Source organism: Miscanthus floridulus, chromosome 13, assembly GCF_019320115.1.
Source record: "Miscanthus floridulus cultivar M001 chromosome 13, ASM1932011v1, whole genome shotgun sequence".
Classification (NCBI taxonomy): domain Eukaryota; kingdom Viridiplantae; phylum Streptophyta; class Magnoliopsida; order Poales; family Poaceae; genus Miscanthus; species Miscanthus floridulus.
Genome location: NC_089592.1, coordinates 45715311 through 45787399, shown reverse-complemented (window position 1 = coordinate 45787399; position 72089 = coordinate 45715311). Strand labels below are relative to the sequence as shown.

The 72089-nt window shown below is 44.6% G+C and overlaps 1 protein-coding gene across 4 annotated transcripts; it reads left to right on the top strand.

The window, feature by feature from the left end:
- The first annotated feature begins 27108 nt into the window (after positions 1-27108).
- LOC136500508 (GBF-interacting protein 1-like) lies at positions 27109-48271 on the top strand. Of its 4 annotated transcripts, XM_066495874.1 has the most exons (12): positions 27112-27477; positions 29271-29314; positions 30232-30337; positions 30664-30790; positions 34603-34925; positions 35016-35111; positions 35681-36071; positions 37392-37498; positions 37547-37698; positions 39477-39635; positions 46003-46506; positions 47508-48271. In XM_066495874.1, exons 1-12 carry the CDS (start codon positions 27318-27320, stop codon positions 47790-47792), a joined length of 2454 nt encoding a protein of 817 aa, XP_066351971.1. In that variant the 5' UTR covers positions 27112-27317; the 3' UTR covers positions 47793-48271. The 4 variants fall into 4 exon arrangements, with proteins under 4 accessions (XP_066351973.1, XP_066351972.1, XP_066351971.1 ...); XM_066495876.1 differs by having other exon boundaries at positions 27109-27477; positions 37392-37698; positions 47565-48271; XM_066495875.1 differs by having other exon boundaries at positions 27111-27477; positions 35735-36071; positions 37392-37698.
- The last annotated feature ends 23818 nt before the right edge of the window (positions 48272-72089 follow it).

The window sequence follows — 72089 nt, the reverse complement described above, 5'->3', positions numbered from 1 at the left end:
AATAGTACCCAACCTCGATCACTACAAGTCGAAGACTTAGTACTAAGAAGGATACAGAAGACTGACGGACGACATAAGCTACTCAGTCCATGGGAAGGTCCCTTCATTGTCACAAAAGTCACCAGACCAGGTACATACAAGTTAACAACCGAAGATGGAAAAGAAGTCAGCAATACATGGCACATCAGCCAGCTAAGAAGATTCTACGCGTAGAAACAACTCAAGAAAAAACAGATATGCAAGCCACAAAGGACCAACGTTCACTAATCGACGAAAAGCAATACTCTTCAACAACATATGTAGTAGTTTATACTCATGATCAATAAAGATGGCATTCATCCACAGCATGTCTTGTCATGACCTTCAACGAGTTGTTTTCACAAAACAAAAAAGCAAAATGGCTGAAAACATGCCTGAGCATCCCGGCCGAGAGCAAAATAGCTGAAAAAAACGCTTGAGCCCGCCGATGAGGGTAGCTAAAAGCTAACACCCGAAACAAAAAAGCAAAATGGCTGAAAACATGCCTGAGCATCCCGGCCGAGAGCAAAATAGCTGAAAAAACTGCTTGAGCCCGCCGATGAGGGTAGCTAAAAGCTAACACCCGAAACAAAAAAGCAAAATGGCTGAAAACATGCCTGAGCATCCCGGCCGAGAGCAAAATAGCTGAAAAAACGCTTGAGCCCACCGATGAGGGTAGCTAAAAGCTAACACCCGAAACAAAAAAGCAAAATGGCTGAAAACATGCCTGAGCATCCCGGCCGAGAGCAAAATAGCTGAAAAAACGCTTGAGCCCGCCGATGAGGATAGCTAAAAGCTAACACCCGAAACAAAAAAGCAAAATGGCTGAAAACATGCCTAAGCATCCTGGCCGAGAGCAAAATAGCTGAAAAAACGCTTGAGCTCGCCGATGAGGGTAGCTAAAAGCTAACAAAAAGCAAAATGGCTGAGTCGACCGAAATTTATCTTCAAAAGACCCTCCAGCACTTCGTTCCGAAAAGCAAGAGGCTCGGGGGCTACATCCAGATAGGAATACTTTTTCCTCAGAAAAGCACAAGCGCCACTCAAGAAAGCACTCGGATGCCAAAGTTTGTTGAGGCAACATTCTATACCGAGTCATTTTACATAGCGCAGGCGAAAGGTTGTTAACGCAAAGATCTACATCTAACAAGTCATAGCACGGACAAAGCACTCGACGGATCACAAAGGAGGAAGAAAAGAAAAGTACTCGACAAATCGAGGGATCTCATCAGAATAACTGCACAGAGTTGTTTTGCGGAGCGGAGACGGGAACAGGACAAAGTACTCAGCAAGTCAAGTAACTTCAACCGCACCCAGGCAAAGAATACATCAACAAAAATAAAGAATCTTCATTTAAAAAGGAGTGTAATATTACAAGGGGATGCTCAATCGAGTCAGGCGTTGTCATCAGAAAGGGGAATGTCAATATTTAGACTGTCTACAACCCTACTGGCTAGACCTTCGACCTCAGACTCCATCCTCTCAACGGCGTCAAGATATTCTTGGCTTTCAGCTTCTTCTGCTATCTTGGAGAGGCGCCTCTGGAGCAAGGACCCGGACCTGGGCCTAGCACATTCTTGGTACATACTTGGGCACACCTCTTCGCGAACTCTTAGAAACGAGTCGGAATCCAGGGAATGAACTGCGCCCAAGATTGCTCGTCATCCGCTGAAGTCCGGAGGACATCGGCTACTGAACGAAAAGATTTCCACAAAACATTCCAATTCTCAGTAGCCGTCGCTAGCTTCCCGGACAAGCCTTCAATAGTTTTTTGGGCCTGCACAAGATCTCTGTCAGCTCCGCGCCTAATCAGCTTAGCAAGGGCGAGTTCTTCCTCAACATGAGTAATTACCTCCTCAGCTCTATTATGACTAGAACGGACAAGGGCCCTCATTTCATCAATACTCTCCGAGAGCTTCTGCTTCTCAACTCAGGAGAGCTAGACAGGACGCCCAAGAACAAGTCAGCGGAAAAAGAAGTCAAAATACAAGAAGAAACAGGCAGAACCCGCGGCACCTTTGCATTCATTCTTCGCAGACTCCACCGCAGCATCTCTCTGTTTCTCCGTCTCCACTACCCGGGCGTGAAGGGCTTTCTCCTCCTTTTGGTGCATTTGACGCTCCGTCTCCAACTCAGCCCGGAGGAGGTCAAGATCGGCTTTTAGAGCGTCCACCTCCGAAGACAACTTCCTCTCATTTTCAGATGAGAAAAAGAAGCTAGAATGATCACGAGAAAAAGACTGAGCAAAAAGAGGCAAAGAGAAACAAGGCGTAAGGATAGAAGAAAAACAAGCATGCAAAAGAGGAGTGGCAGTAAAACCTACCTGGAGCTTTTCACCAAAAGAAGTCGCGAGGGTCGACAAGCTCCCCCAGGCTGCGGTCAGCTCCGATAACCGATGAGTGGCATCGAACTATTGCACCACATCACCGGAAAAGGAAGGGCCGCCGGAGGCAAGAGAAGGGGAAGGAGAGGCCGGCTGGGGCGAAGAAGGAACGACCAAAGCAACCTCCAGGGAAGCCGGAGCCAAACCCTCAGAAGGACCCGGCGCGACAGCCACAGTTACCTCCGGAGCGACCAAGTCCGCGACTCCGCTAGGTAGCTCTAAAGCCCCCGCCGCGACTTCATCAACAGAATGTTGTGAGTCTCGAGGCTCGGAACTCGTTGGCACGGCGGGAGGCAGAGAAGAAGTCGATGAAGAAATTAGAGAAGACGAAACACTGAAAAGTGATAAAAGGAAGCACCAATAAGAACCAGAGGAAGGAAGATAAAAGCCAAAAAGATAAAGCTAGAATCTACTCACCCGACTACTTTTTTCTTCACGAAGCCAAGAGAAAGCCTTGCAGGGGGAACCACGACGGCGAAGACGTCCCCGCCACCCGGCGACGGGAGCGGGACAGCCGACAACGGAGCCACGGAAGAAGCTGGGGCTGGAGCCGTGGAAGAACTCTGCACCGGAGGAGCGGTACAGCTCGGGACAGAGGCAACCAAAGAACTCGACACCGGAGCTTCAGAAGAAGCCGGCGCGGGAGCCTCGGAAGAACTCACACCCGACCTCCGATTACTTCAAAAAGTTCAAGACTAAAATTCAAAACAAAGAGGAGAAATTCAATGCAATAAGAATATGAAAAACAACTCACCGCCGCATGATGAGGGGGACTTCATCATCCTCTTCTTCCTCAGCCAACGAAACTAGAGCACCTGCTGAAAAGGAGATGAAAAGTACTCAGGTTCAAGAGAGAAACATGAAAATAAAAGAACAAAGAGTATTAAATGTGCTCACCTAAGAGCATGCTAGTAACAACTGGAGTACCTGAGGGAGTACTTGGTTTGCAAGGCTTCTTGGAGACAGGCAAGCCAGATGAAGACCCGTCCATTCGCCCCCTCTTCGGGACACTGTGAGGACCGCGAGGGACTAGACGAGGAACATATTCTTCATATACATCAACAAATCTGAAAGAAACCCCAGGAAGGGCTGTAAAGGTTTGAGACTTACTAATTGCAGAAGTACCAGCTAGACAATCCCCAGTCTCCGCCATGGCAGGGAGAACATCAAGGGGGATCGGATCGACAAAGTTCCTGCCCAAGCTCCTACGAAAAAAGATAAAACACCGAGACAAGGAAAAGCTAAGCGAGAACGGATGCAGCAAGAGTACATAAAGAACTCAAACAAAAAAGATAGACAACTCACAACTGGGGGCGGGTTGATGGCCGAGAACTCAGAGACGGCAGGAGGAATGACACTCACTCCTTTCAGCATCTTCTGGAGGCGCTCGAGTACCTCCTCACCGATCAGCTCAAGAGCTGGGACCATGCGTGAAGGATCCTCGGCCCCAGAATACTCAAAGCCGAGATGTTCCCGCTCTTTCAAAGGCTAACCCGGTGACGAAGGAAGCTTGAAACAATACCAAAGCCGGTCAAACCCTACTGTTTCAGCATGCTAATCCTATCAAGGAGTGGCTGGATCGCTTGAATCTTAGCAGGTGACTCAAGCTTCTTGTCCCATCGGTCATTCACCACAGGACCAGATCCGGAGTGAACGACAAGAGAAGGGATCAAATTGGCAGCGTAGAACCACTCGGCACGCCAATCTTTGACAGAATCGACCAGGTCATAATCAAAAAACTTAATTTTGAGACCCTAGCGAAACTGAATCCCGCAACCGTCGAGGGCGCTGGTTTCTTCACGGCGGGGTTGAGGTTTTAGACGAAAGAAAAAGCGAAAAAGAGATAGAGAAGGAGGGATCCCAAGGAAGGCTTCACAAAGGTGAACAAAAACAGAAAGATGGAGAACGGCATTGGGGGTTAGATGGTTCAGACTAACCCCGAAATAACCAAGAAACTGATGAAGGAAGGCGGAAGCAGGAAGACAAAGTCCAGCGCGGACAAAGGAAACAAAAAGGACAATCTCACCAGGACCTGGAGCCAGAACCCGATGCTCGCCCAGAACTCTCCATTCAGCGATGACTTTGCTTTGGATCAAGCCGTCGCTAACGAGCTCGCGCAGCTGGTCTTCACTTGTTGTTGGAGCCGGCCAAACCTTCTGAGCTGCCCTCATGGCCACGAACTCCTGGTTTTCAATCAAAGACAGGGATGACTCCTCATCCACGAAGGTCAGCCTGAGACTTGCTTGCGGTTTTCTTCTTTCCCATGAACTGGCGGAAGCAAAAAAGGCACTAAGGAAGATGAAGCTAGAATGATGGTGCTCGGGTGATGGCGACAATGACGGTGGCGGATTTCTAAGAGCTAGGGTTTAAAGGCAAGACCTGGGCGACAAGGGAAAGGAAGATAAAAGGTCTTTCAATAGATTTTTCAGTAATACAAACGGCCCACAAGGCCCGTTAAAGCACAATGTGGGAACGCAACGGTCCATTTACCGATGCAGCTAAAACGACGGAGGGCACAAATCCTCACAACGGTACAAACCAACGGGCAGATTTCAGACTTATCCGTCCAACGCCATGGCAGGGTTATCAGATTGATACAAGAACAACCCGTCAAACCAAGAAGAAAGAAAGAAGAAAGAAAGGGCTACCTCACGAGGAACAAAAGAACCCGGTTATGTAAGAAAGAACTCGATAGTCTCATGAACGACAGGGATCACAACAGAAAAGTTAGAGACAACTCAGAAGACAAGATTTGTTACATTACAAGCGACTTCAAAAATAGAAGATTACAAATCTTACAAGACCCAACGAACTCGGCACCACGAAAAGAAGCCGACGTCAAGCAAATCGACTTAGGCACAGGCGATACCTCCAAGACAGCAACTATCAGTGCTCACCTCTCGGCAAAATAGGAACTCGCGCTCACCAACTTTCTTCGGGACAACAAAGATATCTTCGCTTGGAAGCCAGCCGACATGCCAACACGGACACGACTAGGCTTTGGAACGACTACGTGTCCCAAATTGCTACTCGGAAGGACAAACCGCCATCAGTTACACTGTTTTCTTCAAAGGACGGACGCAGTGCATCCAAGGCGGAAATCGACAGCACGGTAGGGCAACATGGAGCATAGAAGGCCGGCAGGCATCTGTCTACCCAAGACCGATGTGATGCTGGATATGGTGTTGATCTGCACCGGACGGTCTCAAGACAGGCGACGAGGATCAACCCAGAACTGTCGGATGAAGGAACGAAGCCCACATCATAAGACTTCCTCCAACTACCACCACGTACATCCTGGCACAATGCTATCGCGGGATTAGCCTACCTCTAATCCCTATCACAAGACTTCCTCCAGCTACGACAAGACACACAGGAACTACAAAACATGCCCGGGGGCTGCTCTACTTCACAAACTACCATGTTCATGACCACCAAGGTTTCAACAGAATATCCAATGAATGAAAACAAGCACTCTGGGACAGTATTTATAGACCAAAGGATCGGCGCACATGGACTAGGAGTACCAACGAAATAAGCCTAACAAAGGACACAGTGAAAAGACAGGACACAATAATGGATGACTCAGGCGAGAGGAAGCAGTACTCGAAGACGGGCATATTCGGAAGAATATACCAGCATAGTACAACCCGTGAACAAAAGGCATTTACACTCAACCACCACCATACAACTACATCTGACAACAGCAGACTATCAAAGAATACGCCAAAACCACGCATCCGAGTTCTTCCTGAACAAAACAACACGGATATACGCTCGGGGGCTCGGCCAGCATCATAGCTTAATCAACACTGAGCTAGGGAGCTCGGCCTTCATTTTCAACTACTCCCGGAGGCTCGGAACCAAAGACAAAGGACCAAGAATACAAGAAACTCAAGACTACAACGACGACACATCAAGACTCATCATCTGACTTCTTTTCTAAAGAGAAGAACTCGGAGAAAGCATGGGGCTACGGGATACATAGCCCCAGAATTTTTTGAAGATAAGAATCTGGACCCTCCAACTTTTGCAAGCAACCAAGAATTTTTTGAAGACAAGAATCTGGACCCTCCAACTTTTGCAAGCAACCAAGAATTTTTTGAAGACAAGAATCTGGACCCTCCAACTTTTGCAAGCAAAAGCAAGAGGCTCGAGGGCTACACTCAGTGAGTGTGATTTTTACGAAAAATAGCACCCACCCAAAAAGAACCCGGACATAAGCTCGGAGGCTGCTTGTCGCAAAACTACTCGGATGATGGTTTAATCCAAGACTAAAGGGCCGCTTCGGAAAGGTGCCGCAAAACTACTCGGATGATGGTTTAATCCAAGACTAAAGGGCCGCTTCGGAAAGGTGCCGCAAAACTACTCGGATGATGACATAATCCAAGTCTCGGGGACTACCTCAGAACACAAATTTTCAAACAACATAAAGGATCAAGACCCTCCAACTTTTTGTTCCAAATAGCAAGAGGCTCGGGGGCTACACTCAGTGAGTGCACTTTTTCTTCGAAAAAGCGCACGTCACCAAAAGACTTCCTCAACGTAGACCACTTCAAGACATTACGACAAAAAGAACCCGGAACAAGCCATGTTCGAGTTCTTTTTGATAAAATTTCAACGAACAATCAGAGCAACTTCAAGACAAGATCCTCCAGCTCCTTGTTCCAAATAGCAAGAGGCTCGGGGGCTACAACCAGATGGATGCACTTTTTCTTCAAAAAGCACTCACCACCCAAAGATCCCAAGAAGCGCTACAAGGTTTCACTCCAGAAAACACTCGGATGACATTTTGTTCCTACTCAATAAGACTTGAAGGAGCAAAGCGAGACTTTCAGAGCTCAACCATGAAGTGCTCGGGGGCTTGTCGATGCGGGACCCATAGGATACCCCGCAAGGGAGAGAGAAGATCTAGTCCAACTAGGATTCTTCCTATATAATCTTAGTAGTAGAACTATTAGGTAATCCTATTAGGAAATCTCATTGTAAACCGACTAGGACTCTGGCCTCCTGACTATATAAAGGAGGGCAGGGCTCCTAGGAGAACAGAACAGATCATAATCAATCCAACGCAAAGGCTAAGGCCGACTAGATGTAAGGTTATTACTCGATCTACGATCGAGGGCCTGAACTAGGATAAATCGGCTGTCTCTTGCGTAAACCATCGAGTTCGGCATACGCCGAAGCCCGAACATACTGCCCCGGGTACCCCCTGTGGCAGGCTATCGGTGGTAAAACATCGACACCTTGTTAAGATTATGCATGAGTAATGTTAAACATGCTTATTTCAGGTACATTACATCAACATGCATCCATAGTGAACTTTGGAAAAAGTTTCATGAAGTTTGGAATCAAGAAGTCATATGGAATGATGAATTATATCCTTGCTTGAATCGCTTTATTAAGTGAACGATAGCATATGATGTCAACCAAACCTTGCAACCTTGCTCAAACAACTCTCAATTAGTTCTAAAACTCTAATTTAGGGTTTATCATAATCCTGCTTTGACAAAGATGAAACTATAATTTAGGTACCAGATATGAAGTTTGACCTTTAACAGAAGTTGAAGTTTAAGTTATGCGTAGCAAACTTTGTTTTTGGACCCATCCCTAAATCAACCTAGAAGCAAGTCAAATAGAGGCCCAAAGTTTGAATCTGCTGCTGTTTTGTCAGGCCCAAAATATTTCTAAGTCCACAAGTGACAGCAGGATTGCGCCTAGTTTGTGACATTTTATCTTCCAAATTCATATGGCAGCTCAATTGGATTCCTTAATATGAGTTGAAGTACTATCTATGGAGATGACAACAAAATAAGTCTCATCACTTTTGGAGCACATTTGGATCACCAAATTTAATTCCCAAAACTGCTAGTTTCACTGAATTCGTGGACCTTGGATTGAATATCTGAATCTTGTTTTTTAGTTTCATGGACTCCTCTTTGGGAATTTATATCTTGCAAACCATTTTGATTTGGACCAAACTCCTCTAATCAAAGTTGTAGTACTCATGTAGCTCTACAACATGGTGCAATTGGTTGAACGAACCATCAATCATTCTAGGAGTTTTGTACGGGGAAAGTTTATGTTTCAGTCGTCATGGCGGTGACGATTCAGCCACCTGCAACCTAGTTGGACCAGGAGCGCGTGGACATGCCTGACCATGCATAGGCGTTGCAGGCTGCATGGTGCCCTCGCTCGCCCTCACTCGCCTACATGCGCTCCACCTCACCCCATGCTCGAGAAGAAAAGGAGACCCTGGCGCCCTCTGCTCTCACTCTCTTCCTCTTGGTCTCTTCTCTCTCGCTCATGTCGCCATCTCCTCCACTCGTCCTCCATAGAAGACCTAGCAGAGCCCCTCCTCCACCACCGGTCCTTCCTCCTCCCTCCTCCGATCGAGTTGGCTATCGCGCTGCACCTTCCCAGCCAACCTCACCGTCCCCAGCTGCCACCGCCACCGTTTTCTCTACCATCATCAGACCCGGTGGCTTGAAGCCGCTGTTGCTCGTGGCCGGGCCACCACAGGCCGGCCTGAGCCGAGCTGAAGCCCTGTGTAGGTGCGCGTATGCTAGGGCTTGCCGTGGCCCTATAGCTCGCTGCTAGCGCCGCCTGTGCTGGCCGAAATTGCCATTCCTTGCTCCGTTCATGCCGAGAGAAAGAAGAAGAAGGGTGAAAATAGAAATAGAAACTCTTTGCAGGGTTCCTGATGCAAGATTACCAAAGAGAAGGATTTTTTATATCTGGGCTTATCTGATTCCTAGAAAGTTCATGGTTCTAGATGGAAAAGTGTTTTTCCTTTTCTTTTTCTTATATGCATCTAAATCAGCTAAAACTTTGGAAATTGGTAGTAAATTGCAGAAAAATTGTAAAATAGCAAATGAACATGTTTTGGAATTCATGTGAGTAGATCTACGCAGTAGAGTCATAATATGATATGTGTTAGTAGAAAGTTTCTGTTGTTTTTATTTAATTATGTAATTTAGGGTTTTCTTGGAATAAATTCATATCTATAGTTGTGGTGCTCCAAATGAGGTGAAATTTTTATGGTAGACTACTAATGCATGTGTGTTGTGGTAAAAATTTCAGGTTTATTGGTGCATGTGTGACTGAGTTATTGATTTAACTTGCTTAATGCTTAATAAATGGTTTTAAATAAGTTATAATTTTCATGAAGGTGTAAAAATGGAAAATGTTGTTCCAATACCTTTGTATGATGTTGTTCTACCATAATAACATATAATGTGGCCATGTGTTTGTAGAAAATAGTGTGTTTTAGATTTATCTTGCTCACGCATGTTTTCTTGCAATAGCAATTTGTCTTTTTTGTAATAATTAATCTATAAAACCTGAGCATGTAATATTTCTACAGTAACCATGTTTTGATATCACCTATCACCTGTAAAAATTTTAGCTCCCAACTCTATGTTTAAAATATCACCTAAAAATAATATGTATAGGTTGCATTTTATAAATAGGAGAGTGAAAGTTGCTAGTAGATGCATATAGTTAAGTCATATGATGCTCCCTTGCTTACACTAAGTGGAATGTTGCTGAGCTATGATAAATAATGGTTTAAAGCTAGTTCAATGTTTTTATGTGCTTGCTCTCTTGTTAATATAATAACTAGTGAGTATGTTGCTTATGCATACTTTTAGTCCTTGCTTTAGCTATTGTGTGAATGTGTGCTATGTGTATGCTAGTACATGTGTTGGGTGTTGACGAGACTAGCTCCTAAATCATCTAGAGGGCAGGTTGCTCTTATTTACATGTTGCTCATGTTTATTACTTGGTAAACGAAGGTCCAGTGAATTGTTTGAAAGATGAACATTGCTTTGTGGCATCCATGTTAGAGAAGTGTTAATGTGTTTTTATGTGGCTATGACTAATGTTAGTTTTCTATGTTAATAATAGTTTATGATCCATGTAATTAGTCATACATGTATAATCTAGTTAGTAGAATCAAGTGATGAACCACTTTGCTTATGTGCTGAAAATGGCTGCTAGAACAGTCTCTGTTGTGGTGACAATTTTGTGATGCAAGTGATGTTTTCTGTAAATGTGGTGAATACCAAAGTTGTAGATAATTTCATTATTTTGCTTGTCCTAAAATTTCATAATTTTAGGCCCGATGGTTTAGGAGTTATAGATTTTACAAGTTTACTGTCAGCTTTTGCATGTGCTCTGAACAAATCTGAATGATTGTATTGTTTGGCTTATTTAAACATGGAATCATGCATTGGTGATAATATAAGAGTTGTAGTGATTTTGATAAGATTTCCAAAATGTCTAAGAACACCCTTTTTTGTGGTCTAGAACTCAAGTTATAGCTGTTCAAAGTGGAATGGCAGGTTCTATCCAAATCTGGACAGAGATGTCTTCATTGGGTTGTTTAACCTTATTAGATGTAGAATCATCTTAAGATGATAATAATAAAGTTATATATAACTGAATAATCTTTCTATAAAGTTAAGAATCATGTTTGTTGGATGACTAGAACTCCAGTTGTGCATTTATGAAGTCCATGTCAGTTTTCTGTCCTAGTTTGTGCAGATCTTCTTGTTAGTGTTTTTCAACCTTGTTCACCTTTGAATCAGCTTTAGGTGTAAATAACAAAGTCGTAGACAATTTCCTAAGCTTTCCAGAAAGTCTAGGATCACCTTTGTTTGATGCTTATAACTCCAGTTATGGTTGAAATAAGATACGTCTGTGCTGCTGCCCAGATTCTGTGCATGTACTAAGTTGATTGCATTAGCTTGCTCTTGTTTTGGCTAAACATGTCAGTTAGTTCTTGATTGATAAATGCTTGATGTAACTGCACTTGAGTTGACTACCATGCCATGCTTGATGTGCTTGCTATCTCGATGTTAGACTTGATGTAAATAACTTGCTCTCTAAGTGCTTATGTCGTGTGGTGTAACCTTGTGCTTGTTTTAAATGTTGTTACATGATACATCTCATGTCACTATTCTTCGCATTTATGCACTTGCATCTTGCATCTCATTTAGGTACGCTAGATGTACCGCACGTGGACGTGAAGCACTGTATGTTGGAGTCAAACCAGAAGACGGTGTTGGTGGATAAGCCCCGAAGATCATGTGTTGGTGGACCTATCCCGAAGATGGAAGGACCCCTAGAGTGCATGCCTAGAGTGGAGATGTTCCCCAAGATGGTGCAAGATAATTGAACTGACTTTGTGTTGGATCCCAGGTAAGCCCCGGAGCATTCTAAGTCTCCTACCCCCTCTTCTTACAAATACACCTAAGTATAACTTTTGTATGCTGCATTAGGTGATAGGAGTTAAATGAAACTGTTGGTGCATAATTCCTACCTTGTCCACTATATATAAATACCTTGAACCCTATGTAGGTCTAGGATCGAATAAATGCTTAACAATGCTTAGTCGGTAGAAGTCGGGTGATTTCCTGTCACCTGCGAGATATAGGTGGATACCAAATCATGGTTGACTATATTTGCTATCGTGTAAAAGAACCATAGAATGATATAAATGGAGGCCGAACAGAGTCTATGTAGTAGGGTAAACTCATGTGATTTCGTCTGTGCCAATTAAGGACCGCATCGTTGTTGGTCCTCGGTCATTTTGAATGCATGCCTCTCACTTAGCTGGTCGAATAACTCGTTCTGACCATGAAGCCGAGTAGCACAACTCAGGCCAAGCCCCATTCTATAAAATTGCACACTCTGGATGGTAGTAAGGATGTGCGAGAGCCAGACGTGAGCCCAAGGGCAGGCTAGGCCTGACCGTCTTGGTAGTTGGTTGTCCCTGATTATGCGGCGCTAATCAAACCCACGACATGTGTACCTGAGTTATACCAAAGGTGACCTAAGACTACCTTGGAGTAGGTATGTCTGGGTTTGTGTTAGGAATACTGCCTAACTGGTTGCAATCGATTCGAATCACCGTCTCTCCCGGATAGTGAGAAACTTGACTGAGCTTCCTTCATTCGTAGTAACACTGGATGGAACAAGATGGTTATGATGATTATATGATAACCTAGATATGGTTACTAATGTTTGCTCTAGCTTAATCAAGTGATTGCTCTAGAATAGGTGCAAAGTTAGCCATAATAAGCTTCACTAAACTTGATGCTAAAATATTGACTAAAAGATTGAAAGTAAGGACTCATGATAGTAATGCTCTTTTTGGAAAGTTATGCTATCTAACCAGCTCCATGAAATAAGCCTTGCATATCCTTGAGAGTCTTTTGATTTCTCTCCTATCAGGTAAGTCTAGCTAAGTACATTCGAGTACTCAGGGTTTATCCCACCATGTTGTAGGTGAAGTTCTTGGCCTGCTGAAGATGGTGGCTAACCACCGGTGGGCTTAGCGACTCTTTATTTATTTCTCATCTATATGCTATTGTTGGAGGATGTTACTTATGCTAGCAGTATATTTGAAACTTATGTTATTGTAATCATTTTAAAGCTATGTTGTTTTAGCCATCGTATTTGTAAACTTGGCAACATATTATTATTTGTGAACTCAATTGTAATATTATTCCGCTGCAACTCCATGTATGTGATGTGTATTTGCTTAATCGTGTGATCTAGGTTGTGATGTTGATTTACTAAGGTCCTTCATGACACTCGATGGACTATCGGATTTATATAAGTGCAAGTGTGTGCGTGCCAACGTGTTAAGCGGGGGCAGCTGTACTTGAGCTTGTATAAATTGGGTGGTTCTGTCGCACAAATGATCTTCAAATGGCATGAAACTTCACAGGCGTGGCCCATACATCCCCAAAGGCCCACCTGGCAAAGGTGATAGCAAGACGGGCCACCTAGGGTGCGGCCGCACCCCCTTTGCGCCTCTCGCCTCCTCCTTCCACTTGGAGGCTCCACCAAGGCGGTAGCATGTGGGTTCCCTTCAAATATAGTCCCCACACCAACCTACTTGTGCTATGAAAGGAGGGGGGAGGCTCCCATTCTTAAGACAACACACAAGGATGAAGAGCAACAAGTCGGTATTGTCGATGTCTCCCCGATCTTGTACCTCGGCGAACACTTGTGCCTCAACTGAGCTTTCCGCCATGTGAGTGCTCCTATTTTCTATGGTAAAGTCTTTTGATTAGTTATGCTTTATTTATACTTGTTTGTGGGTTCGTTGTTCATCCTTGTGGGCCCTGATAAAGACGGATAACCCTGTGCAACGCTAGAGTAGTAGTCGATAGCATAGACGTGGTGTCTAGGCTAGAGGCTACCTTTATTTGCATCGTACTCCACGGTTGAGAGGTAGGTGGCAGGTGGCAACAGCCCTATCCGGTCCCTAATAACCCCCCACATCCAGGTACGATGTAGAGCTACAAGTCGGTAGCGCCTGGCAGACTAAGTGTGCTCCGGTGCCCGAAGTAAGCAAGTAAAGGTAGAGTTTACCTGTCCTTAGACTCAAAAGCCATAGGAATCCTTCTCTACCCTTTCTAATTTTACCCGTGTGTTGTCCTTGGACGAACTAGTTAGAAGAAGTACCTCTGTTCCCTATGAAAAATATGATATAATGAATACTTCCGGGTGAAAGCTACAACGGTAATTCCATGCGCTTACAGAATCTTTCTGTTCATGTTAAGAAATACCAACAACTTTCTGGCACCGTTGCTGGCGAACGGTTGCTATTTTGTTCAAACCTAGTTTGTCCTTGTATCTATATTTTTTTAAAAAAAATAGAAATATTTTCTTTTCTTTTCATCACCATGAAAATCACTCCTATCCAATGCTGGTCCGCTTCAAAGGGCGAGTTCTCTGAGCCACTACCAAAACCAAACCTTTCATTTGGCTGTGAACTCCATCCTGGCTTGATAGCCATGGTTCAGGCACAACCCTTCTTCGGGCTAGAAAATAAAAATCCTTGCAATCACTTGCTAGAGTTCGAGGAGATGTGTGTGTGCCTGAGCATCTCAGACATGACACAAGAAACTATAAGGTGGAAAATGTTTCCCTTCTCTCTCATAGGGAAGGCGAAGCAATGGTACACACACACACTGAACAAAGTATCAATGGGGACTAGGATGAACTTAAGGACAAGTTTTGTCTTGCATTTTCCCCATGACCCATATCGTCTCTCTACCAAGGGCGATCCTCGACTTTGAGCAGCATGAGGAGTCTATAAGTGCAGCCTAGGCCAGGTTTTCAGCGTTAATACTTGCCGGCCCAGACTTGTCTTTACCCGACATCATATTGCTGTGACTCTTTTGTTTGGGTATCGACATATATGATGACCTATGCCTAGACATGACTGCCGGAGGTCATTTCACACATAAACCTATGATGAAACAAGTAAAATTCATTGAAAACTTCATACACAGAGACACTTCTTCCATCATAAGAACCAAACCTCTCCAGGCCAAAGTCATGTCGAGTGTTGAGGAGTCCTCATTAGTCGAATCCAAATCCATCCCATCCTTAGATTCGACTCATGAGCCCTCACCTGAACCACAAACATCGAAGGAAGGAGTACTTCATCCTTTGGAGTTCCCTATCAAATTCGAGGATTATGACAATACCTCAAAGGAATCATGGCATGAAAAGCACACAAAGGATGTTTCCCCTAGAGTAGGAACCATCAAAGAATGGTTAATGGAAGTGAAACGTTCTTCTAAAGCAACTCAAATTTTTTCACCTTCCACGACCATACCTTGCTTGTTAAGGGGAACTGCCATAGAAGCCCTGCACAACCCCACAGTCGGGACTAGTATCATGTCAAAATTTGTTGTGAAAAACCTCTTGGGTGACATGCCGCTAGTCCCGGCCAATAGAGTTTTTAAAAGTCCATCAGGACTCATCTTCGAGTGTCATGGGATTGCCAGGGTCATGCCAATCATTTTGGACGAAATCGAGGTTTTCATAGATTTCCATATCTTTGCCATCATTGAGTTTGGCATTCTTATAGGCTACCCCCTTGAAAACCTTTTCCAAGAAAAATCTTCCCATGGGAGCCTTGACAAAAAGTTGGGAACAACTACTTCAGCCACTCCTATCCTTTGCCCCAAAAGCCTATGGCGAAGCAGCATCCTACCCATAACCCATTCGAGGAGGTGAAGTTTATATCCCCATTCGTTTCACCTAAGCTTGCCTATGAAACTAAACGTTCATCGTCACCCTCACTCGAACCCAAGCCATGTCCCTCTAGCCATCCAAATGTTGTTCTCAATGATGGTCGAGATTCAACGTTGATCATACATGATGTATCTTTCAAGAAAGAAAACTTTTGTGCCATGGACAATGTGCAACTACGAGGATGCCAACCATCTCTCAATCCTCATTTCAAAACTTTTCAAGAGGATGGTTATGGATGCTTTTGTTTATCAAAAATATTGCAAATCCCATAGAAGCACTGTGGTACTAACCTTGCAACTTGAACAAAGATGCTAAATGTTTGGTGGTGGAGGTGGGAACCACACTACCATTGATAGCTGCAAGATGAAATTCCCAAGGTCAAGGTTACGACCATAAACAAAGCACTACCGGGAGATACCCCAGATTATCATAAAAAAGAAAAAAAGAACCTTCCTTTATAATAAAAGCAAGAACATGTTGTCAAGATAGTATGCACCTTTGAGTATTCTTGGTCACTAACCATTTCAGGTTGATATTAAGAATAATAAGGGGCATACAATGCTCAAGAACATAAGAGTTGCATCAACTAAAATGTTGTGATTCTCTTTGGTGATGGAGCACGCTAAAAAAGGAGGTCTCGACATTACACACTTGACTTTTACACAAAAGTCCAAGTGTGGGGGAGGATGGTGAGAATCTCACCACAAGTTCCATACACACCAAAAGCCATTCTTGGCTAAAAAATGATGACAGCTCTGCCTTGCTAAAAATGAGCTAGAAAAATAGATGGTATAAAAAAAGAAGAAAACTAAAAAAAGAATATATATATATATATATTAAAAAAGGAAGAAAAAGAAGGAGAGAAGGAGGATTCTCCTCCTCTAGACCTTTGTCATCACTATGGCTCATGGTCCATACACACTAGTTGTGTGTGCGGCCTAGCCTTGGTGTTTGCCTGAGTTGGATTGTGTGCAATCAAGCCACCGCTGCAGTAGCCTCAAAGTTTCTTCCATATATGCTGCCAATATATGCACTTAGGTATGCAAAGGTAATGTTCACCAACACCTTTACTCATATTTGTCGCCATAAGAATATGACTTGCTAGTTCATGCCTTCATTGTTCATGTCATGTACTCTAGTTTGGATGTATTCACATGGTCCATGTAGTACATCCATAGGCTTTTTAAAATTAAGCATGGTGCTTAGGTTAAAATAGCCTTCTTTAATCAAAATTTAACATGGTGTTGAAATTTATTTAATGAATTTTGAGTATTACTTTCATAAATAATAGAAGTAATCTACTATGGAGATAAATCAAGGTTATGTTTATTTTTGCAAACTTTACCTTAGCCTTGTTTATGCTAAATGATAAAAAAGTCGGGTGAATACATAAAAAAAATAGTAATAATAAATAACAAAAATAAAAGTAATAATAATTATAATAAAATTAAGGCTCCCTAGTTTTTTCAACTGGTAGAGACCTTGTCTGTTTCTTTTTGTTTTTTCTTTGTTCAATAAAAGTAGGTGTAACAATAAGTGTGGGGGAGATCTCTCAAGCATGACGAACACACATTCAAGATGTCCCAGCAACACGTTGCACAAACATCGACTCATCCCGTCATCCGACATGTAGAAGGACACGACAAATGGCTCAAGAGAGGATTGGCTGAACTTTTGGTTTACCCAAACCACTTCTGACTCAACTCCTTCTCTTCAATGAAGGTTTGTGCAACGCTACCCTGAAACTCTCCAAAAATTTTGAAATTTAAGATTGAACAAATTAAAAATACAAAACAAATGTCGCTCCATCTCCATGCAATTTTATAAACCACACTTCATTCGGAATTCCAAAAGTGACATGTTCATAACATCTCCAAGATAGAAGCCTATATAAAGTTTGTTTCATATATATATACTTATGCTTGTGGAAAAATATTCTAATAGGACAATCATGTTGACTAAGTTGTTGTGAGGTGTGATATAGTTCTGACTTAGAAATCCTATCGTTTCTATTCAAAGTACTTGGAGAATTTGTTTTGATAAAAATATTATAAAACCATAGTATCACATATTCCCCATTTGGTGAGCAACTCCTATCAAGGCCAAATATAACATCTAACAAGCCTTCCAAATATGCTGCTTGTTATTGTGTTGAGTTTGGTCAAGTCTTGTCGACCCTTGTTGAGAGATTTATCATGCTCCTGAGATCAAGATCACGTACATCCACATATACATGCTGCTCCTACACTACGAGTATGTTGGTATATATTAACGCACACAGAATAATCCACAAGCGTACGGATATTATACCGATGTAGCACTTCACCGGAAGTATCCCAGTTTTATATCGAACTCAAGGAAACATGCGTGAGAATAACTAAATCTAACTTAACCAAACTTTACAACAAGGCTTAGATAACAAGAGTATAAAGGAGATGGCAAAGGTCCTCTAGTTCTAACTTCGGTAAGCTTTGTTTTCTATTGTTCAATTCTGGGGATATTACTAAAGAAAATATAGGCAAAATATGTTTTCTATAGCAACAAGGTCCTGCTAGGCCTGCAAATGGGAGGTGGACTACATAGGATTCAATGAGGTATCGATCTGAAAAGTAGGGTACATCCACGAGTAACCGAGTCTAAGCACCACGCTTACACTACGAATACTACTTTAACGTAGGAGCTACAAGGATTAAGGTATTTAAAAGAGTCGCAAACCTAAAGAACAATATGAACAAGATGCTTACTTGAATTAAAAGTTGATTACTAGAGAAATCTCAAAAGCAAGCTCAAGAAGAATTTGATTCCGCCAGGGTATAAGCCGTAGAGAGAGCAACCACAGGCCGGGACTCCTCCAAAATTCTTCCCTCACACTCTCTCTCTATCTCTAATACAAAACTAGATCCTATTGAGAACTAATTTTCTCTTGATTGCTAGCTCTAATCCTGGTGGAAATATGAATTAGTGTTTCTGGCCCTCAGGCTCTCAGGATCAAAATGCATGCCCTAGAGAGGGGGGTACAGGCAGGTATATATAGGGGCCTTCAAGCATCCTAGACCCTCAGATCAAACCGACTTAAAAGGATGGCGTAGATGCAAATCCTAAGACGGTGGAGAACCGACGTAGCAACGAGAGGCTGACATGGGGGGCCCATAGGCCGGCTGGCCCCACATGTCATGGACACGTGGCCTGTGTAGCACCCGGTTTTAAAAACAAAAACAGATACACACCATATGTGAGCCCAGGAAGTCAAATCTCACATATAGCTACAAATAAGGGTAATATCGAAAGGCAATGCTCAATATATAACGTACTTAGTATAAATGATATAACCTTAGATAGCAAACAGCGAAAAGACAACTCTGATCTTCGGGTGAAGACTCTAATTCCATAGGGACAACTAACTGGTTGATCACAAGAATAACTCCTCTAGACTAGCAATCTGGTACCCATCAGGAATTTTTTCAAAGATTTAAAAAGTAAAGCAAGCGTAAGTACATGTCGTACTCAACAAATATAACATGGGGTTCATGAGGCTCAAAAGGCTGACACTGGTTAACTACGATTAACTTTTAATGAGTCATCTTTTAGCAATTGGGTGATAACAAGTTTATTCACAAGCCCATATAAACACATGATCAGGTAAACATGAATAATGAATAGCATAAACGGTAATTATTAGTGAGCATCTTCATCATCAGTATCATCCATGTTCATCATCATTAACCATTAATGATCATCTATTCCGTAAGGGTTCCAAGGCCGCTGTGACCGTAAGCACGGCTGATATACCAGTTTTACACTTTGCAGAGGTTGTACACTTTCACTGCGAGTCATGATTTACCCTTTCGCTCGAGGTAGCTAATCTCTTGACCCACTTGCAAGGAAGGTCAACAGGGTTCATTATGAAGCCTTTCAAAGGTTCGTCTAACAAGTTATGGCCATTAGATTCACTCGGCAAACAGATATAGGAACCCCTTCCCGATGGCACAATGATACGCAACCTATACACAAGGGGATAGATGCTGTTCTATACCTGATTCGATAAGCCATTCTTACGCCAATAACTCTGTTCATGTATATTTAGCTCCAACAAGAATTAGTTGGTCACCTCATATGCCAGTTATGTTCCTTTCAGCTTTCTGTCTGGACACTTTGAACCGCTATTTTTACACCGCATATTCGGGATGCCTAACATACATGTATGAATTGTGGAGATCACTGGTCTGAACAATATGTGTGTAAGCATGGCTATATAACCTCTCAAGTCTACAACAAATACTGCAAAGGAGGAAGCATTGTTCTACCTCCATACAGCCAGCCACCAAAGCCTTTGCTTCGCCTTCTTGGTGTATATATACTGATATTTTCAGTGATATAAGCCAGAGCAGTTAGCTCAAGGTAGTATTGGGTACGAATGACGCAGAACCGACCAATTTATAAGAATACAAGTACAATGGCAGCCCGCAAGCGGTCGCACTGTCATACTTGAACCCATATAAACCCGGTAGTCCGTCGAGTACCACGACGGGTCTCGATAAACGATTTACAACAACCAAGATTGTACAGGATTCAACATACATGCCACATATTACATAAAGTTCGTAGATACATTTCATCATCAGAGTACGGATAAAAGTTATTACAAACCGAGTTTGATAAATAAAGCGGAAGCAAATAAGTTCGAAATTAAAGTTTTCAACATAGTTTGATACAGTGCCAAGCCAGATCACGGTCCACAAAAGCAAAGATAGGAATTACTAAAGAAGCCTGCCCAAGGCTTACTCCTCATCCACAGTGGGATAGAAGCAACTCTTGCAATACCCATGATACACAGTGCCATCTGCAACAATGGGAAAATAAACCCTGAGTACGAGAAGGTACTCAGCTAGACTTACCCGTCATGAACCAGAAATAAAATGACTCCAAGGATTATACAAGGCTGTATAGGTGGATGTAACTTGACAACATTTTGCGTAAAAGGCAATTGACCCGTTGTACAATTATGATTCCTTTATCAAGTTAATTATAACTATCCATTTCTAGATTAGCAACTATCCTGTGCCAAACATGTGGTATATCATTTAGAAGCATACAATAGTAACCATAGCAGGTATTGTAATTCCATTTTCATCCAAACCATCATGTTCCATAACACAGTTACTATGATGTTGGAGCTAGTCAAGTTTCTCACTATCCGGGAGAGACGGCGATTCGAATCGATTTCAACCAGCTAGGAATTTATTCCTAACACAAACCTAGGTCTACCAGCCACGATAGCCTTAGGTCACCTTTGGTACAACTCCGGTACACATTTCGCGGGTCCGTACTACGCCGCACAATCTGGAACACCAGATGCCAGGATGCTCAGGCCAAGCCTACCCTTGGGCTCAGTCTGATCGTTCCTCGGAAGGAGCACACAACAGAACGATTCCCGACCTGAGTTGAATTACTCGGCTTCGTGGTCGGAACGAGTTATCTGGCCAGCTAAGTGAGAGGCATGCGCTCAATCTTGTCAGAAGTTCCAACAACGATACGGTCCTTGATCGACATAGACGGGGATAGATCCACACCCAAGACCTCCATGTCTTGTTGCTTCTCTATCGACCTCCCGTCCGATCTTGATTTACTTTTACCTCATGGTTCTGTTCCACGATGGCAGATATAGCCAACCATGCTCCGGTATCCACCTATATCTCGTAGGTGATAGGACATCACCCGACTTCTACCAGTCTAAGCATGGCTAAGCATTTATTTGATCCTAGACCTATACCGGTTAAAGGTGTAATATCTGGACAAGGAATGTACATGCATCAAGTGGTTTTATTTAACTCTTATAACCTAATGCATCAACCATAAATACGCAAGTAAACATTTGTAAATTACTGGGAGACTTATAATGCTTTGGGGCTTGCCTCGCAGAAAGGAAGTAGGGCGGTGGTCAGGGCACTCCGGAAGCTCTTTAGGGTTCTGCTCCACGCCTTCGGGAGCTGCGGCTTGCGGATCCTCCTGCTGGTTCCCTTCCTCTGCTTCTTCGAATTCCAGCAACGTGATCTCTTCCTCCGATCCTAGATGCATGAGTATGGCATAAGTATTACGAATGCATAAATGTTAACAAGTGCATCATGTTTATTGAGTAGGTGCATATCTCTTCTCGATTATTTAATTAACTATTTCCACAATGCATCGATTATGCCACAAACAGTAGCTACTCGTTTCACTCATAACTAGAGCTTTACAAATCCAAATACAGTGATCCTGAACTTTCTGGAAAGCTTATCAAATTCTCTACCATTTTGTTATTAACCATTTTTACAGTACACATCAGTTTCAACATGCAACTCCTCAAACTACAGAATCTATCCGGGAAACTATTCAACATGCAATATAAAGTAACAATACTTCTACTTCATGTAATCATTCAACATTTGATAACATAGAATCTACCAACAATTTAAGCATACCAAATACATTTAAGATAATATAATGGTGAAGCCCAAACTATTTATTTAATTGCCTTTATTATTTTATTTAGATATCTAGGTTAAATAATAAACATATATCAGATATACTTCATAAATTCTCAAAAATTTACAGTGCCTTACTAATGCTATCAAAGGACTACTATAAAAGTTTCATGTCATTTTACCAAGTAAAACATCCTATACAAAAATAATAAGGCAGCAAGGCTTGAAATAGCATAAATGGAAAATCCTATTGAAAAGTGTCAAGCAACAGATTTCCTATTTTTCTTAGCATCCATATGGTACTAGGATTACCTCCAACAAATTTCATGAATTTTGGACTCACAAATAATTTATAAAAATTCATGCAAGGATTAACTATTCATAAAAGAAAAATCTATAACTATAAATCTACACATGCACTGGTCCTCAAATTTTTACCAGAGTTCATACATGACAAGAATATCTTACCACAAAAATTTCATAAATTTTGGAGCACAGGAACTCTAGATATAAAATAAACAAATTTGAATGCATTCAAAAGCACATTTCAAATCCCTATTTAAATCTCCAAAAATTTCTACTGTATAAGTTAAGAACATATTTTTCCTAAATACTACACTTCCTAAGGAACACTCACAAATTTATTTCACAATTTTTGGAGCCAGCAAACTGAAGATACAAAAATTACAAAACATATGAAATCTGCATTCAAACTGAACTGGCTTTACTACAGGGAGTCGCTGACCGGTGGGACCTACGCGTCAGTTGGACCCACATGTCATCGAGACGGAAACAGAGCCAGCGGCGCCACTCTACGGACGCGGCCAGAGCTCGTCGACGGCGAGGTTGTCGGCGGTGACATCTTCACCAGACCTTCTACTCGACCTAACGCATCTAATGAGCCACTTGGCTGGCCCTATTGTCGACTCTAGTGATCACTGCGGCGGCCATGGCGGAGCGCGCGGGGCTGGACCACGGCGGTATGCCGGTGGAGGCCACGGCGAAGCGAAAAAGGGCGCGGACGAGTATCCCGGGGCTCAGGCGAACCTAACGCGCACGGTTACATGGGCTCCGATGGAGGGACGTGCCCCAGCCATGGTGACGGGCGTGGCGGGGAAGCTCCGGCGAGCTAGCGCACGGCGCTGCTGCTTACCAGGTGCGGTCAGCAAGCGCGGGTGGAGGCAGTGGGTCGCTGGGGTGGCGATGGAGTGCTGCGGTGGTGATGGAGTGGCTAGGCGCGAGCTTGAGCACGGCTATGGCGACGGCGGAGCTGCGGGAGCTCGGCGGCTGCTGTTGGCGCTGCGATACGACGAAGGAGGAGCGGGGAAAACGAAATGAGGGCGCTGGGCGTTGCGGGCGGGTGCTGGCGTGTTGAAGGCGCGCTTCGGCCTACCTTGGCCGCGCTGGGCAGAGCGCCGGCGACGTGCGGCCACGCTCCGCGCCACGCGGCGACCACGGCCTGAACCGGTCGGCCACTGACGATGTCGATTCAGTCGGTTCAGTCAAGAATTGCCGAGCCTGACAGCGTGTTTTCGAGTCGATTAAACTCATAATCCGTGGACTTCTAGCCAACACTTCCTAAACCAAAGTTGAAGACCGAAGTACCAGCTACGATTCTTGTTCAAAGAACTAGTTCTAATTCGCAACAGAAACGAAGTAATATCACCCCAAACATTGGATGTCAGTCTGTCAGGGTTCATGACTTAGCAAAAATTTGCTAAGTGTTGCAAATATTGATTTCTCTAATTTTTGTGATCCAAATTCACACATGTTAGGAGCTGAATCAGTCAAAGACCCAAAAATAAAAGTTGTTCCTTATGTCAAACACTACAACATTGCTTTAGTGATCTCCTCCATGCAAGGTCTCTAGCACCTAGTTCCACTTTAGTCAAACATGTCACTTGAAATGATGATACATACTCAAACCATGACTAAATGACCAAATTAGCCCTAGCCCTAAATACCAAAGTTGTTCATAATGATATCCTAAGCATGTTTAAGTAATTTGCAAGGTCATTCAATCATTTTATGTAGTAGTCACTCATAGGGCCATTTAAAGTAATCACATGAAACATGACTTAAAGGCTTGATTATGAAAAGTGACTTTTATGAACAATGCTCTAATTGCTAACCCAAGTGTGGTTACATGTTTTTGTGACACACAACCACCAAGTACATGTTTTCATTCATGATCATTTGCATATACACATGGAGACATGAAATAACGAGAAATGTTGCATATGATAATGAAACATGCGATAACAAGCAAATGTTGCAGATGTTTCAATCAAATGTTTCAATTGTAAATGCTTGTTTATGAATGCGTGATGATCATGCTCATGTTATGCAAGTCAAGTTATGCAAGGCTAACACCTGAGGTGTTACAACGAAGTCATCTTCTTTTTTTAAGTATGATTCTTATGCACAGTTCGTAATCTGATTATTATTTTTAACATTTCTAATATCCACTTGAACTTAATTCTTTAACCTCAAACAAAACAACTCTTGCCTAATATTCTTCAATGATGTATCCATATTCAGATACTTTAGTTTCTGTTTCCTCGTCGCTCAAAAAAATTAGCATGTGCTCCTACGATGCCCAAAATGTTCTGTGCAAGACAACCATGTATATGTGCTTTCATATTGCTTTTGTCCATATATCTAATATTTTGAGTCAATGTAAAACCCTGTTAAAGATCATGAGTTTAACCGCAATACTGCTTTTGTGTAATGGCAATCACCATAAAGATATACCAATGTCTTCTTGGTCAATAATTTCAATTGCAGGAGGGCGTCATATGCAGCATTAGGCTAAGATGTACGTGCGCCATGCAGAGAATCTCTGATCATAATTAATATAGTCGTTCAAAACCAACTCATCATGTTCTCCTTTTACTAAATTATATGATTTACATTCGTTTTAATACCCTTTATTAGATTGTTATTATCGAGGCGATATTATGATGGTTACCTTTTTTTAGTTAGGCCTTGTTTAGATTGGGGTTAGGAAATCAGTATTTGGCACTGTAGCACTTTCGTTTGTATTTGGCAATTATTGTCCAATCATGGTCTAACTAGGCTCAAAAGATTCGTCTCGTAATTTATAATCAAACTGTGTAATTAGTTATTTTTTTATTTACATTTAATACTCCATGCATGTGTCCAGAGATTTAATGTGATGAAGAAAGAGTGAAAAAACTTGCAATGTAAACAAGGCCTTATTCTTATCTTACTTATTCTATACGATGTGCAATGGTACATTCATAGCTGATGACCTGACGTTGTCCACTTAGCCTAAAACCTATCAACAGCCTATTAAACTCCACCCTTCGTATCTCTAACTACCTATATGCAAGCAATATGTATATTAATACCTTATTGTCTAATTTCATTGGCTACTCTCATAAGCTGTCATGATGAATATCCACATGAACATATTTGAGTTTATCTTCCTATAATAATTCTAAAAGGCTTTTACTTGTGTATCATTATAAAAGTTGGTAATTATCTACGAGCTATTAAAAAAAGTTGAGTTCTCATAGGTGCCACTTCTCTAAACTCTTTTGTCATCCACGCCACTTACGTCAGATTTGGCTCTAACGGTGTCAAACTGCGGGTGTAAAAAGTCGAAAATACTATCAGATCTGAATATGCAATTAATTTTTTGAGTATCTTAATGATCTCAAATAAAAAAACTCAAAACTAGAAAGTTGTAAATCTCGACGAGTTCTACAATATTTATATAAACATTATCTTCATTTTATTCCATACAAAAAATGTGATTTTTCTAAGACATATTAATCATGTCAAATCATATCTTTTTTGTACGGAATTAAATGAAGATAATTTTTATACAAAAATTGTAGATATTGTCGAGATCTATAACTTTCTAGTTTTGAGTTTTTTTCATTTGAGGTAATGAAGATGTTAAAAAAACTAATTACATATTCAGAACTAAGGGAATTTTCCACCTGTTTGACGCCATTAAACCAAATCTGACGAAAGTGGCGCGAAGGGCAAAAGAGTTTATAGCGGTGGCACCTGTGAGAATTCAACTTTTTTAGTGACATGTGTGTAATTGCCAACTTTTATAATGGCACACACAATGTTTTCAAGGCGTCGCTTAATCGACGCTTAGGCGTCGCTTAAGCGCCAAGGCGTTGCACGCACAACGCCACAACAGACGACTCGCCTTAGATTCCACACCAGTGAGCAGGAGAGCGGGAGGGAGAGAGTGGGCGCACGGGAGATTCCACACCCGTCGGGAGAGTGGGAGGGGAACAAGAAGCCGCTGCTCGCCCGCGCCGATGGGAGAAGTTGCCGACCGACCGCCGTCGAGCCGTGCGGCCGCTTGTGCGGGCCGCGGCAAGGAGCGTCCGCCTACGGGCGGCGGCCGTCTTTCCCCAATCAGGGCTGGCCTGCAGCATCCCGCCTCCTCTGTTCCTCTTCCACCATCGAGAGAGAGATAGAGAGAGAGAGAGGTGGGTGGAGGCGGAGGTAACGGGAGGGGACAGAGAGATGGGCGGAGGCGGAGGCGGAAGTCAAAGAGACGCCTGGGCAGTGCAGGAGAGAGATGAAGACACGCTAGGGCTACGAGGGTGAGGAACACATGGGCTGCTTGGTGCACGTGGGCTGGGCCGGACCACTTCTTACTCCTCCTTTCTTTTTCTTTTTTCCTTTTCTTTTTCTTTATTATTATTTATATACTGCTCTGAGTTTGCTAAAAAAAAATCTATATACTGCTCTGAGCTGCTGTTTTAAAATTTCTTTAGTTGGTAAGGCGTCGCCTCGCCTTACGCCTTACTCGCTTAAGCGTAAGGCGGTAGTCACTCGCCACGCCTCGCCTTACCGCCTTGAAAATATTAGGCACATAGGTAAAAGCCTCATATAATAACCCTCACAGCAACACGCGAGGCACTGACTAATAGTTTATTATATTGTCCACTGTCCTCACACAAAATTTGAAAGTAAAATTTAGCTTGTACATAGAGAAATAGAAAAAAACAAATCTTGTTAAAAGGTAAATTCAAATGATTAAAATAGTTGAAGCTAGTAAATTGAACCACATATTAGTCTAGGGGTTATCCGGAGGTAGTAATTTGGATTTTTTTTGCTAGATGAAATGTTAACGAAACAAGCAGCATGCGGAAGCGCTTCCCGTCGCTCTAATCAAACCCCAGCCCCACCCAAATCTCTCACACTGCTCTTCTCTCTCCTCCCCAGTCCTCCACCCAGCCACCCCTCGTTTCCTTACCCTCGCCCGTTTCCTCGCAAATCCCCTTGCTCTCGCACGCGACGCGCACGCCCGCGCGCGTGAAGGTACGCGGAAGCAAGGGAGAGGATTCTCCGAAGCGGCGGGCGAGGCGGCGGCAGCGACGTTGAGGGAGATGGCGGCGGGCGGTAGGGTTTCAATCCCGGCAGTGGCGCGGCGCACGGTCGCGGACATCAAGGAGATCGCCGGCGGCCACACCGACGAGGAGGTCTACGCCATGCTCCGCGAGTGCAACATGGATCCCAACGAGACCGCTCAGAGGCTCCTCCTCGAAGGTCCGCTCTCTCCCCTGCCCATCCCTTGCCCCGCCCGTCTAGATTTCGTCGTTTGATCCAATTTCCTGGTCCATGCGGCTGGCGCGAGATGGGCGTGGGGCGTGCAAGGTTGAGTCCGCGGGTGCTTTTCGATTCGCTCTAGGCTTTCCTTGATTCAATTCGTGGGAGGGTACGGAGAGGGTTGCGTCACTGTATGGGTTGGCATTTTAGGGTTTTTGGAAATTCAGCTGGCTGCTTGAGGGAAGCATCTGTGCACCATTTTACTCGTGCTGTTCTGTATTGATGATGGAAAATGGAAAATGCCATTGAAGTAGCATTTTTTCATGATGAAACTTTACAGCGGCATTTCTCCTTGAAGAAACATTGCATAGTTAAGTCGGAATTTAACAGTGTCATTTATCTAATACAATCTCCCTTTTTTGCACTGCCTTTACTAGCACTTTAGCTTCTGATATATTTAATAAAGGTTTAAATTTATCTAATACAATCACCCTTTTTTGCACTGCCTTTACTAGCACTTTAGCTTCTGATATATTTAATAAAGGTTTAAAATTATCAAGGTCATTACTACTATTTCCAGCGAAGCAATTAGTAATCTGATATTTAAATTCTTGTGGAAATTCATGCTATTTGTTGCTTTTTCTTATTGTTTAGCTTGATGTTTCGATATGTCTAACGATGATAATATTCTCTCACTGTCTGCCTGAATGGAGCCATCCAGTGGTACAAGTAAGGCGTCGAATCCATTTTTTTTGTTTGAGGATAGACAATCTGTCTATGTCTGTTGCCAATTTTCATCTATTACTATTATGAAACTCGAAGTTTGTATTTTCTTACCCTTCTTTACCTCTAATGATCTGATAAACTAAAGGGGTCTTTATTTAAGAGATGGGATTGTTCATCATCTTCTTACTCCTGACTTTTTAGCATGGTTTGTGCAATGGAATTGGTTAATGCATCATCACCACATTCCTCAGAAGAAAACACTTAGTATAAGCATGAAACATGGAGTAATTCGACCAAATCTCATGGATTGACACATGGTGAATATTTTATCTAGGGTGGGGTGGTTCCTCAAACAAATACCCCTAAGGGCTTGTTCGGTTGTTTAGGATTCATGGCCAGGAACTATTCCTGGCTGGAATGATTATGTAATTTGTATAACAATTTATGAGCTGGATTGGTTCCTGCCCCTATTCCTGAATAACCGAACGGCCCCTAAAAGTGGGGGGAATTGAGAAAAATAAAAGGTTTTGTTTCCCTTGTATGGCCTTGTACCATGCAGTTCCTAAGAGATGTTTAAGGCTTTGTTTGCCTTAATTTCTTATAAATCACTTCTTGTCTGCTGCCATTTGGATATGCAAACAAGAAATAAACTCTTACGATAATTATACTTGTAGTATGGTATTAAAATTGGTAGGCTCCTTAGTCTACACAAAAAATTAACATTTACTTTGTTGATATCACTTTTTCGTTCCCTTGCATCATCAATGCATAATGCACACGCGAAGTACTTGAGTCCAGATTTTTTTATCACATAGTCTACAAATGGTTCCGTTAGACATTTGAACATATGCTTGGTTTACAATTGCTATATGTTTTCACTAGTATATTAATGCAAGTGGAAATAGTTGCTATGAGAGACAATACTGGTCTACGTCCACGTTAGTATCCTTGTATCCTTGTACTTTGTTTTATGCTTCGTTTTGTCTCTGCATGTGTTTATGTGATTATTCAAGTATTGTAACCTCTGTGACTCAACTTAGAATTGCTTTCTCAATTTTAAATTTCAGATACCTTTCATGAGGTGAAAAGGAAGCGTGACAAGAAAAAGGAGGTAGGGTGATCTTTCCACCTATCCCTGTTCTCGTCTCTTTCAAAGTATAGTCATCACTAGTCACGATTTATGGGCAAGTAATTGGAGCTAATAATGTTATTCGGAATGAATTACTTTATTGCTTGAGGCTAGGTTTAATAATGACAATTGGTCTATCATTCTTTGGTACTGCATATGTATTATTCTTATAATCTCCAAAAATCCGTGTCATTTTGTTTTTGTGATTGCATCAAGTTATTTTGAGGTCACATACTCACATGGGCTTTCTTTGGTATTGCATATGTATTATGATTTTTCATTATTTGGTTGGGCCACATTCACATAATTTGGTATAGGCCTTTTTCTTTCCTGATCTATAATGGAGAACGGAATATTGCTGGCCTGATTTGGAACATGTTACTATACTTCTGGCAACTGCTTTTGCCCAATAGTATGAGAAATAAGCAGAACACATCAACCTCAAATGTACCTGTTTGAATGGCGGGTGCTGTATTCAAAGTATAATGTGTTTGAAGGGTGAATCGCTAAAGTATTACTGAAAACAACACTCAGGCTTAAATAGTATTACAACAACAACAACAAAGCCTCTAAATCATGCACATCATTTGTTAAAAGTTAAATAGTATTACATATTACATAATTGTTAATGTCTGACCTTATGTTTCAATTTTTTCAGTAGAAAATATATTCTGAAGCATCTAAATCATGCACATCAGCACATTGCACTGATTTTGTCAGATTTGACCTATTTGCATCAAGTAACACATAAACATGGATGATGTAATGTAGTCTTCTTTGGCTCAGTAATGTTTTGGTTCGGTATTACGAAACTTTCAGCGAAAACATTGGCTATATTGTGGTTGAAAGGTACTTTTATTTCTTAAATTGATTGCAACTCAATTTACCTTTATCCACAGGGTAGTAAAGAGCCATTGGATTCTCGGTGGAGACCTGCCGTGCAGGGGCGAGGTGGAAAGAGTGGTCGAGGGAACTATTCTTCACGCTGTTTGTCCAGCTCTAATGGTATTTTTTACAGCATTTCGTCAACTTAAGATTTTGCTGGATGCTATTTAAAAGACAGTTGGAGTTTTGCATTTGCATAGACTACATGCTACCTTGTTACACTATGAAGATTATCAGTAAGTGTTCATACGTACATATTTTGATGTTGAAAATCCTGATCACAAGTTAGAGCTGCTTCTGGCACAAACTTTTTGATAAATCAACCTTCCAAAAGGTTATTGCCTGACCATCCATGTTAATTTTTAACATAAAGTAAACTCAAGACACAATTTAATCCTGTTAAATGGTTACACAAAACCAATGCATTACTTTTTATCTCATTGAAGATTCTGCTGGACGAAGTGCTATTTCTGGAAAGGAGAATGGAATAAGTCTGATCATGGGAAAAGGTAGTGGTTCTACTCCGATAATCAATGTGAACATGGATGTCAAAGCTTCCACTTTCATCCCAAGGTATCCACAGTCTTTATAAAATTCATATTCAGTTCTTTTGCCCTTGAAAACCATCGCTAAATGTTACTGATTTTATTTGTTCTTGAGGTGTGATCTTTATATTTGTTGTCAGTATTTTGTAGCAAAAAGATGCATACCTCTGCTCATGCATTTCCTTTTTGACGAATGAAAGTATAAGGTGTTTACTAGCGCCCACAACGACAGTAACATATGACTAGTCTCAGAGAGCTAGTTTCAATTAAATAGATTTATTTAAAGTTTGATGTTAGGCAGCTCTTATGGCCATCAAGTGTTCCCAAAAAAGGTTTCTTATTCATTTTCAAACGTGAGCTTTTTAGGCGATGATATCTAATGATCTCGAACAAATTGGAATGATTTTTTCTCAAGGAATGTGTCTTGACTTTTGATTTAATGCGCCTTAACTTTTGATGTAAGGTGCATGTGCTACTTAGATGGGTCGTAGGCAGGCAATGACTCTAGTCTAAATAGATGCCTTTTGTCACTAATTTAACTAGAAAATTTCGCGCGCCTTGCGCGCACTACCGGCATGACTGTTTAGTATTTTGTAAAAAGAAAAAGAAGTTTCACAAGATGTTTCTTCTGTATGATTATATCAGCAATTCGTTAACAAAAGATGAATCATAGATATCCGCTATTGTGCACCGAGAATTAAAATCAGGATAAGCATTAAGCACCAGTCTAGGCAACAACAGATACAACAAACACACAATATCACATTTTTGATATGAAACTGGAATCAGAAAAAATATAATTTATTTCCATTGATACATTTTCTAGGGTCAGTGACAGACAAATATTGGTTTTGTTGGTCATGACTCAGAAAGTGCATGCAACGTGATGGCTTAAAAGTAAATCCGAGGGTTGACCTAGTCACATGTGCATTAAAAACATCACCAATTCTAGTTAGATCACATTGTGTGTCAAGTGCTTATTGATGACGTACTTGATCATCCTGTCCATGACTGGATGATCCGACACCTAAGAAACAAGCAAAAAATCACACGGGTAAGCGACATGCTTGTGAGAAAGCGAACGGGAGGGAAATTGGTGACAACGATTACCACATTGTAAGAGAATGCACAACAATGGTTCTCATTAAGAACTATAAGGCACAAAGCTATATATAGTTTTTCCCAATAACACTTGAGTCAGGCATGGTGGATCTAATCGATTTCATAATTGGATAAAAGGTAAACAATTACATGCGAAGCAAACCCATTTCGACATAAAACCCGGTTCCCTACTGCACTCTATCCAACATGATCTATATGTCACATGCTGATTCACAGGCTACAAAATAGTATGACGCGCAGAGCATAGTTTTAAATAATAAATAGTATGACACGCAGAGCATATTTTTGCATCTACATATGTACCATGTTCTTATACTAATACTCAATTATGTAGCACCTCAGCATTCTACACAACAGGATTTCCTCAAAGGTAGCAACCAAGGGCAAGCTAATGTTTACTCTGGTGCCAATTGTGCAATACCTGGGCCTGTAGGAATATCTACCTTGTACAGCAGAGACAGTTTGGCATCTGAATTCCAGGTGATCCCATCTGTCAGGCAATATTGACAAGCTTGACTCTAAATAAAGGGTCTGCTTGTGTTAAGCATCAACTGGTTATTTTTGCTATGAGAAGCATGCAAGCAGACGGTGTAAGACATAATCTGCTGCTCTCCATTTCTCTTCTCTCTGCACATTAGGGATGGAGCTGGTCAGCTCAGCTGTCCACTCCCTACTGCTGTAGCAAGTAAGGCAATAGGCCATCTAGTACATGTAGTTGGTAGCAAATACATCAGCCATGGTAGTGGGCTGATCTAGGCAATGTACTGCTAGGACTGCTGAATGTGCAGGATCGATTGCTTGGCAAGCTTGCCAGCTTCCTCGTCGTCCATTGACATTAGACATGTTGAATTGAAGTTGAAATGCGCCAACAGTGCTGATTCGCTGCAACAACCATGACACAAACCCAGCCCTGCCGCTGCAGCCTTGTCTCCCCTTGCACACATTGAGTCCGTAACTGCGTGGAACTGAGGAGGGGAATCGAGATGTAGAGGGTGGAGAGGGAGAGAAGGAATCACAATTAATTGAGTGGAAGGGCGAGCTTGCTGGCGGAGATATGAGAAGAGTCAGAGAGGTGAACGACAACAAGCGAGGATGGAGCCTGACTTCTGTCTTATTTTTATCGTGGAATGATGAGACAATTATTTTTATCCGGATGTAAAGGCTAAATACCGGTCTGGATCTATTTATGTTACAGGTCATCCAAGCAGTGTTTCTAGGTCTAACCTGAAAAATTCGTGGGCTGCTATTTTGCACTGGTTTTTGGGCACAAAACCAGACTTCCAAACAGGGCCTTACTGTGCAAAAGGTTGCCTTCTGACATGAATCTGTTTCATGAAAATGAAAAAAAAAACAAATAATAGTCACAAGCAAGAATAATCGACAAGCCAATCCTAACAAAAAGCAAAGTACACTTTTGCGTGAGAAATTGTTATTGCCTTATTAACAGCTAATCTTTATAGTGCAAAAGAATAGTTCAGTTGCTCCACCATGACTAGGACTGAATGTGAGATTTTTTGAATGTGAACAAAAGCACAAAAATATACACATGTATCCGGATGTACTTTTCAAACTGCAAAAGCAATGAATTGCTTCGAGGTAGATGACATTAGAGAGATGAGACAGTGGCGCTAGTAGAGAGACTTGGAGGCGGCACTCACTTCATTCACCTCTAATGTCTCCTGCATTGTCATCAGGCAATTGTGGATTCGGCGGTGTAAGATAATCTGCTGCTCCCCCTCTCCAGTCTTTTGTTGCAGCAGAGTTTGGACCATTTCGGTCAGCTCTTGCTTGCTTCTGTTGAGGCATGGCAATAGGCCATCACCTCCTTGTACAAGTTGTACAATTAGATGTGGCAATAGGCCACTAGTAGTAGTGGCATACATCAGCCATACATTAGTTAGTAAGGCTGATCTCAGCCATGTCCTAGTGGACATTGTAGTAGGTGTACTCACCTCTAGTAGACTTGTATATATACCAATCAAAGGCAATGGAGAAAAGCAGTTCAGGGTGCCACACATTCAGAGTTTTCAGACTTGTGCAAGTGCTGTGCTCGTGTGCCCTGCTCTCTATCCCTTCTTCTACCTCTAGCCAAGTGTGTGTGGGTGCTGCTGAGCTGATTGCTCGCCTGTGCAGGGAGTTCCAGGGCCAACAGGCGGATCGGGCTAGGGTCTGTGGCACAAGATCCGAAAGTTTGGGAGAGAGAACAGAGATAATAAATACATAAATAAAGAAAAAATTAACAAGCCAATGGCTCACCCAGGATACTTTGTGGGTGGGGAATCGAGGCATGTTCTCTTGAAATTGACTGTACTAACATTCCTATAGGAAATACACAGTTCGAGAACATTCCTATAGGAGACGATAAACTTTAATTTCAAGATGCCTGCTTGTTATGGTGTTCTGGATTCCTGTCTCGTAAGGTTCACTAATTAGCAAGATTGGTTGTTCTTTGTGTACATTAGGTTTCAGAAAGAGGGAATTGCTGTGAATAATAATCACTATCAATTCATGCTTTATTTTTTTTACTGGAAAGGCGATTTTTTTCCTGTCTCATAGGATCTGTGCTGAATAGATCTGTTTAGTACACAGTGCATTCACTTTTGTGTGGCAATGCCATAATGCTACATATCGCTTTGGTGCTTTCTCTTTTTCACACAAAGATCAATCTAACCTGCCATATTATGCTTACATCATGAAACTTCATTATTTCACTAACAGTTTGTTGAGTGGTCTTCGCAACGGTCCTTATCAACCAGTTGATTCTGCTGCTGTGCTGGTGACAAGTTCTAGTGCTGTTGGTGATAAGTCTGGTTCAACAGCCTTGGCTGATCTGACAGGTGGTCGTCCGTTCGAAGATGTAGTCACTACTATAAATCCAAATTCATTGCAACCCTTGAAACCAGCACCACCGTCAGATCCTGTGGTTGTATCTTTTCTCGACTCTCACAGCCTTGGTGACGTTGGTGCTTCCAGACAAACTATTGGAATCAAGAAGACATCAGTAGAACATAAGGTGGGGCATGATGTATCAACAGACAAAGGTATATGCTAGAATTCACCTGGGTTATTTCACTGTATTTTAAGTGAACTTGATATTTGTTACAAACTTTTCCCCCCTTATGCACTGTTAGGCTCCTCTGAACAATCTGTGCCATCTTCATTAAGACGATGTTCTGCTAGTAGACCATCTTCCAGCTACGACAGTCGTTCACAACAATCCCAAAAAGGTCTTTACCATGCTCCCTACCTTATTGGACAATGTTATCTCTCTGTAGTACATGTTGAAATGTCCCTTTGTTCCTCTGCATATAATACTATGCTTGCTTGGCACTTCCTATCCTGCCTGTAGTAGGTGTTGTCATGTGGCTTGTTTTCAAACCTGCCCCCCTCCTCTTCTTCTCTCTTGTTTTGGAGGTGCAGGTTATGCTCTCATACACTCAAGTTTGGGCTGCATGTGCTTACTAATAATAACTAGTAATGTTTCAAAATAACCTATAGTTTATACCTAATTAGTCTTTGATAGCCTAACCTGGCATTAAGGGACAACTTAACAGAGTTGGTGTTTATTTCCTAAACCTTGCTTGCTACTGCTAAGGTAGATAAGTATTTGTTTTGATGTTTGGAGTAGTATCTGTGCTTCTGCTTAATGAGTGAACTTTTCATTTGCTATTTGAGTCTGAAAACTACTGCTGTAAATGCTGCACTGTTTTTAATTAACCATATCCATTTTTATGCTGCCATCTGTTATATCAATTCCTTTTTTATTGATTATTGTTTTCAATCATCTGTCATTTAGTTATTCCAAGTAAAGAATGGAAACCTAAACTGACTTGCTCGGCTGCTTCTCAAGCAACCGGGGATGTTACCATACATGATAATGCACCTTTGGCTGCTGAAATTATTCCCCAATCAGCTCCAGTATCAGATTCAGCTGGTACAGAGGATCCGTTGAAGGTGGACAAATATTTCAATGATCTACAGTTATCAGATAAGCAACATGTGATAATTCCAGATCACCTTCAAGTTTCTGAGTCTGAAAAGTATGGTCTAAGCTTTGGAAGCTTCGACGTCAGTTTTCAGCAAACTATGGGCTCTTCAGATGCTGAGTGTGTGAAGAGCTCTTTACTGAAATTCAATTCATCTCATGAATTGAATGGCAGTATTGATGAGCCTCAATCAATGCAAAGGTTAGTTTTAACACCCTTTATCTTGATTTTTGGAGACTATCTTTGTGATGCTCTTTTACGCTGTTATTGGGTAATTTTTGGCAGCATCTTCAGACTTTATCTTGTTTCTTGTAGTTTGATGATTCATTTATAAAGTACTACAGCACACTATTATACTCCCTCCGTTCCAAATTATAAGTTGCTTTGATTTTTTTGGTACATCGAATTAGCTATGTATCTAAACTAACGGTATGTCTAGATACATAGCAAATTCGATGTATCAAAAAAGTCAAAGCGACTTATAATTTGGAACGGAGGGGGTAGTTGCTAATGTGCTGCTGCATCTCCTGATTGTACCTAGCTTGCAACTCGCTTTGTTTGGTGCCACCATTTGATTTAGTTCCTGAGACTTTTATTGATTTACATCTTTTCATATCAAGAAATCCTATCTACTTACTCTGCAATAATGATGTTTGGAGACCATGGGCACATTGTTTTTTCACCTGCACTAACATGGTAACCTTCATATGTTAACTTTTACTTTGATTGTATTTCATTCCTTGTCCAGCTCATATTGTGCAAGCTCAAGCAAAGGGTTGCATTAATTAGTTCTAGAATACTCAATTGTTAAGCATGGTCCTCTGTGCATCTTTTTAGCATTAATTATGTCCTGGTGTTTATTAGGTATATCTAACTGACTACCTGTGTATTGATGCTATATACACAGGTCATTAAATAACTGTAGTTAAAGGAACCATGCCATTCTGTAGAGGCGTTTATTAGGGCCTGGTGCAAGCGGTAGAGTCTTACCGCCTATGACCGGAAGGTCCCAGGTTCGAGTCGCGGTCTCCTCGCATTGCACAGGCGAGGGTAAGGCTTGCCACTGACACCCTTCCCCAGACCCCGCACAGAGCGGGAGCTCTCTGCACTGGGTACTCCCTTTTTTTAAAGGAACCATGCCATTCAGTTCCCAGCACACTACATTCTACTAGACTGTTAATTTCTTTGTGTATCTATCTGTTTTAGCATTCGTATGTTTTGTTGGATTCTCAATGTTTTCATGTAATTTACTGAGGAACATGTTTAATTTTTTAATGTTTTCAGGACACATCATCTCTTAAATTTTATGTCTATGTCAATTTCTCTGCAAAGCTCTTTCTCACAAACATTTCTTTTGTTGAATTGATGTTTTCTTATAGTTTACTGGATAATTTGTTTGATGTCTATCAAGTGGTGCCTAGGGTATCCAAAATATGTTCTGATGTTAAACATAAATCTAGTCCATAATAAACTGTATTTGTTCTTATTTTTTTCTTATTTTTATTTATCACTGAAATTCAGAGATCAGAATTCATCTTCTACTGTCCAAGAGGAAGCTGGCCTTGTTCCTCAACCTTCTGCAAAGCTAGAAAATTGTGCACCCTCAGCAATGGAGATTTCATCTATTGACCCTTCCCCTGACCCTGCGCAAGTGGGAGCTACGTGCACTGGGGCTGCCCCTATGGAACCCAAAGAATGTGAGGACGATTCAGCCGCTTCAGAGGATCCCCAATCTACAGCAATTCATAGCGCACCATCTTATCTGACATATGGATTAGCACCACAATCACATGTGAATCAGATTGAGAAGTCCGAATCTCATTCTCAGGCATGTGCTGTTTCTCTTAACCTAGATGCCACTAAAATCCCTCTGCTTTCACATTTTGGCTTTTGTTTTATGGGAAATTTTTTTGATAGCACCATCCTTTTTTTTTCCCTGAAACACGCAGGAGAGCTGCGTATTATTGCATTAAGAAGAAAATACCAGAGTAAAGAACCCTTACAAACCCACACAACATGTGCCCAGAGGCACAAACACTATACACCATCTTGATTGCACCACAGCATAACACTTCCTTTTTTTACACACAACAATTCACATGCTAAGTGAAGATTGTACCCCCTCTATTCCAAATTATAAGACGTTTTGGCTTTTTTAGATACATTGTTTTTGCTATGCATTTAGACATAGTGTATATCTAAGGGGGTGTTTGGATCCACCCTGGCACATCGGACGTTCGGGTACTATTTAGGAGAACTAAACATGAATTAATTATAAAACTAATTGCACAGATGGAGACTAATTTGCGAGACGAATCTATTAAGCATAGTTAATCCGTCATTAGCATATGTTTACTGTAGCACCACGTTGTCAAATCATGGACTGATTAGGCTTAATAGATTCATCTCGCAAATTAGTCTCGATTAGTTTTGTAATTAGTCTATGTTTAATACTCCAAATTAGTGTCTAAACATCCAATGTGACGGGGACTAAACTTTAGTCAGAGGAACCAAACACCCCCTAAGTACATAACAAAAGCTATGTATCTAGAAAAAACAAAACGTCTTAAAATTTAAAACGGAGGGAGTATCATCTACTTTTACTACTAGCATTTCTTGTTGGCCTAATATTTTCTTAACAAAGTAAATACATGCTGCTCTGTAGGGATGAAAACGGTACGGATATTTTCCGACCGTATTCGAAACCGAATCCGTTTAGAGGGGTTGAGATCTGTCCGTATCCGAGTCCGGATATCCAACATCCGATACCGTATCCGTATCCGAATACTCAAATCGCATATTTATGATGTCGATATCCAATCGTATCCTATCTGACATAGTTGACACTATCCGTATTCGAATCCGAATCCGGACAGAAATATGAAAACAAATGTAATATCGGTGATATTCGTCCGTATCCGATCCGTTTTCATCCCTACTGCTCTGTACTTAAATATCTCTGTTTTGTCAAATGAACTAACTTGTAGGACCATAAAAAATAATACAAGTACAACAGAAACAATGTAGGAAGCACAATTTTGTAGCCCTTGGGGTTTACTTTCTCATGGAGTTATGCCTTTACTTATTGTAGAGTGATAATGGTACAACGGTCGTCCAGTTTGAATTCACAACTTTTGCTTTACTTGTTACTTTTGGTTTAGGGCGAATTACCAGGTGTGATTCCATTGGTAAACATATGCACAAACTCAAATCTTATTGTTTGGTTCCAATCTAAGTGGCCCAAGTGGAGGTGAGAGGTCCCTTGTCATCCTTGGGCCCAATTGGATTGCTCCAATGGAAAAATGGAAAGAGAGGTGAGGAAAGTTGCACGTGTCTCTCGCTTATGCCATTCAGATTGGTTCCACAAGGCATGATATTGAGTTTGCGCATATGTTCACCAATATGCCCTTATACCCCTGATAGTTCTAGATCCACTAGTGTGTGGCCTACAACCCCTGTTGTAGCACATTATGCGGAAATAACTTAGGTTGTGGGCCAACTAAATATTTGTTTATTGGTACTTGTAACAAGGAGCCAGAATATATGTTGTCCATGGTGTGTGTTCCTTCTACAGGCCTGATTTTTGCTCTGTAAAACTGTGTACAGTCAAAACAGACAGTTGATTCTTCTACAAGTTATTGTACACAGTCGTACCATCCCGCAACTGATGCTGATGAATGGCTGACCCCTTCTCTTGCTGCTCAAGCTGCCCACAAGTATGGGAATATCCCAGTTGTTCCCACACAAAGTGGCCAGGGTCAAGAGGTTTGTATCAACACTCTACTTTGCATCGTTTCATTTGTGGCTGGTGTTCTTAGAAACTTAGCCTATTTGTCTGTAATTTAATACCAAAAGTAAAGTTTTCAGCATGCCATAGACAAATTTAGGTGGCTGCAAGTTCAATACAATTGTCACACATGCAGATTTTTAGTTCCAAATAAATTTGGGCTAGCTACATGTGTTTGTTTTATAAAAACAGTACAATCACTTGATATCTTTTCATTCAGATTTGATGCCATCATAGTTCTCTGATCTTTTAGTGTCACTGAGTTATTACAAAACATCCGATCTATACTATTCATTGCCACATTGGCTAGGTCTAAGTTTATATCATTCGTTATGAAAAATGATGGATAAGTCTCATGTGTGGCTGGTCTTTGTGGGGCTATGATGCTCACATGGTCATGGTCCTTGTGGCTGTTTTTCTGTTTTTAGGACAGCATCTTAGACTAGAGGACAGCATCTTAGAGGACAGCATCTTAGACTAGAGGACAGCATCTTAGCTAGGACAGCATATTAGCATCTTAGACTAGCATCTTAGACTAGCATCTTGGCATATGCTTGGCTGGCTAGCAGCCTATAAATATGTAACCCCAACCCCTTGGGTTGGCATGGCATTTTGTGTGAGCTTGTGTGAGAAATAGACAAGAAAATTGCCCCAACTCCTAGTGTCATCCTCTCTCGATGAGAGTAAGAATTCTCCTACTACCAAGAGTGAGAATTCAGCGACTAACAACTGGTATCAGAGCCGTATTATCCTGTAGCCTGAGCATCTCTTGCTCATCTTCTCTCCCAGCCCCACAACAGCCCCAGCTGTTGGCAGCAGCAGCTCCTCCGGCCGCTCCTGTTCACTCCTCTCCTAGCTCGTCTGAAGCAGCCCTCTCCCCACGCAGCAGCCCCCCGGTAGCGCGTCATGTCCGCAGGGCAGTCTCAGCGCTCGGTCGCCTCGAGCACGCGGCGTCGGCAGGAGGCCGAACTTGCCGCGGCAGAGGAACGCGAGCGAGCGGCGGCAGAGACCGCTGCGGCGGCGGCAAGGGCGTCGAGGCTGGCAGCGGCGGAGCTGGCAGCAGCCAGAGCGGAGGCGGAGGCAGCGGCGGCGGCGAATGCAGCGCGTGCGGCGGCAGCGGAGGTCGAGGCTCTGCGCGGCAGCATCGGCAGCTCCATTTCCGCTGACGACACCGCCGACGCGGACCTCGAGCTGCTAGAGAGGGAGGCAGCGCGAGCGCGGGCGGCGCAGTGGACAGCCGCACACGTCCACGAGCGTGGCGGCAGCCCAGACAGGCGTGGACGCGCTGGCGGCGCTCCTGGAGGAGGCGCGCACGGCGGTGGCGCTCCTGGGGCAGCCGCGCACGCCCACGAGCGCGGCGGCAGCCCAGACAGGCGCGGACGCGCCGGTGGCGCTCCTGGAGGAGGCGCGCACGGCAACGGTGGCGGACGGGTCGATGGAGAGCGCGGCCTTCACAGGCAGCGTGGCTCTCTCTCCCCGGATCGGTACCGACGGGTCGATGGAGAGCGCGGCCTTCACAGGCAGCGTGGCTCTCTCTCCCCGGATCGGTACCGTGGTTACCACGGGCTCCAGGCTGTTGTCAGGGACGTCGGTCCCGGCGGTGGGTGGCCTACCCTCACCAAGACCAACTACGTCGAGTGGGCTGCGGTGATGAGGGTAAAGCTCCAGGTGCGGCACATGTGGGAGGCAGTCCGGTATAGGCGACGTCGACTACGACCTAGATCGACGGGCGCTGGATGCTCTCATCGCTGCAGTCCCGCCCGAGATGCAGTTCTCGCTTACCAGCAAGCAGACTGCCAAGGAGGCTTGGGGACGCCATTGCTGCGGCACGCATCGGCAGCGACCGCGCCCGCAAGTCCACACTGCAGGCACTTCGCAAGGAGTGGGAGAACCTGGCCTTCAAGCCAGGTGAGGACGTTGATGACTTTGCTCTCCGTCTCAACACTCTGTTGCAGAAGATGGTGCAGTTCGGCGACGACACTTACGGCGAGGAGAGAGCTGTCGAAAAGCTCTTCCGCTGCGTCCCCGAGAAGTACAAGCAGATGGCTCGCTCGATCGAGTCTCTGCTGGATCTCTCCACGATGTCGATCGAGGAGGCGATAGGTCGCCTCAAGGTCGTCGACAGCGATGAGTCACAGTCCCTCTCGGGGCCCATCACCACTGGCGGGAAGCTCCTCCTCACTCGGGAGCAGTGGCTTGCCAGCCAAGGTGACCGGAGGAAGGGGGAGCCTTCTTCCGCGACAGGCGGCCGCAAGCGTGGCAAGCCACGCAAGGCGCGCAGAGACGCCCAGGCCGGGGCGCGAGGACGTGCCGAGGGTGATGCCCGCGGAGGCGCCCAGGGCGGCGCCGCCGGCAGGCACAAGCCGGCACGAGACGACGCCTGCCGCAACTGCGGCCAGCTTGGCCATTGGGCCAAGGACTGTCGACAGCCACGACGCGGCCAGGCCCACGTCGCACAGGCGGAGGAGGAGCCGGCTCTGTTCATGGCTCATGCCAGCATCGAGCTACCTCCAGCGGCACCGGCCGCAGCGGCTCTCCTCCACCTTGACGAGCCAAAAGCACACGCCCTCCTCGGCGACAGCTCCGGCAACGACAAGACTGACGGGTGGTGTCTCGACACCGGCGCCACCCATCACATGACCGGTCGACGGGAGTTCTTCACCGAGCTTGACTCTAGCGTCCGAGGCTCCGTCAAGTTTGGGGATGCCTCCGGCGTGGAGATCAAGGGCGTCGGCTCCATCATCTTCACCGCCGTGTCTGGTGAGCACAGGCTGCTCACCGGAGTCTACTACATCCCCGCGTTGAGGAACTCCATCATCAGCTTGGGACAGCTGGATGAGAACGGTTCGCGCGTGGTGGTTGAGGACGGAGTCATGAGGATTTGGGATCGTCGTCGTCGCCTTCTTGCCAAGGTATCCAGAAGCGCAAATCGACTCTACGTCCTTAACGTGCAGGTGGCACAACCCCTCTGTCTCGCTGCTCGTCGGGACGACGAGGCGTGGCAGTGGCACGAGCGTTTCGGGCACCTTCACTTTGAGGCCCTGAAGCAGCTCAGTGCCACGGAGATGGTGCGAGGCCTGCCGTGCCTCGACCATGTGGAGCAGCTCTGCGACGTATGCGTGTTGACGAAGCAGAGGCGACTCCCTTTTCCCCAGCGGGCGAGCTTTCGAGCCAAGGAGAGGCTCGAGCTCGTGCACGGGGACTTGTGTGGCCCGGTGACACCGGCCACACCGGGAGGACGACGCTACTTCCTGCTGCTCGTCGACGACCTCTCCCGCTACATGTGGGTGATGGTCCTCGGCAGCAAGGGAGAGGCTGCGGACGCCATCAGACGCGCGCAGGCTGCTGCGGAGGCGGAGTGCGGCCGCAAGCTGTGCGTGCTGCGTACCGACAACGGCGGCGAATTCACGGCGGCTGAATTCGCGTCGTACTGCGCTGACGAGGGCATTCAGCGCCACTACTCCGCGCCGTACAGCCCGCAGCAGAACGGCGTCGTCGAGCGGCGCAACCAGACGGTTGTGGGGATGGCTCGGGCCCTCCTCAAGCAGAGGGGGATGCCGGCTGTCTTCTGGGGAGAGGCGGTGGTGACGGCCGCCTACATCCTCAACCGCTCGCCTACCAAGGCGCTCGACGGCAGGACGCCGTACGAGGCTTGGCATGGGCGCAAGCCGGCGGTCTCCCACTTGCGGGTCTTCGGCTGCCTCGCGTTCGCCAAGGAGCTTGGCCACATCAGTAAGCTCGACGACAGGAGCACTCCGGGAGTGTTCATCGGCTACGCGGAGGGCTCGAAGGCCTACCGCATCCTCGACCCGAAGACACAGCGTGTGCGCACGGCGCGCGACGTTGTGTTCGACGAAGGGCGAGGATGGGCGTGGGACAAGGCAGTGGACGACGGCTCGGCTCCGACGTACGACGACTTCACTGTCGAGTACGTCCACTTCGAGGGAGATGGGGGAGTAGGCGGTTCTTCTTCGGCGAGCGCGTCTACCCCAGTCTCCGAGCCTCCACCGACCCCGGCACCTGCTACTCCGACAGCACCACGCTCTCCAGCCAGGACCTCGGCTGCGATGAGCTCTTCGCCGGCTCCACCACAGCCGGCAACGCCACGCACTCCAGCACCGACAGGCACCACTCCGGGCACGTCTACTCCACCACCAGCTCGTGTCGAGCACGGCCCGGTTGAGCTCGCTACTCCGCTCTCTCACGACGAGGAGCGCGTCGACGCGTACCACGACGGCGAGCCGTTGCGGTACCGTACGGTGGAGAACCTTCTCGGCGACCAGCCGGTGCCGGGACCGGTGCCTCACGACCTGGAGGCGCAGTTGCACCTTGCGTGTGACGACGGCGAGCCTCGGTCGTTTGCAGAGGCCGAGAGACACGCGGCATGGCGCGCCGCGATGCAGTTGGAGATGGATGCGGTTGAGAAGAACCGCACCTGGGAGCTTGCTGACCTTCCTCGTGGTCACCGCGCGATCACCCTTAAGTGGGTGTACAAGTTGAAGAGGGATGAAGCCGGCGCCATCGTCAAGCACAAGGCTCGCTTGGTGGCACGAGGTTTCGTGCAGCAGGAGGGGGTCGACTTCGACGACGCCTTTGCTCCCGTGGCACGGATGGAGTCCGTGCGACTCCTCCTTGCGCTAGCTGCCCAGGAGGGCTGGCGTGTTCATCACATGGACGTCAAGTCGGCGTTCCTTAACGGCGACTTGAAGGAGGAGGTCTACGTGCACCAGCCGCCGGGATTTGCGATCCCCGGCAAGGAGGGCAAGGTGCTCCGCCTGCGCAAGGCCCTCTATGGCTTGCGGCAGGCACCGAGGGCGTGGAATGCCAAGCTGGATTCCACGCTAAAGGGGATGGGCTTCGAGCAAAGCCCGCACGAGGCGGCCATCTACCGACGGGGCAATGGAGGTAATGCCCTGCTGGTGGGTGTCTACGTCGACGACTTGGTGATCACCGGCACCAAGGATGCGGAGGTGGCGGCATTCAAGGAAGAGATGAAGGCCACCTTCCAGATGAGTGACCTGGGGCCTCTCTCCTTCTACCTGGGAATCGAGGTACACCAGGATGACTCTGGGATCACGCTTCGACAGACCGCCTACGCCAAGCGCGTCGTTGAGCTAGCTGGGCTCACCGACTGCAACCCAGCTCTCACTCCGATGGAGGAGAGGCTGAAGCTGAGCCGCGACAGCACGACGGAGGAGGTGGACGCTACGCAGTACCGGCGTCTTGTGGGGAGCCTTCGCTACCTCGCCCACACACGGCCGGACTTGGCATTCTCCGTCGGCTACGTTAGTCGGTTCATGCAGCGACCGACGACGGAGCACCAGCAGGCTGTGAAGAGGATCATCCGCTACGTTGCGGGGACTCTCGACCACGGCCTCTACTACCCGAGGTGCCCTGGGGCGGCACACTTCGTCGGGTACAGCGACAGCGACCACGCCGGCGACATCGACACCAGCAAGAGCACGAGCGGGATCCTCTTCTTCCTCGGCAAGTGCCTCGTTAGCTGGCAGTCGGTCAAGCAGCAGGTGGTGGCCCTGTCCAGCTGCGAGGCCGAGTACATAGCGGCCTCCACCGCTTCGACTCAGGCGCTCTGGCTCGCTCGACTGCTTGGTGATCTCCTCGGCAGAGACACTAGAGCGGTGGAGCTCAGGGTGGACAGCAAGTCCGCTCTGGCCCTGGCAAAGAACCCCGTGTTCCACGAACGCAGCAAGCACATCCGGGTGAGGTACCACTTCATCCGAGGCTGTTTGGAGGAAGGGAGCATCAAGGCGAGCTACATCAACACCAAGGACCAGCTTGCGGACCTGCTCACCAAGCCCCTTGGGAGGATCAAGTTCCTTGAGCTCTGCTCCAGGACCGGGATGGTTCAACTCTCCCACAAGACGACGCACAAGACTTAGGGGGAGAATGATGGATAAGTCTCATGTGTGGCTGGTCTTTGTGGGGCTATGATGCTCACATGGTCATGGTCCTTGTGGCTGTTTTTCTGTTTTTAGGACAGCATCTTAGACTAGAGGACAGCATCTTAGAGGACAGCATCTTAGACTAGAGGACAGCATCTTAGCTAGGACAGCATATTAGCATCTTAGACTAGCATCTTAGACTAGCATCTTGGCATATGCTTGGCTGGCTAGCAGCCTATAAATATGTAACCCCAACCCCTTGGGTTGGCATGGCATTTTGTGTGAGCTTGTGTGAGAAATAGACAAGAAAATTGCCCCAACTCCTAGTGTCATCCTCTCTCGATGAGAGTAAGAATTCTCCTACTACCAAGAGTGAGAATTCAGCGACTAACAAAAAATACCATCCTTACTTATTTATCTATATATCTGGTAATGACTGCAGGGGAACGACTCACCTGTGATTGTTTCATCTGTTTCTGCTTCGGTTGCTACCCCTGCTGCTGGAGTTCTGTCGGCTTCAGTTGCTATCCCTCAGCAGCCTGTTCCTGTATTTTGCCAGCCTTCTGGTGTTCATATACCACATCACCCGACGAATTATGTCCCATATAATCAGTACATTTCACCATTTTTTATTCCATCCCCTACTCTTCACCCTTTCATGGGTAATGCTACATTTGCTCAGCCACCTTCAACAGGGGTCACGTACCCAACTCCTGGAAGCGCAGGAGTTTTACCACCTGTCAAATACTCTGTTCCTTCATTCAAGCCTGGTGCTAACATTGGGAGCCAGGCATCTATTGGAGTTCCTGGTGGCCATGGAACATATGGTTCTAGTCCATCAGTTTACACTAATAACGCACCTGTGTCATCTGGAAATCTAGCAGAAAATGACAATGTTACTTCATCTCAGTTCAAGGAAAATAGCATCTATATTGCTGGGCTCCAGGTATGACTTTGTTTATTTGTTGAGAAGTATGCTGTCTTGACACATCATTTTTAATGTATTTTTGAGATAATTTTCTTGTCCAGTGTTATAGAATATCCTATATGAATTTTATTTACAGAGATTCTATATAAAGGACAGTTAGTGTTGTTTATGGTTCAGTTTTATCTTGACGCTTCTTGGAAACATAAATCTTGCTGAATTTAAAATCTTTCATCGCTGTGAGTGGATTAGGTGATGGGGTGAAGCTCTACTATCCATCATGGCTAGTGGCCAATGTTTCTAGACCAGATCAAAACTGAACTTAGTCAATTTTGACTTGAAAACTGTACACTTGACAAAAGTCTGTCTGAAATTGTTTCGTGTATACAGTGCATGGTGCAGATTGTGGCATAATGTTTGTTTTGCTAAAGTGGAACTACCATTTTTGGCTATAGTAGTAAAACAGCATACTTTAAGAATAGGAAAATAATTGAATAAAGCTGCATAATATTAGAACTAGGAAGCCTTGTAATGTCGACATACTGGAAGTGTTTTCAGTGGTATCTTTCCCTCTTGTCTGATTCTGTGGATCTAGTTTGAATAGAGGATAACATGGAAAAAATAAATAAAATTCTTAGAGTCCACTGCCCATCTAATCATTTCCATCTCCATACCTTAATTATTTTTTATCCACTTAACATTTTGAACTTCAATACTCAATTAACAGATGTAGTTGGCACATGGTGGCATGCATCATTGTTCCATTGTGTGTTTTGTGGTGCTTAATTGAAGTAAATTTTGTGCTGTGCCCACTGTCTGCTAATTTACAGATTTCCCAAGACTTGTCTGCTAGTTTACCAACCTGTGTATGTCAATTGTCTGTACAAAAGTTTCGTTCAAAAATTGTTTGTACAAAACTACATTACCCTAGCTTCTCATGGTCATATGGCCTTTTCACAGTTCTTTTGAACTTGTTTACTTATCCTTTTTGCCAAATTTGGTAACATCTGATTGTTAACCAGACCGATGGCTTGACTCTGTGGGTTCCTACACCTGGACGTGATATTTCTGCTCTTCAGGTCAATTCCTTCTATGGTATCCCCCCTCAGGGACAGCAGGTAACATATGCGCCTCAGGCTGGTCATGGTCCTTATGGAGGGATCTACCACCCAGCACATTCTGTGGCAGGAGCTGCTGTTCATCCGCTGCTCCAGCCATCTCCCACCATGGCTGGAGCTGTTGAAATAGTTGGGGCACCTGGTGTTTACCAGCACCCCCAAGCTCAGATAAATTGGGGAAGTTACTGATAGGTCATGATATATTGTTTCTTTGACTTTGAGTGTCCATAACGACGCATTTGGCAGAGAGGTTCAAGTTTCAACATAGGTGAACTTGATCAGGAGTGTATATATGTTCTCAGCATGGCTGACCTGCAGGGAGAGTTATCGCTTCCAGAAGCTTACAGATTGTTGTGGTTGTGGTTCTATTTGTAGCAGATAATGGCCATGAAGTTGGTTATCTGCTCAGGTTACTTATTATGGGCTCTAATATAATTTTAGCCTCTTGTGCCCCTCCATTTGAAACTTCTGCAAGGAGCGTGAATTTTGCTATCTTGTCTGATTGAGGTTATAGAATACTTGAAATCTGTGAAATTGAGCAAGTGGATTTTTGTTCTTTCCGCTGCTTACATGTAAATTAAATTTTGGTAGGATGTGTAACAGCTGTTGTACTTCGTCTCAGTTGTGGACTTGCAGCTAACAAGATTAAAAGTACTTTGATGGAGTTACTGAGCACGTTTCTGTTCCTGTAGGCTGTAGATCAGAGCCTAGTGGTTCATTATGTTGCTTATTACTCATTATTGCTATTTTTGGTTCCTATGGGCTCTTATTGTTTGGGGTTGAAGGATCAAATATTTGTTTGTGCCCCTTTGAGAAAAAATGAGAAAAAAATGGCATGTAGGCCACTTGTCGATGCTAAGTTTTCATAGACGATTTTTTGGGTCTAGGGAAAAACTTCTGATCAATGTTTGGAGAGTTCAGATAAGTTCTTGCAAAGGTGCCAAGAAAAGGACCTAGTGCTAAATTGGGAAAAGTGCAGGTCCGAGAGGGCATCATTCTTGGACATTTGTCCGAACGTGGCATTGAGGCGGATAGAGCCAAGCACGATGTCATCGAGCAGTTATCCCCTCCTGTCAAGCGAAGGGAAGTCGTAGCTTCCTAGGCCATACGGGTTTCTATCCACGGTTTATTGATAACTTTTCACACATCACTAGCTTAGCTAAAGATGATGCTAGTGACTATACTGTGCCGGTCGTTCTTGGCCAAACCATAGTTGTTTATGCTAGCAAAATTTTGATTGGACCTAACTTAATTATGCTACCACAAAAGAGCTTTTAGCCGACGTTTTTGCTATCGATAGTTTTGGTCTTAGTGGGAGCAAAAGTTATTGTTTATGCTGACTAAGCTGCTTTAAAATTTTTGCTCACTAAGATGCAAAACCTTGTTTGATTCGTCAAATTCTTTTACTCCAAAAATTTAATTTAGAAATAAAAGAAAAAAGGAGTAGAACATTGGATTCTTTTAGAATTTGATTTAGAAATAAAAGATAAAATGAGTACAAAATTCAGTAGTGAAGATTTAGAAATAAAAGATAAAAAGAGAGTAATTTAGTAGTGGAGATTTAGAAATAAAAGATAAAAGATAAAATGAGAGTAGAAAATTCAACAGTGGATTAGTTGTCTCGTATAAGTTACTAACATGTAGGATGTGTGTGTGTGTGCGCACGTGGGGGGGGGGGGGGGGGGGGGTGTTGATATGCCCTTTCGGCACCCCTGCCTTGACGTCAGAATTTTCGCAGGTCACCCTTCGGGAGACCGATGGCTATTGGTAGGGTAGGCGAAGGTCGATGAAAGGCCTTTCGACCTTTACAACTGTAACCTGCCGAAGTGGTGCGGGCGTCTTTTCGTTCATCGACACTTTCGGTACAATGATGTATGTGTTGTGCAGGTTGTTCTTTCGTTGGTTTTGCAAAATGACGAAAGCGGCTGGAAGGACGAAGGCTGTGCGGCTCCTTCGGCGTGGCCCCCCCTTACATCAGTCGTAGAGCAGGGGAGGGGGGACTAGATGAGGAAGGTGTTTACCGGGTGTCGCAGGGTCAAAACCAGGGCAATCATTGTTGTTCGTCGGGTGTCACTGAGTCTCTGTCTTCGGTGGCTCGATTGGACTGAAGAATACAAAGAACACAGAGAGGACACGGTTTATCCTAGTTCGGACTATCGGGGCCCTACGTCTAGCAGCTGATGACCTTATACTCAAGAGCACCTAAAATCGAGGGTTACAACAGAGTGCAAGAGAGAGATTTGGTAGGGGATCGCTCGGTACTGATCCTAGAGACCTTATCGCCGGTGAGTGCCTTCCCCTCGTCGGAGAGGAGGAAGACGATGGAAGCGGGGGAGGAGCTCGGTTGAAAGGTCCTAATGGCAAGAGGGGGTGAATAGCCTAATTAAATTTCTACAACAACACTTAACAAAATGGTTAGACAATTATGAGGCGAAGCAAGTGTTGCGCTAGCCTACTAAAAAAGCAAGCCATCTACCATAATTCTAGTTTAGATAGTATCTATTCACACAATAGCCAAGATACTACTCTATGTTAGTGTGCTCTCAAAGGCTAACTAAAGAGCCACACCAACCAACCAAGCAAGCTCTCACAACTAGCTATACTAAAGAGCTTGTCAACTAGTTTGCGGTAATGTAAAGAGAGTGATCAAGAAGATTATACCCCCATGTAGATGAATGAACCAATCAATCACAAGGATGAATAACAATGAAGACCAATCACCTCGGAATCAATGATGAACACAATGATTTTTACCGAGGTTCACTTGCTTGCCGACAAGCTAGTCCACGTTGTGGCGATTCACTCACTTGGAGGTTCACGCGCTAATTGGCTTCACACGCCAAACCCTCAATAGGGTGCTGCACAACCAACACAAGATGAGGATCACACAAGCCACGAGCAATCCACTAGAGTACCTTTTGGCTCTTCGCCGGGGAAAGGTCAAGAACCCCTCACAATCACCACGATCGGAGCTGGAGACAATCACCAACCTCCGCTCGATGATCCTTGCTGCTCCAAGCCGTCTAGGTGGCGGCAACCACCAAGAGTAACAAGCGAAATCCACAGCGAAACACGAACACCAAGTGCCTTTAGATGCAATCACTCAAGCAATGCACTTGGATTCATTCCCAATCTCACAAAGATGATGAATCAATGATGGAGATGAGTGGGAGGGCTTTGGCTAGGCTCACAAGGTTGCTATGTCAATGAAAATTGCCAAAGGTATGAGCTTTAACCGGCCATGGGGTTTAAATAGAAGCCCCCATGAAATAGAGCCGTTGTACCCCTTCACTGGGCACAACACGGGCTGACCGGACGCTCCGGTCAAATTGACCGGACGTTGGACCTCAGCGTCCGGTCGCCCGACGACAGCCACGTGTCCCAACTTCAATGGTCACTTGAGTTGACCGGACGCTACACACAACACTGACCGGACGCTCAGCCACCAGCGTCCGGTCATTTTTAGTAAGGTTCCAGAAATGCATTTTGCCCACCGGACGCGTCCGGTCATGCATGACCGGACCCTGCCAGCGTTCGGTCAGAGACTCTAGCCTCTATGTGCTACCGACAATAGGACCGGACACACCTCGCCAGCGTCTGGTCGTTCAAGACCCAGTGTCCAATCATTTGACCGACGCCAGCAACTCTGCTGGTACAACTAACCGGACGCGCCGGTTCTACTGGAACCAACGTTCGGTCACCTTGTGACCAGCGAGATTAACTCCTCTTTACCTCTAACTTCTTCACCCTTTCTCAAATGTGCCAACCACCAAGTGTATCACCTTGTGCATGTGTGTTAGCATATTTTCACAAACATTTTCAAGGGTGTTAGCATTCCACTAGATCCTAAATGCATATGCAATGAATTAGAGCATCTAGTGGCACTTTGATAACCGTATTCTGATACGAGTTTCACCCCTCTTAATAGTATGGCTATCAAACCTAAATGTGATCATACTCTCTAAGTGTCTTGATCACCAAAACAAAATAGCTCCTATGATTTATACCTTTGCCTTGAGCTTTTTGTTTTTCTCTTTCTTCTTTCCAAGTCCAAGCACTTGATCATCATCATGGCATCATCATTGTCATGCTATGCTCTTCATTTGCTTCACCACTTGGAGTGTGCTACCTATCTCATGATCACTTGATAAACTAGGTTAGCACTTAGAGTTTCATCAATTCACCAAAACCAAACTAGATGTTTCAATCTCCCCCTTTTTGGTAATTGATGACAACCCTTATACAAAGATATGAAATAAAATTCAATTGAATCCATGTTACTTGCCCAAGCATATTTACCATGTGTAAAAGAATATGGACAAGTTTCATGAACCCTAAATGGTAGCAATTGCTCCCTCTACATATGTGCTAAGAGTTTGGATTATAGATTGCACATATGCTTAGATAGGAAATATAGGAGACAATGTCTACCAAATGATGCTAAGGTATTAAAGATGGACCTTTGAAGCGTGATACCAATTAGAGTGCACTATTATACCATCCTTAGCACCATGGTTAGCTTGATACCACTTGGAAATACTTGGAAATGAAATCATTAGATATCCTATGCATGCTAGTTTTTTATTTTATCATTCAAACCTACAATTAGCATACATCACACAAGCATGGATATTGAAATTTAAAACTTATGCCATGCAAGCAAACATATGAAATGCACCATACAAGTTTATGAGCTTGCTCCCCCTACTTGTGTGCTCAAGATTTAAATTAATCCCTTTCCTTTGTCATATATCTCCCCTTATGTCGAGTTCTCCTCCTATCACTTTGTCGACAGAATATCGTCGGCAGTCCACCGAGGGGCACCCCGTGATGGTAGATTGATCGGTAGAGGAGCGTGTAATCAAGAACAAGAAGGCAACAGAGACACACGAGTTATACAGGTTCAGGCCGTCGGTACGACGTAATACCTTACTCCTGTGGTCTGTTGGTTTGCATTAGCTATCGTATGATTTGCCGTGAATTCATAGGGGGTCCCTGCCCGCCTTATATAGTCTGGGGGGCAAGGTTACAAGTCGGTTAGATCTGAGAGATAACCGGAAAGTAATAACAGATTACAAGAAACATAGGATCGTACATATCCTATCAGATCTCGTAACATCTTTAGGATATCCTCTCTGTGCTTTGCGGGGGTCGCCGAGCAGAATCGTGCCCCGCAAGTCTCCTTCTTGCAGGCTGGGCCGCCCCTGGAGGCATAGCCCATGTGACCTGCCGTGGGTATCCGGGGTCATACCCCCCACAGCTAGTCCCCGAGCGCCTTGTACCCGTTGTGCAACGCCGTCTTGAGACTTTCCGAGCAGGTGCGAACCAAAACCGAGCTGTCCAAATCATGATCCGACCACCATAAGGAGTTGCCGAGCAGTTGTGAGAAGCTGCCGAGCAGCATACAACATCGCCGATGTATGTTTTGAGCATGGCTTGTCATAAGGGTGTAAGGAGCTCAAATCCAAAATTAAAAATTCCTGCATGGTTAAGTGAAGTGTGCCCACTTAGAATCCGAAAACAATGGTAAAGATACCTGTTTTTATCCTTTGGATGCTCGGAGTCTTTCAGAAAAACAAACACATTCACCGCAAGGTGAAGTGTGCCCACTTAGTCCCCGAGCCTGACAGTAGGTGACGTAGTCACGTGGTGCCAGGCTTAGAAATTAGTGAACCATCCGAGCAGGTAGCCAGTCCCCGAGCGTAGCCTCGAGACAAAAAACAAGCACATTCACCGCAAGGTAAAGTGTGCCCACTTAGTCCCCGAGCCTGACAGTAGGTGACGTAGTCACGTGGTGCTAGGCTCAGAAATTAGTGAACCGTCCGAGCAGGTAGCCAGTCCCCGTGTTTCTGGCGTAGATATCGGATAAATCAAATCGCGGCGAGAAATTCGGAGTAATGGTCGTACAGTATTAGTTACTAAGCCTCATTAAAATGCGGAGAATTCAGAGAATGTGGCAGCGATAAATGAGCGGCGTGGGCTACTGTGATGCGATAGCCCAAGTTGCGGCCCATTAAACCATTTTGGAGGAGTCGATGTAGCGCTGATCGCGGGAACGGTTTCCCAAAAACCCTTAGAGTCAAGGCAGAGTGGGGGAAGTGCTTTATAACCGCGCCACCACACACATCGCCTCCTACCTCTGTCAAGCCACCCTGCTTCCTGCCTTCGCAATCCCTGTGCTTCACCTTCCGCAACAATCGCGAGCATTCGCCTCCAACCCTAGGACCAAACCATAGGAGATGGCACCAAAAAAAGGAGCCGCAAAGCCGAAGAAAGTGGCCACCAGAGCCAGCCGCGACGAGGAGTGGGTGCCGTCGAAGACGTCGGCAGCGGACCTCGATAAGATGGTGGCGGCGGATGTTCTCCCCGACCGTCTTACTGCTGGATGGCGGCCAGCTAGTGGTGAGCCCTTCCCGACACCACATACTGATGAGGCTGTAGTATTTGAGGATTATTTCTAGCGAGGATTAGGGTTTCCTATTCACCCCTTTCTGAGGGATCTTATGGAGTTTTGGGCGATTAGCCTCTGTAATCTGCACCCCAACACCATTCTGCATGTTTCTATCTTTATCCATTTCTGCGAGGCGTTTCTCGGTGTTCTTCCACACTTCAACCTCTTCAGGCACTTGTTCTATCTGAAGAAGAAGGGGGGTAGCGGTTCCAAGGTGGTCGGCGGCGTGTACCTGCAGGTCAGGGATGGGATGGCCAACGAATATATCAATGTTCCGCTGAATACCTCCCTAAAAGGTTGGAACTCTAGATGGTTCTATATCAAACAAAGTCACCCATTGATTTGATGCGACGTCCACCACATCCCGGTTAACCATAGTAACTGGTCGGAGAGACCCAACAACGCTGACATGGAGCAAGTAATGGAACTTCTAGAATTGAGTAAAGGCTTGGAGCTTAGGGGTGAACTGGTTGCAGCTAGTTTCATAGTTCGGCGCATCCAACCCTACAAAGAGAGGGCCCACCCAGCATTTGACTATAAAGGTGACAACGACGGTACCTGTGAAAACACAGACCGTCTGACGAAGAAGGAAGTGATAGACCGTGCCATGGATCTATTTACTTCAAATGTCTCATTCAGCTGGCCAAAAGGAACGAAGGCTTTCAACTGCACCAACCCGCCTCCTCAGGTAACCATTTCGCTTCGCGTCTATCAGGCATTAATTGCCAAGCATAGGACTGACTTACTTATGAAAAGATTCATTCGCAGGATAGGGCAATATACTTTTCAGACATGCCGAGAGCAGATTGGCCAAAAGGAGTAGATCCTCGACGGCCACTGCAGCATGAAGAGGGTGAGCCGAGCTCCTCGTCGGATAGTCCATCCCCAGTGTCAGAGAAGGTCCGCAGGAAGAGACCGGCAGTAGACGAGTCGGTCCAAAAAAGGAGAAAAACCGCCAGCTCTCATGCACACAAACCAGGCGGCATCTCTCTTGGAGAGGACCGAGCAGTTCGGCCACGACGAACTGCTGTGCTGGAGTGGTCGGACGATGACGAGGACCAGTCAGCACTTCCACCGAGCACGATGGAGGTACCGGCGGATGATGACGCTCCCAAGCATCGAGCAGGGGAAAGTTATGGTCGGGCAACGGCGGACGCCCCGGCGATGCAAACTACCAAAGTCCCCGAACAACGCACAGAAGGGGGGGCCTCCGAGCACCAAGAAGAGCGACAGCCCACTACGGAGGCGCATGAGTCCTCCCACAAGGCCGACCAAGCAGCCACGCCTGGGGGGTCAGGCAGGCATCACCGATTCAAGAAAATCAATCGGAAGACCAAACCGTAAGTATATTTACCTTGGAGTAATTATATTGTTCTTTGATTTCACCTTGTTTCTGAGAAGCCGATATTACGCAGTGCGACGCCGAGGCCCATGACCTCAGAAGAAAAAACGATGACTGTTCCCGTCCGAGAGTCCCCTAGTGCTCGACGAATAGAGGACGGGCCAGCCGCCGCTCCCAGCAGACCCGGTGATGGTGAATCGTTGGCGCGCACGACCGGCGCGTCGGCGACCGCAACCGCAGCTAAGATCGAAAAAGTCGTTACCTTGGAAGTGGAAACTGTGGCTGTTGTTGATGCGCCAGAGGTTATAGATGCGACTCCATCAATGGCTGAGGAGCAAACGTCGTCGCCGGCAGGGGTGCCAGGAGTGGTCGGAGCGGCAGTCCGACCACAGAGCCCCCGATGGTGCCTCAAGCGACGGTGGAGGAGGACGAGGTCGTGGAGATCGAGCGTGCTGCACCTGAGCCCCAGTCCGTCTAGATTCTCCGAAGACGCGGGGAAGAGGTGGTAGTCGTCGAGGAAGAAAACACCACCAGAGAGATAAAGAGGTTGAAATCCACCGTCGCCGGAGTTATGACTCAAATCGAGGTGAGTGCCACGCCAATAACACCGATATATGTTGTCGGAAGATCAAGGTTTATCTCTTTCATTGTTGATCCGCAGGGGATAGCTCGGACAGCCGACCAACGACACCAACTGATAAAGAGGATGGAGCCCCTCACCGAGGAAAATAAAATACTCTGGGAGGCTTTAAGTCTTTTGGAGAAAAGTATTCAGAGGGCCCAGCGCGAGCGGGACCTTGCGGAGTCGAATTCGCGGGACCTTGAACATCAAAATGGGGTTCTGTCCGAGCGGCTAATGGCTTTGTCCGAGCAGCTGAAGAAGACATCCGAGGAGCTATCAATTGTATCCGAGGAACTTAAGAAGATGTCCGAGCAGTTGAGCAAGAAAAACGGAGAACTCGATAGTAAAACTGAACAGCTTGACCGGAAGTGCCAGCAGTTGGAGGATGTATCCAAGCTGAAATCCGGTATTTCTTTTTCATATAATGTGCTTTGCAGTAAGTGGCCGTATATTTTTCCGTTTCTTATCTTTTGTGCTTGCAGAGCAAGATGCAGAACTCAACCAGCTTCACCAGACCGTCGAACAAATCCGACAAGAGAAAACGAAGGAGTCGGAGCGAGCCGACAAACTGGCCGAAGAATTGAAAGGTAGGTTTCCCCTGATTGGAAGTGACGCCGTAATACTTTTGTGCCGTGACGAACCATGGTAATTCTTGCAGATTATTGACATAAAACCAAGGCACAGTTTGATGTGCTGGTGCAAGAACCAAAGTCCAGAAGGACAACTTCAACACTATAACTGCCGCAATAAAACCAGTGCTCGACTGTGTCGACGTTGAACCGGCGCCCCATCCTGATGGTAGGCAGCAAGGGCCAGACACCATCGTTTAGAGATGCAAGGCAGCGTGGGAGAACTTCAAAAACTTCAACCGCGACGCCGTTTTGACCGCCGCTACTCATCCCCTTGCGGTGGTTCGGTCCCATTATCCGTCCGTTGACATCCAGTCGATAGGTGGTGGGTTTGCCGATGGGCTGAGCGACGCGCAGACCCAGCAGCTGGAGGATGACGTTGAGGATGTGGCGAAAGTGCTTGTCGACGATATAGACCTGTTTGGCGAAACAGAAGCTGTTGGCGAAGCTTAACAAACTGCTCAGATATTATCGCCTGTAATACTTGATTTATCTGGCTATGAAGAATCGGCGTATTATCAACCTGATGCAATTATGCGCACTATAAGCTGTGTTCGAGCAGTTAGTTTTCACTAAACTTGATGCCTTAGTTAGGTCGTGATCCGTAACGCATAACGCGGAGCCCATGCGTATGTTGGAGAAATAGGCGTTGTCATAAGACCGTGGCCTACCGCCCAACACACTGAGCACCGAGCTCATGGTACATTTGGTGGGATGTTAGAGCCTTGGTGTCCTCCGGAGTTACTATTGTGAAAAAGCATGCTGCCCAGCAGCCAACTTGAGTAACGTGGCGAGAGAAAAGGCTAAAGCAGCAACCGAGCGGTTAGTTCATATCTGAAATCCAGGCCCTGACTAGCCCATAGTCCATAACATCGAGCGCAGAGGCACTGACATGTGTAGGACAAACAGGCATGGCCAAGGAACCGCAGCCTACCAACCGTAACGCAGAGGGCGGAGCCCCTAAGCACGTGTAGGATGTAGTCAGGGACTGGGTCGTATCCATAGAGAACAGAAGGAAAAAAGGTGTGCTGCTTGACGATCGGCGGGCTATGTTGCGAAAATTGGAACGCAAGACCATCGTTGGTTTTGTAGAAAACCTATGCGACCCGGAGGAAGCATAGTAGGCGATTTTTGGAAAAATCGTGTTCAGTGATTGGGAGTTAACGTGTTGGCGAGTTGGAGAAGCCATGCTCGGCGATTTGGAGAAATCGTGTTTGGCGATTTGGAGGAATCGTGCTTGGTGATTTGGAGAAATCATGCTCGGCGATTTGGAGAAATCGTGCTCGGCAATTTGGAGTTACCGTGCTCGGCGATTTGGAGTTACCGTGCTCGGCGATTTGGAGTTACTGTGCTCGGCGATTTGGAGTTTACCGTGCTCGGCGATTTGGAGTTATCTTTTTCTTTCTTCTTAAGAGCACCATACATTCTTCGGACAACCTACTTCTCCGATGACAACGGTGGTCGAAGATGTCAAGAACTCAAGCCTCACTGTTCGGAGAAGGTTGAAACGGCGTGTCACATCAGAATACATGGCGCTCGGGGACTAGCTGTGGGGGATATACCCCCAGGTACCACAAGATGGTACATGGGCCGCACCATCCGAGGTGGCCCGGCCCATAAGATCAAGGCGTGCACATCAAGATTACAAGTTGTACTATATATTGTAATAGTACCAAATTGGATACTTTACTTGTAACATTGTCTCTTTGGAGTATATAAGGAGAGACAAGGGTCCCCTAGAGGACAGGTTAATCTGTATACATCTCAATACAATACACCAAAGACACAGGACGTAGGGTATTACGTCGATCAGACGGCCCGAACCTGTCTAAATCGCTGTCTCTACGCCTTGTGTCACCATCTGGTTCCTGATTACACGTACCGTCTACCGATAATCTACCACCACGGGCACCCCCCTCGGTGGACTGCCGACCATATTTCGTCGACACACTTGTATCTTTATTTCTCTTCCCCTTTGTGTTGTCTTTTCACTTATTTTTGTGCACTATCTCTCCCTTTGTCACTTATGTCTTTGTTTCACTTATATCTTTGTTTCTCTCCCCCTTTGTCATCAATGACCACAAAGACTTAAAATATAGATAGTACCACTTGTAGGGTCAAGATTATCAATGTCAATCAATGGGGTGAGAATCATTTTTCAAATTTGGTCTTGGTTTCTAGATCATTTACCAAAGATATTTAACTCGGTTTGATCCAAGGACAAGCTTCTTCACACCTTCAAATAAGGGTTATCTTGTACCATGTTGAGTTAAATACTTATAGCTCATTTTCTAGATCAAACACTAGGTTTACAAGCCCACAAACATGTCATATGCTACCACTAGATCAAAATAAGCATAGAAGCAATAGTGGTACCATGTAATCATCAAATTCATTTGATTTTCATGAATGAGCCTAATAAAATGGAGAGATGACTAGATGCACTAAACATGTCCTTAGCAAGGATGTATGTCATGCCAATCAATTTTTACCTTGGATTGCTCGAAGGAGAGGCATGTCATATAAGTGGGGGTGGGGGTGCATCAACACATATTTGAGAAATCCAATATGTTCAACTCGTTCCTTAGCTTGCAAAACCATTTCTCATCTAATGGCTTGGTGAATATATCGGCAAGTTGATCTTCGGTGCCTACACTCTCAATGCAAATGTCCCTTTTTGTTGGTGATCTCTTATGAAATGGTGGCGGACATCAATGTGCTTTGTTCTTGCATGTTGAACCGGATTGTTGGTTAGCTTGATTGCACTCTCATTGTCACATAGCAATGGCACTTTCTTGAACTTGATTCCAAAGTCACTCAAAGTGGCCTTGATCCAAAGTATTTGTGCACAACAACTACCGGTGGATATGTATTCGGCTTCGACGGTTGATAATGCAACACTATTTTGCTTCTTTGATGACTATGAAACAAGTGATCTTCCCAACAATTGACATGTGCCCGAGGTGCTCTTCCTTTCAACCTTGCATCCCGCATAATCCAAGTCGGAATAACCAACTAACTCAAATTTTGCTCCTTTAGGATACCACAAACCAACATTTGGTGTATGCTTCAAGTACCTCAATATTCTCTTTGTAGCCTTCAAATGACTTTCTCTTGGCGAGGCTTGAAATCTTGCACACATGCATACACTAAACATGACATCCAGGCCTTGATGCGGTCACATAGAGTAGGCTTCCAATCATAGACCGATACAACTTTTGATCCACCATGTTTCCACTTGCATCACTATCCAAGTTGCCATTGGTTCCCATTGGTGTGCTAATGACTTTGCTATCAATCATTCCAAACTTCTTGATCATGTCCTTGATGTACTTGCCTTGACTCACAAATGTACCATTCCTCAATTACTTGATTTGAAGACCAAGGAAGTAACTCAACTCTCCAATCATGGACATCTCAAACTCATTAGCCATCATCTTTCCAAATTCATCACAAAAGTCATTGATTAGTTGATCCAAATATGATGTTATCAACATAGATTTGCAATACAAATAATTCTTTTCCAATCTTCTTGATGAAAAGAGTGGTGTCAACCTTGCCCATTGTGAACCCTTTAGAGAGTAGGAAGTCCCTCAATCTCTCATACCATGCTCTAGGTGCTTGCTTCAAGCCATACAATGCCTTCTTCAACTTGTACACAATGGTTGGGCTTCTTATCATCTTCAAAACTGGGAGGTTGCTCAACATATACTTCTTTATTGATGTAGCCATTGAGAAATGCACTCTTGACATCCATTTGATAGAGCTTTATGTTGTGGGCACAAGCATAGGCTAGCAAGATTCTAATTACTTCCAATCTAGCAACCAGGGCATATGTTTCTCCAAAGTCAAGACCTTCAACTTGTGTATAACCTTATGCTACCAATCTTGCTTTGTTCCTTACTAACTATCCCATCTTGATCTTGCTTGTTTCTAAAGACCCATTTGGTTCCAATCACATTGTGTCCCTTTGGTCTTTCTACCAACTCCCATACTTGATTTCTTGTGAAGTTATTCAATTCTTCATGCATAGCATTCACCCAATCAACATCCTTCAATGCTTTATCTATCTTCTTTGGTTCAATGGATGATACAAATAAGAAGTGTTCACAAAATGATGCTAATCTTGATCTTGTTTGTACACCTCTAGAAATATCACCAATGATAGTGTCCAATGGATGATCCCTTACAATATTGGTTGGTTGGAGCATTGGAACTTGATTGCTTGCACTTGCTTGATCATTAGGTTGAGATGATGTACTAGCCACTTGATCTTGTTCATTATCATGAGATCCACTTGCACTAACTTGATTTGTATCATCTTGCACATTTGAGTTAGAGAGCACTTGCACTTGATCATCTTCATCATCATTCACTTGCCTAGGCCTTAATTCAGCAATATCCATGTTTTTCATGGCATTTGAAAGTTAAATGCCTCTAACATCTTCCAAATTCTCATTCTCTACTTGTGAACCCTTTGGTTTCATCAAATTCAACATCATGAACTTCTTCAAGAGTACCACTATCCAAATTCCAAACTCTATATGCTTTGCTTGTGGTGGAATAACCAAGTAGGAATCCTTCATCACATTTCTTATCAAACTTGCCCAATCTAGTGCCTTTCTTCAAGATATAGCATTTGCAACCAAAGACCCAAAAATATGTAATGTTGGGCTTTCTACCATTCAAGAGCTCATATGGTGTCTTCTCTTTCAATCGGTGACAATAGAGGCGGTTGCTACAATAGCAAGCCGTGTTGATAGCTTCAGGCCCTAAAAGATTGACTCACATTGTACTCACTAAGCATAGACCTTGCCATATCAATGAGTGTTCTATTCTTCCTCTCAACAAGGCCATTTGATTGAGGTGTGTACTTGGCCGAGAATTGATGTCTAATTCCAAATTCATCACATAACTCATCAATTCTAGTGTTCTTGAACTCACTACCATTGTCACTTCTAACTCTCTTGATGGTTGTTTCAAACTCATTGTGAATGCCTTTGACAAATGATTTGAATGTTGCAAATACTATCACTTTTGTCCACTAGAAAGAATACCCATGTATATCTAGTGTAGTCATCCACTATCACAAAGCCATATTTGTTACCACCTATACTAGTGTATTGAGTTGGCCCAAACAAATCCATGTGCAATAACTCAAATGCTTTGCTAGTGCTCATCATACTTTTCTTAGGATGGGTGTTTCCAACTTGTTTGCCGGCTTGACAAGAGCTACAAAGCTTATCCTTTTCAAACACAACATCTTTCAAGCCTCTAACCAAGTCATGCTTAACCAATCTATTCAATTGTTTTCATTCCAACATGACCAAGCCTTCTATGCCATAACCAACCCATGCTAGACTTAGTGAACAAGCATGTAGATAATCTAGCTTCACTAGCATTGAAATCAACCAAGTATAGATTCTCATATCTAAAGCCTTTGAAGATCAAGTTAGAGCCATCTACACTTATGATCTCTACATCATCTACCCCAAATATGCATTTGAATCCAAGATCACACAATTGAGCCATGGATAGCAAATTAAAGTTCAAGCTCTCTACTAGCAACACATTTGATATGCTCATGTCATTGGATATTGCAATCTTACCAAGCCCTTTGAACTTGCCTTTGCCATTGTCACCAAATGTGATACTATCATAACCATCATTGCCATTGGTGTTGATTGAGTTGAACATTCTTGCATCACCGATCATGTGTTGAGTGCACCCACTATCAAGAACCCAATGCCTTCCTCTGGCTTTGTAATTAACCTACAAAAGAAAACAATTCTTTTTAGGTACCCAAACTTGCTTGGGTCCTTGAAGGTTAGTCGCTAAGCTCTTTGGTACCCAAATGGCTTTCTTCTTTAAGCCCATCCATGGTTTACCAATGAACTTAGCCTTCACACCATTTGTACCCTTAGTAAGCATATAGCATGAATCAAGCTTTATGAAGGATACATTGGCTTGTGATTTCTTGTTCATGCATTTTTGCTCTACATGACCAACTTGCTTGCAACTAGTGCAAAACCGACCATTGTTCTTCACAAAACTAGTCTTGTGAGGAGCAAAGGCCGCCTTGCCTTTCTTGGGGGTATAGCCTAATCCCTCTTTGTAGAGAGAAGCTCTTTGGCTACCCAAGCACATAAGCAAGCGGTCCTCACCACCATAAGCTTTAGCTAAGGTGTGAGTGAGCTTGTTGACCTCCTTCTTGAGGTTCTCATTCTCAACCACTAGTGAGGTGTCACCAGTGAGACCATCACTACTAGATAAGGTAGAAGTGGAAGTGCTACAAGAAGGGTTAGTGGGAGCAACAATGATAGGCATAGATAGTGATTCATCAATTATATCACAAGTTAAACCTACATTGCAAGTTTCAACATGCTTCTTTTTATTTTGGTCATCAAGCAAAGATGAATGAGCCTTTTCAAGCTTTTTGTGAGCTTTGCCAAGCTTCTCATTGGCTTCCTCTAGCCTCTCATGAGATGCATTGAGCTCATCAAAGGTTTGCTTAAGGTCTTTTAGTTCCTTACGCAAGCTTTTGCATTCCCTTCTCTTGATGTCAAAGTGTTCTCTAGCATCCTCTAGCATGTCAAATAATTCATCTTTAGTGGGTTCATCATTATCACTATCACTATCATTTTCACTTTCATATTCATTTTCATCATCATGTTCTTCATCACTTTCATCATCACAAGATTGTACCTTAGTGGCCTTAGCCATGAAGCATGATGATGATTCGAAGAGAGAAGGCTTCTCATTGATAGCAATGCTTGCAAAAACCTTCTTCTTGGTAGTCTTGTTATCATCACTATCATCATCATCATCACTTGAGGAAGCATCACTATCCCAAGTGACTACATATGAACCACCCTTCTTCTTGTATGCCATCTTGTCCTTCTTCTCTTTCTTTTCCTTCTTGTCCTTCTTCTTGTTCTTCTTGTTGTCATCATCATTGTCGCTATTGTATGGGCATTGAGCAACAAGATGATCTTTGCTTCCACATTTGAAGCACCTTCTTGACTCTTCTTTGTTCTTGGATGAAGGCTTCTTTCTTCTAGCATGGTAGCCTTTCTTCACCATGAACTTGCCAAATCTCTTCACAAAGAGGGCCATCTTCTCATCATCATCATCATCCCAAGATTCATCTTCTTCACTTGATGTTTCTTGCTTAGCTTTGCCCTTGGATGATGTGGCCTTGAATGCCACACTCTTCTTCTTCTCATCTTTCTTTTCCTTCTTTTCTTCCTTCTCATTTTCATCTCTATATGTATCATCGGTCATGATGTCTCCCAACACTTGGTTTGGTGTCATGGTGTCCAAACCACTTCTTACTAGAATAGTGACCAATGTGCCAAATCTTGAAGGTAAGCATCTCAAGAACTTGTGGGAGAAGTCCTTGTCCTTCACCTCTTCTCCAAGTGCTTTGAGATCATTGATAAGCACTTGAAGCCTATGAAATATCTCCGGCACACTCTCATCCTCCTTCATCTTGAAGCTTGCAAACTTCTCTTTGAGGATATATGCCTTAGCACCCTTTATGACTTGAGTGCCCTCAAATGATTCTTCAAACTTCTTCCAAGCTTCATGTGCCATCTCAATATTCTTGATTTGCTCAAATGTTCTTTCATCAATTGCATCATGAATAGCACTTAGAGCAATATCATTGTTTTAGAGAAGCACTTCTTCGGCCGTGGTGAGATTCTCTGGATCTTCAATCTCAATTTTAGTTTCTACCACCTTCCACACTCTTCTATTGATTGACTGATATGTGCGGTCATCTTTGACTTCCAATATGGATAATTTGTGCCATCAAATTGGGGTGGCTTCTTGGTGTTGTTGATTTGAGCCATTTTTACACCGAAGGTTGTTAAGCCTCAAATCACGGTGACCTCGGCTCTGATACCACTTGAAAGGTCCTAATGGCTAGAGGTGGGGTGAATAGCCTAATAAAATTTCTACAACAACACTTAATAAAATGGTTAGACAATTATGAGGTGAAGCAAGTGTTGCGCTAGCCTACTCAAAAAGCAAGCCACCTACCACAATTCTAGTTTAGATAGTATCTATTCACACAATAGCTAAGATACTACTCTATGTTAGTGTGCTCTCAAAGGCTAACTAAAGAGCCACACCAACCAACCAAGCAAGCTCTCACAACTAGCTACACTAAAGAGCTTATCAACTAGTTTGCGGTAATGTAAAGAGAGTGATCAAGAAGATTATACCCCCGTGTAGATGAATGAACCAATCAATCACAAGGATGAATAACAATGAAGATCAATCACCTCTGAATCAATGATGAACACAATGATTTTTACCGAGGTTCACTTGCTTGCCGGCAAGCTAGTCCACGTTGTGGCGATTCACTCACTTGGAGGTTCACGCGCTAATTGGCTTCACACGCCAAACCCTCAATAGGGTGCCGCACTACCAACACAAGATGAGGATCACACAAGCCACGAGCAATCCACTAGAGTACCTTTTGGCTCTTCGCCGGGGAAAGGTCAAGAACCCCTCACAATCACCACGATCAGAGCTGGAGACAATCACCAACCTCTGCTCGATGATCCTTGCTGCTCCAAGCCGTCTAGGTGGCGGCAACCACCAAGAGTAACAAGCGAAATCCGTGGTGAAACATGAATACCAAGTGCCTTTAGATGCAATCACTCAAGCAATGCACTTGGATTCACTCCCAATCTCACAAAGATGATGAATCAGTGATGGAGATGAGTAGGAGGGCTTTGGCTAGGCTCACAAGGTTGCTATGTCAATGAAAATTGCCAAAGGTATGAGCTTCATCCGGCCATGGGGCTTAAATAGAAGCCCCCACGAAATAAAGCCGTTGTACCCCTTCACTGGGCACAACACGGGCTGACCGGACGCTGGACCTCAGCGTCCGATCGCCCAACGATAGCCATGTGTCCCAACTTCAACGGTCACTTGAGTTGACCGGACGCTATGCACAACACTGACCGAACGCTCAGCCACCAGCGTCCGGTCGTTTCCAGTAAGGTTCCAGAAATGCATTTTGCCCACTGGACGCGTTCGGTCATGCATGACCAGACCCTGCCAGCGTCCGGTCAGAGACCCTAGCCTCTGTGTGCTGCCCGACAACAGGACCAGACACACCTCACTAGCGTCTGGTCGTTCAAGACCCAGCATCTGGTCATTTGACCGATGCCAGCAACTCTAGTAATACAACTGACCGGACGTGTCGGTTCCACTGGAACCAGCGTCCGGTCACCTTGTGACCAGCGAGATTAACTCCTCTTCACCTCTAACTTCTTCACCCTTGCTCAAATGTGCCAACCACCAAGTGTATCGCCTTGTGCACATGTGTTAGCATATTTTCACAAACATTTTCAAGGGTGTTAGCATTCCACTAGATCCTAAATGCATATGCAATGAATTAGAGCATCTAGTGGCACTTTGATAACCACATTCCGATACGAGTTTCACCCCTCTTAATAGTATGGCTATCAAACCTAAATGTGATCACACTCTCTAAGTGTCTTGATCACCAAAACAAAATAGCTCCTATGGTTTATACATTTGCCTTGAGCTTTTTGTTTTTCTCTTTCTTCTTTCCAAGTCCAAGCACTTGATCATCATCATGGCATCATCATTGTCATGCTATGCTCTTCATTTGCTTCACCACTTGGAGTGTGCTACCTATCTCATGATCACTTGATAAACTAGGTTAGCACTTTGGGTTTCGTTAATTCACCAAAACCAAACTAGAGCTTTCATCGGTGCTCCTCTCGGGGTGGCTCTGCTCTCAGTGCAGAGCTCGAGTGGTTTGGTGAGGATAGGAATGATCTATTTGGAGCCCCCCTCTAGGTTCCGACCTCCCCTTATATACCAAGTTAGGTCAGGTACATGGTGGTTTGGGGGAGTCTATCCTATGGTCTACATGTGCTGGAGTCTAGTAGGGTCTTGCAGCGGCATCGTGTGGACCGTGGTGTTGTCGTGGAGATGAAGAAGCCTTGGGCGTCTTCTGGCTGCTCTGTTCTAACACGTTGAGTGTCAAGCTTTGTTGGCTTGGACTGGCCTCCACTAGGTGTGCCTTCTGGAGGTTTCTTGGCAGTGAAGGTAGCCGACTTGGGGGCTAACATGCGGGCCCAGAAGCCCCTGAGCCCCTTGAAGCCAGCGGAGGAGTTTGTCTTGTTGCATCATGCCTTGTGTGTGACCCTATCTCAAAGGAGCAGTTGGCAGTGCCACGCCTGTTGGGCAACACTAGGGAGCCCCCTGGGCCTTGGAGGCTCAGGGCGCCTATCTTAGGCCCAGGCCTTGGCTAGCATCGAAGGCCGGGGTGGGGGGCCAAGGATCAGGTCTAGACTTTTGTCGATCGGGAGCCTGAGGCTCGAGCGAGCTCCCAAGCCCTGAGCAGAGGCGACGAGCATGCTTGGGCGTGGCCTAATCCCTTAGCCGAAGGGTGAGCGTGAGCGCAGCCAAGGGGCGTAGCCCCCGAGCCCTCGGGCGATCCTAGAAGGGTCGGTCAGGGGGTCTCTGAGTTGGGAACCTTTGATCCCAAGGCTTAACATGCCCCTATGTTGGGATCTCATCACCGGGGTGGCCAAAAGCAAAATGAACCAAGGAGGCCCTAGGGGTATGGAATTTGCTCTAGGATCTAGGCAGTTAGAAGGGCATTTCTATTATTGTAAATGATATGGATCTGTATAAATTGAGCTCTAGGAGAGCCATGTAAAGGGGAGGAAGGAAACCTAATTCCTTCAGTGGTCTATGATTGCCTTTTTGTCATTCTTTGTCCTTTTCGTTGTCTATTATTGAGCTTTCGGTAACTTGAGCGACAACCCATTGCTCGAAGGCTAAGGCTGAGAACAACATTGGCACCCATCATGGTTGTTGTTCGAGCTTACCATGGCCCCAAAGAAAGCTATGAAAATAGGCAGCAAAAATGCGGAGACATCTGAGGCAGTAGTAGCCAACGCTACAGTAAAATCAGCAGCGGAAGCCATGGTGGCAGCTATAGCTACGGTGGTGATAACACAGGGCATGATGAAACCAACCACATCGTAGGTATAGGGTATTGAGATGGAGCCACCTAAGGGATGACAAGACACGCCAGAAGGGCATGTTCAAGAAGTGATCGCTGATAAGAATGAAAATGAAGACAAAGACGATGAAATCGCTGACCAAGCAAGAGAGCTAACAAGGTTGGACACTTTTAGTAGGGAATCTAGAGTCTCCAACAACAAAAGGAGCATTTACTGCAATAGGCCGTAGCATGAAATAGAGCATAACAGACCTAGCAGGCCATCAGATAGGCTAAAATTCAGAGAGAGGTTGCTCAGAGAGATTCAGCGGCTTTAGAGAGCAGATGGCAAAGGCATCAACCAAGTTCGTGAAAACATTGTCTTGTCAGATATAGGCCTGCTGAAAGAGCTACAACAGCACCCATAGCCATAGAATTACAAACCATGCATTTTGCCTTTTGATAGAAAGGCCAATCCAAGGAAGTTCATAGCAAGCTAGGAAACAACTGTCTTTTTGGCTAGAGGGGATATTTGGACTCTGGCGAAATCTCTTATCTTGGCAGTCGAAGATATTGCCCATGACTGGTACACATCATTAAAGCCCTTTTCCATTCACTCATGACACCAAATCAAAGCATAGCTCCTGGCACCTTTCCAAGGGTACCAACCGAGGACAAAAACCACAAGGGATCTCATGAATTGCATTTAGCGAGATGACGAAGCTATGTCAGACTATCTAAAAAGATTTATCTAGCTCAAGGCACAAGCGCCGAATGTGCCAAAAGCATCAGTCATAGCAGCGGCCATTGAAGGCTTGGCTATGGGGCAGTGTGTAGCACACCTCGCCTGAGAACCACCGACCACAGTAAAAGAACTTTTCAAAGTCATGAATCGATATGCTAGATCATATGATGACTACGGGCGACGAAAGGCAGCGTGCAATTTTGAAAGGTAGGCAGTTAAAATCCCAAGACCGTCTCAGACGTCGATGTAGCGAAATGTAAGAACTTTCCGTTTGATAAACAACCTATAAGAAGATTCGGGGCAATCCACACTAGAACAGGTGAAAGGTCCTAAATGGCTAGAGGGGGGTGAATAGCCTATAAAATTTTCTCTACAAAGCACTAGAGCAACCAGTTAGATAACTAAATGGCGTAAATGCTTTTTGCTCTAGCTCTAATAGGGTTGCAAGCCACCTAACCACAATTCTAGTGATTATGATCTCTAAATCACACACAAAGGCTAAGTCACTATTTCTACACTAGTTGAGCTAGCTAGAAACTAAAACAACTAAGCAACAACTCAACTAAACAACTAGCTAAGCAAGAGAGCCACTACCACTACACCAAAGTAAATGAATGTAAATACAAAGAGTGGTAGGGATTGTTATACCGATCATGGCAAGAGACAATCAATCAATATATGAATACCAATGAAGACCAAAGAGCCAATTGACACAATTTATCCCGAGGTTCACTTGCTTGCTGGCAAGCTATGTCCTTGTTGTGATGGCTGATTCACTTGGTGGTTCATGAGCTAATAGGCGTACACAAACCTAGCCCTGCACAAGGGTGCCACAAGAACCTACATGAGATGAGGGCGCTCAAATTCACGAGCAATCCACTAGAGGTGCTTTTGGCACTATGTCGGGGAATAAGCCCAAGAACCTATCACAAATCACTGGGAGATGGCCACGAATAATCACCAACTCATGCCAAGACTCCTCTGCTACTCCAAGCCATCTAGGTGGTGGCAACCACCAAGAGTAACAAGCAATCCTGCAGCTCACATGATCACTAGTGCCACAAGATGCTCAAACTCTAAGCAATGCACTAGAATCACTCTCAATCTCACTTGGATGATGAACTAATGATGGAGATGAGTGTGTGGTGTTTTGCTTAGCTCACAAGGATGTATCAATGATCAATATTTACAAGAGAGTAAGCTAGAGCCAGCTAACACCTATTTATAGAGACCCCTTGGCTCACTTAACCATTGGCCCCTTCATTCAAGTTATTGCGCAGTGACCGGACTCATTGTAGGGTGCACCAGACACGTTCGGTCACCAGCGTCCAATTAACCGCTCATTGACACATGTACTAGCCGTTTGAATGTTTCCGTTGTTGCCCAATGGCTCCTACACATGCAATCACTGTCAGCGTCTGGTCACTGTTCGGACTCACCTTGCCTTGGTGTCCGGTCATGAATAGAGAGCTCCCAGAGCTTCTCAGAATGCACCAGACATGTCCGGTCTAGCTAACCAGACTCACACTATGTCCAAAAAAATAATTATGCCAAATAGAGAGCAGCAAAAGTTACACCGAACGCGTCCAGTCACCCTTCCTCTGTTTCCCTTATGGTGAACAGTGCTAGGGCATGTTCGGTCGCTCCGCTGCACCAGCACCCGATCATTCCAGTCGAGCCTAGGGTATGCTACCGGTTGCGCCTGGTCACTCTAGAGCCAGCATTTGGTCACTGCAGTGACCCCCTTCTCTTCTCAATTTTCATCCCTTGTGCAAATGTGTTCACTCCACCAAGTTTCCAACACTTGTGTACGTGAGTTAGCATTTCACAAACATGTTTTCCAAGGGATGTTAGCGCTCACTAGGTCCTAATACAAATGCATGGGGTTAATTCACCTAGTGGCACTTAGATAACCGCATTAACTATGAGATCACCCCTCTTAATAATATGGCTATGTATCCTAGACCCAATCACACCCTCTATGGTGTTTTGATTGGCGAAACAAAAATCCCTATCAATACCTTTGCCTTGATCTCCATGGATTTTTGTCTTCCTCTTTCTTCTTTTCCAGGTTGGAGCACTTGATCTTCACTTAATCCATCTCCATCACGATGAACTACATCTTGTTCCACCACATGGACTTGGACCACCCTAACTCATCCATCACTTAGATAAAGGGTTAGTTCAAATAGGTTTCATCAATTAGCCAAAACCAAACTAGGGTTTTCAATAGGCTCAGTCCAGCTAAAAGGTTCTTGTTTGGTTTTGGTAATTGTGTGACAACTTAGGTGGACTAATATGTGTTTAAGTGAGATACACATGTGATTAGTCCACAAGTACATCATGTGTGAGCAACCCATGCCATGATAGTGAAGATAGCTTGGATTTGTTGCAAGGCTCACACATGTGATGAAGGAGCTTATTGCATATGAGACATGACACTGAGTTATGTGACTAAGGTGGAGAAGATCAAGATGAGGCTTGGCTTGATGGACCGGTTGTAAGAGTGAAGGGCAAGTCGAGGACTTGGCATCGATGGACCAAGGCAACAATGAAGAGCAAGTGATGTCAAGATCGATAAACCAATAAGGTCATGTGATGATATAAAGTGGATCATATCATTTGTGATATGGTTGGTGCATGTGTTGCATCAACAATGGAGGAGATATAATGGAATGCGCAAGGCAAAGGTACTACCATAGGGCATTTCATTTCACTGGCCATAGGTGTGTAGAGAAGTTTATGACCGGGTTTAGGATAGATGGCCGTACTATCAAGAGTGGCAAACTTGTTTGCATATCGGTTATCTAGTGCCACTTGAGTGATCTAACTTTGTATCATTGCTAGGATCAAGTGGCATGATGAATTGAGTGACTAATGCTTTGGAAAATGATTGTGAAAATGCTAACACACTTGCACATAGTGGTGTATACTTTGTGGTGTTGGCACATTTGCAAAGGAGAAGTTGAAAGATCACTTGGAGTTAGCATCCTTTGGAAAAAGGTTTTTCGGTGTGCTCTGAACTATATGATGGCTTTTGGATTGTAATTCTATGTTGATTCATTGTTCTTTGGATCAAATATGCATGTGGGATGTGTAGCCCTCTACATAAGCTTTCCAAAATGTTCAAGATCATCGAAATCGAACTTTGGAGCTAAAAGTTATAGTCGTTCTAGTGATGAACACTTTGTGATAGGACGCTGCAACCAAACACTGGCAGAGTCCAGTCAGTAGTGATAGGATGCATCTAGTCACATTTGGAATCTCTCTAGAAGTTACTGGACTCTAGGAGAGTCAAGTCTGGTTATAGGAGAAAGACGAGTTCGGTCAGAATATCGTGCCACATAGATTCAAGAGAGGGAGAGGACCAGACACCGGGTGAGTCCGGTCACCATCGATAGGATGCGTCTAGTCAATGATTTTTGTCTCTAGACCTCTTTGAAACGTGACCAGACCCTATAGAGGCTAAGTTGAATCATTCTACAGGCTAGTCTGGTCACAACTTAATGAGCGCATGTTCATGAGATTACCGTTGGGATCGTGTGGTCGAGGTTGAATGCAAGTGACGCGTGGCTGCATCCCGGTGATTGGACCCTAGTACAGGCGAGTCCAGTTAGTTCAATAGGCGAGTCTGGTTAGTGTGAAAAGTGCCTAGTGAAGGGGTACAATGGCTTTATTTGCTTGGGGGCTATAAAACC

What these genes read in the sequence shown, in the direction of transcription:
- LOC136500508 (XM_066495873.1), top strand. Translation starts at nt 27,318, where the DNA reads ATGGCGGCGGGCGGTAGGGTTTCAATCCCGGCAGTGGCGCGGCGCACG. An exon ending in TCAGAGGCTCCTCCTCGAAG is followed by an intron (nt 27,478 to 29,270) that starts GTCCGCTCTCTC and finishes TTTAAATTTCAG; the next exon opens with ATACCTTTCATGAGGTGAAA. An exon ending in TTCACAACAATCCCAAAAAG is followed by an intron (nt 35,112 to 35,680) that starts GTCTTTACCATG and finishes TCTGTCATTTAG; the next exon opens with TTATTCCAAGTAAAGAATGG.